Source organism: Cupressus sempervirens, chromosome 5 (assembly GCF_028749045.1).
Source record: "Cupressus sempervirens isolate cs-2001-9-10 chromosome 5, ASM2874904v1, whole genome shotgun sequence".
In the NCBI taxonomy this organism is placed as follows: Eukaryota; Viridiplantae; Streptophyta; class Pinopsida; order Cupressales; family Cupressaceae; genus Cupressus; species Cupressus sempervirens.
The window spans coordinates 240,368,338-240,429,980 of NC_143122.1; the positions used below are offsets into that span (position 1 = coordinate 240,368,338).

General features: G+C 36.7%; 1 protein-coding gene across 1 annotated transcript; it reads right to left on the bottom strand.

The window, feature by feature from the left end:
* Positions 1 to 8,999: 8,999 nt before the first annotated feature.
* On the bottom strand, positions 9,000 to 56,435 carry HS1 (heat stable protein 1). The gene is made up of 2 exons (XM_089829446.1): positions 56,201 to 56,435; positions 9,000 to 9,583 (listed from the first exon to the last, which is right to left on the bottom strand). The coding sequence occupies exons 1-2, from the start codon at positions 56,335 to 56,337 to the stop codon at positions 9,397 to 9,399; spliced, it is 324 nt and encodes a 107-aa protein (XP_089685572.1). The 5' UTR covers positions 56,338 to 56,435; the 3' UTR covers positions 9,000 to 9,396.
* Positions 56,436 to 61,643: the final 5,208 nt, after the last annotated feature.

The window sequence follows — 61,643 nt, forward strand, 5'->3', positions numbered from 1 at the left end:
ATCAATACTTGTTGTAGATGACAACCATCACCTAGAAATGAGGAGTCACTAAGAAAAGCCTCGAGCTCATTAATGTAGATCCTAAACAAGGTGGGCAAGAGAGGGCAGCCCTACTTCACCCCAATGGTTATCTGGATAGGGTCGGAGAGGCCCTTTGTGGTCCTGAGTCTACCAATCACCGTCTCATATAACCTCATGATAGCCACCATTAAGATCACAGAAATACCAATATCTCTCAGTCTCTGAAAAAGGGCCACTCTGGGGATGGAGTCAAAAGCCTTACAAAAATTCATAAAACAACTTAGTAAACTTTCTTCAAGTGGTGTTGAGCCTCCTCAATAATAGCCTGTAGTGTAAAGATATGATCCATGGTCTAGTAGTCTGCCCTGAATCCTACTTGACCCTTTGCCCTACAATTCCTCTTCTTGAGCTCATTGGATAAAATAGTATTCAATGTTGTAGCATAAAGTTTGGCAAATGTATGCCCAATCATGATGGTCCTATAGTTTATGGGATCAGAGGTTAGCCCAGACTTATGGATTGGGTGAATAACATGTCTCGACCAAGAGTCTAGAAAACCAACCCAAACCACACTGTTAAAGAGTGTAGAGAGATAAGGGCCTAAGATCGTAGTGCCGAGCTTGAAGAGCTCGGCCTGAAAACCCTCCTCATCAGCCACCGTGTTGCATCTCATAAGTATGATGGGCTCGTAAATGTTGGAGGTGGAGAATGAGTGACAATGGGGGAGTGGGCTGGGAAGGGGAGTGAGCTGACCCGAGATATCGTCAACATGGAGTCATGAGAAGCAATGAGGTGAAGGTTAGGGGTGGACTAGGTTTGGCTATGTCGGGGGAACATAATTTGCCAAAATAACTTGGGATATTGAATAAGCATGTCACAGAGGGATCTGCCATGTGAAGCAATAAATAATCACTTCTTATGGTGAAGAAAGCATTTGTAGGAAAGTCGTAAATTGGTGAAAGCGAGGGAATGAGTATCAAAAGCCAAGCGTAAGGAGCGGTGGAAGGTTTTACAGGCATCATCAAACCACTGGTTCATGGGACAAGTATTTCGTCAAACTAATCTAGGAGTGTCAGGAATGGAGTGGTGAGGGATAGAGAGGAGAGTCGACTCCCAAATTGCAATAGCTAGTGAGTGAAACATGGTGGACACCTTACTATGATCCATGAAGCTAGCGGAGCGAAGGAATCTTCTCAAATGGAAAATGAAGAGGTCTTGATCACTATCCTCAAAACAGAAACGAGTAAGGGGATGGTTCTGGGAAGAATGGCTAGAGATGGGTGGTAGAGGGTAGGAAGAAACGTGAACCGAAAGGCTAAGGAGGGCATGATCCGCTAGGGGAAGACAGGATATAGTAAAGTTTTGGATGGAGGGGAGAAAAGAAGCACAATGGGGATATAATCAATCACGCTCGCACCCCCACTATGAGGCCAACACGTAAAAAGCTCAGAAGCCGGGAAGCAAGAGAGCCCATTCAAAATCACCAGACCGGAGGTCTCACAAAGCTGGAGAAGGTGATCCTTGAAAAAACGCTAAAACCCCATACTAATAGGATCCTTCTCAGTAGTACAAATCAAGTCAAACCCACAGTCATTTTGGGGGGTCTGGAGATCTTTAGTCTGTGAATTAAAGTCTCCTAAGATGACGATGTCACCCATAGCCCCAAACTTGGAGATGCTCTCGAATAGGTCTGGAAAAGGGTTCCCGTCCTCAACACTGTGAATGGCGTAAGGTGAGGAAGTCAGCAAAAAGTAACAAGCGATAATGAAGATATCTCTCTGATGGCAACTGGTGCCACAAACCCAAATCCACATAAATTTGGCCTCAGAGTCATAAAGAACCAATGTGGTAGTACTGAACAGATCATCTCTAATCAAACAAGCAACCCCACCGAAACCATGCACACCACCTGAAGCGTGGACCTTCTCTCTGCAAACTAAAAGCCACTGATATCTTGTGTAGCCTAGAAGGGGTCAAGTAGGACTCTCATGAGTCTTGATAACAACCAACAAATCAACATACAACTGCATCATGAAGTAAGCTTGGCAAAGACCACAGGAAGCCATTGTCATTCCAACAATTGACAAGCAGAGAGCCAATGGAAGGCTTAGACTTGCCCAACTATTGGTGCTCAAACTATCATTTGGCTTGGGTATGTCTCTCATCCCAACCCTTGGTAGGTGAGTCACAAATAAGTACTTTTAGATTCCTTATTACTGCCCATTTGCCATTACTCCTTGCTTCTACCACGAGGCTCCTAGAGTGCTTTAGTTCAGTTGCCTGTGATTTTGTGAGGTCCTCATCAAGAAATATCTTTGTGGGAAGAAGGAAGAGTTTCTTCTTTTCCCTGAAGCTTGTAGTCAATTAGCCAGTGAGAGAAACCTAATAAAAAGGGTGGCATCATGTCCAAACCATGCTTTGACTAATGTAATATCGGAAATACCTAGTTGCTGGCTAAGAAATGAGTAGCCTGTGGGGAGAGGATCAATGGAGGACGAAGGAAGACCTTTAACCCAAAGATTGAGTTCCTTGAAGCACCTAACCCGATCCTCTGCCAACTTCTGTTGGACAACTTTTTTGACCTCAGGCAGAGGCGTAATGCTGGAGTTTTTGCAAGTGGAGGCCCAAGTTTTAATTTGCTGCTCTGTTTCAATCAAAAGAGATGTTTGTTTATTAACAAGCTCGGTCTTCTTGTCCTTGAGGTTTCCCATATCCCTGAAGTCATCAATAATGGAGCTGATATCTTTTGTAATGTTTGTTGTTTGTGTGGTAAAAGTTTTAGAGAGGTCTTAGATGCGTGAAGAATTAGCCACAACCTACTGGTTCAAATCATTCAACGACTGAGATAAGGAATGAATAGTGTCCTGGAGATTTTGATTCACTAATTCATACTTCTACAACTGCACTAAGAGACCTTGGGGAATTGCTGAGAGAGAAAGAGTAGTGACTTTCAGAGCTGCATTATCTTTCTCCAATAATGTCAAGCGATCAACTATTTGTTGTAGTGTTGCGGGATTAGGTGGAGGTTCCATGATTCAAAATAGGACTACGCAGTATATAAATAAACAAAACTAATATGTATATTAATAAACCAAAGCAGATACAATACCCGACATTCTATCAAACAATTCCCATACAATCTTGTTTTGCAGTGGATAATCTATGAACTAAAACCAGAAAGAAGAGATCCCTAGATGGTGAGTTAGATTCTACACCCCTCTTTCACAAAGAAACAAAGCCCCAGATCTACGGGTCAAGTAACAAGGGTTAAAAGCGACAACCTTCAGACTCTCAAAAGACAACAAGGGTTAAAATTCTCCTTTGAAACCCTCACACCCTTCTCTGAACATGCAACCAACGGATCTGAAGGCACCCACGAAAAATAGATCTCAACAACCTTCGGCCACAAGAACAACACCACTAAAATCAAAGTGTAAATAAAAGAATGAGTGGGAGAATATATCCTTCATCAAACCCTATACGTTACATAATTCTCTACTTCTCCCAAAACTCGTGGAATTTGGCTCATCGTACTATTAGAGAAATAATAGCCTAATAAAGCCCTTCAAAATGTATTCAAGTAAATCAAATTGACATGTATGCTATAACAATGTCAATTCATGTAGCACAATTAGCTCTTGTGGGAATTTTGAGATTAAACACTAGTGACTTTAGATATGTATTATAGTGGACATAATAATTCAATAGTGGTGAAACAAGCAAGAGGCATCTTTGAATTATAATATGATCTAAAACATTGATATAAAAAAATCTCACACAATCAAATCAAAAAACAACATATAGATAAATTAGTGTTAATGTGCTCACTAGGTACTCAATAAGTTTGCCAAGCACTAAGTTCAAGCATGTCATCAAAGCCCTATCAACTAGGTTGTGAGTCCTAGCAAACTTTTTCTATATTTGCTAAGTTTTGAAGACTCGTGAATTATGCAAGTTAAACTCAATTGCATAAAAACCCTTAATATTGAGTTTATTTTCCTCAAACCACAAAAGGTCATTACTCTTCAACCCTACTAAGGGCCACCACCTTGATCCCCACTCGTGTTCTAAAATAAAAAAACAAGATCATTTATGATGAATACAAGAGCAATTTATTATTTCTCTCTCAAGCTTTGCCCAACCAAATCCCAAATAAATATAATTATACATTTAGTTTGTTAATTGAATAATAAACCATGTATTCTTATTCATTAGCAACTAGTTGTATTGTAGTAGTAAGAGTCTCATACATGTACTAATTAAATAGGTGATCTTATGTAGGTTGAGATGTGGGGGAATTTGTTGTCTCTTATACTACTTATGTAATCTACTTGTGTTCAGGGAACAAAGTTCCAACTCTTCTTTAAGATTATCTCTATTTGTTAAAACATTGTTCTAAATAAAAATCAACCATACAGAATGTTCAATATGCATGAATTCAAATTAATCTTTTTTCAATGGAACAAAATGCTTAGATTTATGATAATAATGATGATAAAAAATAAGGGGGGGGGGGGAAATTCTTTTTTTCTTTTTTGATATTGCTATTAGGATTTAACTGTGTAGTTTTTGAGTCAAACTCATTGACTAATATTTCATGAGTAGTGATTCTACACAAATCCATCTCTCATGAGTATAAATGGAACACTTATCACTCATTGGATCTAGGTGATGCTCAAGTGAAGCACTGGGACTTCCCAAGAGGTCACCCATCCCAATATCATTTCACCTTGAGCGCGCTTAACTACGAAGTTTGCTCCATGGTTAAACCCACTTTGCTTACAACCCCATTTGCAAAACCTTCACCAAGTGTTGTGCCTTATGAATAGATACTCTATATGGACAACAAATAGGAAATTTAAACTACTTAACCACAACATGACTTAATATTGTATGCTCAATCAACATACATAGTCATGATAATCCATGTGAGATATTGAAAAATAATGCAAAGATCTTTTATCTATATACTCAAAAAGTTCAATATACTCAATTCAAATTAATTTTTTTTTGTGGGAAGCAAATGCTAAACTTTATAATAATAATGATGATGATACAAAAGAAATAAAAGATACTCTATGTAAATAATAATTAATAAATGGGAAACTTGGGAAACTTAAAACTACTTAACCAAGCCTACTCGTGCAATCGAGAGCATTATTAGTCAATTCATGGTTAATCTACATGAAATATTAAAAAATGAAAGTTTTTCACCACAACAATGAAATATTAAATATTAACTTTGATATAAAATGCACTAATAATTTAATTAATTAAGTTAATAATTTACTTAAATTATGAGTGGGAAGATGATCTAAATAATAGAAAATCTGCCACTAAACTACACATTCAATATGTGATTTGGCAGTGTCTTGTTGTACTTGTCGTAGGCAAATACTATTACATTCACTCTATCGAAAATTTCAATTAGTTTTAGCCAATCATATAAATTTATTTTTCAATTAATTTTTTCCTAAAATTTTATTATTTAATTGTATATTTTAAATACTTTGGCTCAATTCATTTTGTCTTATAAGAGCTATTTTCTTGGAGTTCCTCTATAATGCATTTTTAATGGGTATAGATTATAAAGAAAAGAAAAAGATTAATACATAAATTAATTAAATTTTATATGTAACTTGTTGAAAATGACTTAATATGTTACTCTTGCAATAGTACAAATAGGATGAAAATTTAATTATTTTAACTTTTAATAAAATCTGCAACAATATTTATAAGTCTAATATTAGCTAAAGGGCCCTTGGTCTATTGGTGGAGTTGAAAGGCTCACAATGAGCCCACAAAGGATCAAGTCTTGCTGAGTGCAAGGCCCCTCGACGCCTAAAAGGGATGAGGCCGAGATCGTGCCTCGGACGAATTTGGCGAAATGGATGTCGCTCAGTCCTTGGTTCTTAACCAAAGAGACTAGGCGAAAAAGCTGACCTCCATCAAAACAAAAAATCTAATATTAAATTTATTTTTAAAAAATTTATAAACTATAACTTTATATAACTTATTTATTTTATTTCATTAATATAATACATATATTAACCTTTATATTTTCTTTGTATTTTATTAATTTATAGTTGCATTAACAATATCAATTATATACTATACATTTTCAATTTAATTAACTATTGTTACTACTTTCAAAATTAATGTACTATTACATTAGATATGTATTCTAATAACTATAACTACATATGTATTCTATTAATTATATCTATTAATTCTATTAACTATAACAACGAATGACAATTGTTGCAAGTAATAGCCGAGAATAAGAACAAAATCTAAAGCACTACTGAAGTAATTTGGTCTAAGTACATTGTTGAAGGATCAATGCTGCTTGACAAACAATCCATTTAATCATGCTAGACTAAAACAAGTTAAAATTCAACATCGATTTGTAAGAAACAAACGTTCAACCAAGAGAGATTGGCTCGATGTATTGGCACAGAACTGAAAATGTAGATACATTGACTAAACCCTGTGGGAATGATAAATTTAGTATTTAAGTGGAAGTATTTATTCTGTACGGAGGATCTTAAAATAAATAAATCGGTCATTTTTTCAGTTTGTTTTTAATTAGATGGGGGTGGTGGCAAAAACAGTCTCAAAAGTTTCTCAGTAAGATAGTTGGGTGGCTTGTGCAAGGCCAAATTCATAAGATTTTGATGTGATTCTTGTAGAATATATACTTTATCGATGCTGCTTGAGTTGAATATATAAAACTACAATATTTTTCTTGCAAGATTTCCATTTTTTTAAACTATGTAAAGTTGCAATACGTTTGCTGAACTTGTTATAATGATGCCAGATTAAGTGATGCAAATTACCCTCTGACACAATTCAACATTCCATGTTAATGATTTTTGTGTTTAATGCTATGAATATCATAGTACATAACATTTTACACTTAACTATTGAAAATGTTTATATATTTAAAAATGGTGTTTCCTTTTGCTCGAATCTAATTCTGTACTCATTTAATCTAGGTATATGGTGTTTCCTTTTGCTCGAATCTAATTCTGTACTCATTTAATCTAGGTATACTTGTATAATCAGATCAAAGTAGGTTCTAAATTATTGTTAATTGTTTTCAAAATTAATTTCATATATAGGTGCATAATAAAAACTTCATGTCCTAAAAAGATATTTCATGATACTTTCAATTTGCTGAAGTCTCTCCCAAATTGAGTAGCAAGACATAAGTTCAAATCTAATCTGACCAATATGAAAAGTGCGTGATATGCAAGAGGGAATTCAAAACATGAATAAACAATCAGCTTCTATATTTCAGATTTTTTTTATGAAAGTAATCTTCTAACAGATTTTATAGCATTATGTTGCAGCTACATTGCCTATTGTTACCTTATGATCCTGAAAGCTCTGTATTTTTAACACCATGTGCAAATCAATCATAGAACAACAGAAGGCTTTCTTAGAGAAAGCAGTGTAGCGACACAGAGATAAGAAAGGATTACTTTTCTATTATTCTAGCATGTGAGCTTCATAATCCAGTTAAAGTGTGTTGGGTAGGCACAAACCAAGAAAATTACTTTCAACATTAAACCTATCATGGGAAAACACGGGTCTTTCTTAGAGAAAGCAGCACAGCAACACAAAGATAAGAATGGATTATTTTTCTCTTATTCCAGCATGGGAGCTTCATAAGCCAAGTAATTGTGTTGGCTAGGCACAAACCAACAAACATGCTTTCAACATTATACCTATGTACTCATGAAGATGCCTGTCTATCCATGAAATGAAGTGAAATATTGAAAAAGTAATGAAACTCGAAACCAAAAAAGACAACTTTTTCTGTATAACAGAAAAACTTCAGATAGTTTGAAAGTAATTTAATGCAGACTTAAATGCAACGAAGCAATTTGTTGTCAACATCTAAAAACATTACCCTAGCACATGTACTCTCTGTATAATTACAAACAAAAACCTTTCCTCGAAAAATGTTCATGCCTTAACTTCAAATTTTTCCATGGCAGCAACTGATAAGTAAATTCTGTTTGCATTGCCTATTTTAACCTTTGTGCTCATAAATGCTCTCGATTTCAAGATATTGTCCAAAACAACATAAGTTAATTTTCTTATAGAAAGCACACATTGACAAAGAGAAAGATTCCTTTCTTCCAATATGGGAGCAAAATATCGTCCAAAACAATCATAGAACAACAGAAGTCAATTTTCTTATAGAGAGCAAACATTGTCAAAGAGCCAAGATTCCTTTCTTCTAATAACGGGGCCTCGTAATCAAGGAAAGCATGTTGACTATGCTCAAACCTGAAAAGCTAATCTTTTAGATTGAAATCTTTACCTCTACCTACGTACTCATTCAAGCTGTCAGATCCTTCCATGAAATAAAACAAAATGATGCAAGAACCAGAAATGGATGCTATATCAGAAGATTCTCAAAGAAAGAATATTTAGCAGATTAACGTGGAATAAAGAAGCATATTATGAAACATTTAAAAATCTAATATGGGATGATTAGATATCTCAACCTTAGTGAAAGCTCAAACCTGTACTCCTGTACATTTATATTGTTAAATTTCAGAATAGCAAATAATCACACAAATATTACTATTCCTGTATATTTTATTCATTCGATACAAATTACTAAAACAACATAATATCCTAAATTTTACGAGGTTGTTCTACCTCCTATAACCACTTCCTTACATTGATGAGTTGGTTTAAGAACCCGTATCTATGCTCCACCAAATTTCGGAGTCAGGGACGACAAGGGACAGCGCGATGTGTTCCCGATACAGAGGTTCTTTTGAACCGTCTTTTAGGGGATGGTAGGGGCGGCTATTTATAATGAGAATTTTTTCAAAACCAAATAGAAATTTCAATATTCGTGTCATAACATTGTTAAAACATTCATCACAGCCATTGTAGAAGCTATACATAACATTAGACTTGAATTGAAAAAAACACAAGTGTTGACAAACAAATTAACAAATTAAAAAGCTTTCATTGTCAATGTGCATAAATATTAATATCTTATATACGAATTATAACATATTGCCCAAAAGCTCCATGTTTCAACTATAAAATGACAAAAACATAGAAAATATATGGCTGTCCCTAATTAACAGATGCAATTGGTAGGTCTATGTCCAAATCCAAGCTCGAGTTTGTGTCACTTGCTATTATAAAGGGCTGTCTTAGGTAATCGAACCTCAAATCCCCGAGTACCTGAAACTTTTCAGGGATGGGGCAGGGGTACCAAGGCAAGGGATGAGTCCCCATGGAGCACAGCTCATAATAGAAGCAAATATTATTCCTTTTGATATTTTAACAAAACTATAACAAACCTAGTGCTTCCTAACACATACAACCCCCACCTCCTTAGATGACGCGCATTGGCTTATAATCAATAATAATAAATTTGTCCATTGCTGGAAGTATCTGATTAGCAAATTCTACGTGAGCAGAATGGACTAGATACGCATCACGACCTTCAGCATTGTCAAAAGTACATTCGAAAACATGCGTGAAACCTTGTTGCTGATTTTCAACACTAATATCCTCTCCCCTGGAAAAAAAAAAACAAAAAATTAATCTTTAGGATTGTAATCTATAAATTTAAAACAATAATGTACCCATTGATACAATTCAAATAGAATTTTTGATTCAAATCCACTAACATCAACAGAGAACTGGATGGCATTCTAGCAGAGCAGAAAAATATTGGCCTGGTATTTGTTGCTGTTAAAAACATTACAACTTTATCACTCGGTTTATGGACTTTAATATTTGAGCTCACCAGCCAGTTACATCCTACAATTGCAAGTTGATCTGCTCGTACGCTCAAGAGACACACAAAATACAACATCATAATGTTTAGCTGCAGCTAATGATACAATAACTTATCAGATGTCCCTTCTCGCCAATGACATTTACGTTACTTGCCTAGCATCCAACCAGTGTCCCGTGACACATAACTTATCGTTGGTTGCTAACCCAAAACAGGACACAAGTGATAATCAATCTTGGCTAAGATTGACGACATGATCGCAGATAATTTTGAGGCTGCTTCTTGTTTTGGGTGATGTATATGTGGAAAGATAAAAAGGAAGATGAGAAAGTAAGGCAAGGGCATCCAAGGGTGTAAAAGCAATTTTGCATCATCCAAAAAATAATTTATTTATGTTTTGTGATGACTAAAAGCTTACATGGTTAAAATAACTGACTTTAATATAATAATTCAATTGTAACTGGAAGCACAGTTACAATTTATGCATGGGAAAATAATTTTATCTACTTACTTTATTTTCCACAGACTATAACTGATCAGGGGCATCAAAATTATTGGACTAACCCCATGTCCCTATTTGGCTGCTTAAGCAGCTAGTGTTCCCATGTAAATTTTCAGCTAGGGAAAAATAATAAATTAAAATCTTCTCCTACTGTAATGGACTAGCAGCTCTTAAAAATTAAAAATAAGATTTAAAAAAATTTTGGGGGCTAGAAATAAGCAGCAACTGCTTATTGAGAAAAGTGACATGTCTTCACCATTGTTTTCCCCTCCTTTTTATTTGCCTTCAAACCTATTTGCAAGAAATATGACAACGAATTTAATTTAGAAATAATATTTAAGAGGGCTGCTTAAAAATAAAAAGCAGTGTTACCATCTATAGGGCCACCAGCTCCACAATTTGTTCCAAGAGAAGTTGAACAAATGCTGCTAGCAAAACTAAGCCAAGCAGCAGCACAGGGACCTGCCCTAGCTTGTCATTTAATTTTGCAACCTTGCTTGACACTGTTTGGAGTGGTTATAGCAGAAATTTGCATGCATAGGTCAAGAATGGCAAGTTTCTAATTAAGGTGGTGTTACTTTGCTTTCTTGAGAACCTTCCATATAACTATAATAATTGTTTCATGCAAAGTATGAAATTAGCATAGTTACACCACCCTGGGGGACAGGGGGACAAGTTTCCAAGACAAGGGGGCAGAAGGGCCTTAATTTGGGGACAGCAGGGGCATGGCAGGGGGACGGTGGCAAAGGGATCGGGCAGGTTGTATATATTATACATATGGTACTTAAAATGATAGTTATGAAAAGATTTATTGCAATATAAGATATAAAGATGTAAAAGAGTAAATACTTGAACATTGCATTGAATTGGAAAAACAAACACTGAACATAAATAGTCAAATCAGCAAATAGTTAACACCAGGACATCCCCCCATCCTTGGCAGTGGTGGTGGATTCTAGTGGCACCACACAGGGGGACAAGTTTCCGAGACAAGGGGGCAGAGGGGCCTTAATTTGGGGACAGCAAGGGCATGCCAGGGGGACGGTGGCAAGGGGACCGGGCGGGTTGTATATATTATACATATGGTACTTAAAATGCTAGTTATGAAAAGATTTATTGCAATATAAGATATAAAGATGTAAAAGAGTAAATACTTGAACATTGCATTGAATTGGAAAAACAAACAATGAACATAAATAGTCAAATCAGCAAATAGTTAACACCAGGACGTCCCCCCATCCTTGGCGGTGGTGGTGGATTCTAGTGGCACCACTGGGGACAGGGGAACGGAGTCCCCAAGTCCCTGGGGACACGTCCCCGTGTTACTATGAAAATTAGTTAGTTAAGTGGATTTCATTTTTTCAAGGAAATATGATTAGTATGCTTGTGTTTTCATTTATGCAGAATATTTAGTCAATACATTCACAAGGGGTTTTATTCATAGATGGATAATATTTTACAATGCTGTAAATAGCTTATTGTTTGTAATATTATGATAATGAAGACAACTAATCCTTCCTTACTGGTGGATGCAAGACAAGATAAATCCTACAAATGGGGAAAGAGTATTGCCAAAGTGAGGAATGCGGACATGTGGTAAAGGTTAAAAACGTCATCTAATCAGGAATCCATAGCTAAGTATCTTGTTAGGAACCTGTGTGTTCCTTCTGTTTATTTTGTTAGAGTAGTGTTGTTGGACGCATATGCTTTGTAAGTCGTCCCGTGAGTATATTTTATTATCCCACATGCATAGGTAGTATTACTTTTCTAGATCGTACCCAGTATATAAGAATAAGTTGAGGCCCTTGATGGGCACGGACGAATTTATTGTATTGAGCTTGCTCAAAGGAGGTTACCCCCTCGAAGTGGCCTGCGATCAGTAGATTGATTCTGAGTTCTGCTATCACTTTGTATTCTGTTATTTCGAGCATTCTCACGATATTGCTATAAGGAGGTTCCTCACATCCGATATCAGAGCACTCTCTTGGGCTCGCTGGGTGGAAATTACATCAAAATTTATTTTTTTTCTGTCGTGGCCTTCAGGTTCCTCTCACTTCTAATATCTCTTGTTATTGCAATAACTCTTTTCAGTTGTTCTGTCTGCGAGTGAATTTTTATAAGTCGACTGTTCAAAAAAGAAACAAAATAAAAAATTTAAAATTTAAAAAAAAGAGTAAAAATTTTTCTGTTTTTTAGTCGTAGCTTCCTTGTTTGCTTTCTGTTTCTGCTCATACTTCCGCAGAACGTCTGCAATATCATTTCGCATACTTCCTTCCTTGGCGACCCAACCCCAAATTTTACATATCAAAGCCCTAAATCCCTCATTTATCTAATTTTAGGGTTTGCCCTATCTTTTTCACCTCTCATCCAATCGCCACCAAACTGAGCCACAAGATTCAATTCCTCATTTTGCTCCCTTATCCCTCTTGGACTGTTCGCCTCATTTCGCCTCCCTACCCTTGAAACCCTCATTTTTCTTTTTCCCTTGTCCCCAGATAGTCTCCCACCACCCGTCGAACATCCATTTCCTATATGAGTTTTACCCAAATCCAAGTTTGCCGTAACTAAAAAAGTTTTTGTTTCTCATCTTCTACCCATTTCAAAAAAAAAAAAAAAAAAAAAAAAAAAAAAAACAAAAAAAACCTTGTTTTATGGTTGTTACGCGTACAGGAGCAAAAATCATGGAAGAGGAAATTGCATCCCTCAAAACCAAACTTCAAGATCTGGATGACAAAATTCTGGGTCTTAACTTTCAGCAGTCAGCCATGAGCCGAAACCATTCAGGAGATACTGGGTCCTCTTCTGGCAATTTCCGTGGACCAAAGCTTGATTTTCCACGCTTCGATGGTTCTGATCCGACTGGATGGATCTATAGGGCAGAGCAGTATTTCAGCTTGCATAATACTTTGGATAACCACAAAGTCTCCCTTGCATCTTTTCATTTGGAACATGAAGCTCTTCAATGGTTCCGTTGGTACATCAAGGCTAATGTAGGCCCAACGTGGAGCGAATTGTGCACCCTCATTTTGGAGCGCTTTGGCCCTAGTTCCTTTGATGATTTCACAGGAGCACTCACTAAACTGCGTCAAACAGGCACTGTAAGAGAATACCAGACAGAGTTTGAAAAATTAGCTAATTACACAGAGGGCTTGTCTGATGAATTCTTCCGTAGTTGTTTTGTCAGTGGTCTGAAGGATGCACTTCGCTCAGAAGTCAAAATGTTTCGACCTACTACAATGATGGAAGCCCTTGGGTTGGCTAAGTTAGCGGAAGACAAGATTAGTGCTCTACAACGCTCCAGATCTAATTTTGTTCCATTCAGAAATACAGGTTCTCACAACCCTCCCGTCATACCAGCTCCCAGAACTACTCCGATCAAGCACTTGTCTGAAACAGAGATGCGAGTCAGGCGAGACAAAGGGCTTTGTTATAATTGTGATGAGAAATGGTCTCGGGGCCATAGATGTGTTCAGCAAAAGCTCTATCTCTTGGATGTGGATTCTCCACCGGAACTGGAAGAATATGTAGATGCTCAGGAAACAGTGGATGATGAGGTTGAGCCTCACCAGCCTGAACCTCCTTCACCAGAAGCTCCACCAGAGATATCTGTCCATGCCTTGGCAGGAGTCACTACTCCACAAACCATGCGGGTCCAGGGTTTCTTCAAAAAGATCCCTCTTACTATACTCATTGATTCTGGTAGCACTCATAACTTCATTGATCCACGAATAGCCAAACAGGCTGATTGCTTTATCCATCCCTGCTCTAGCTTTGAAGTCATGATTGCCAATGGGGGCACTTTACCTTGTAAAGGGAAATGCCACAATGTGCGTCTCTCTATTGGAGATTATAACATGCGCTCTGACATGTTTGCCTTACCCTTAGGTGGCTGTGATGTGGTTTTGGGTGCCCAATGGTTACGCACTCTTGGCCCCATTCTCTGGGATTTTGCTGAACTTTGGATGCAGTTTTCAGCCGAGGGGCACCAACACACTTTGAAAGGCTTACAACCAGGGTCTCTCAGCATCATCAGTTCACACCGTATGGAAAAACTTCTTAAGAAGAATTCACATGGTGTCATCGCTCAGCTCCATTCCATTCAGATGCAGCCATCAGCAGTCTCTAGCACTCCTGCCGATCTCCAACACATTTTGGACAAGTATTCTGGTATATTTGCTGAACCTGTGGGATTACCTCCTTCTCGTCCAGAGGACCACCGTATTCAGCTCCTTCTTGGCAGTGTTCCGCCCAACATCAGGCCCTACCGCTACCCATTTCATCAGAAGACTGAAATAGAGATACTTGTCCGTGACTTACTGAAGCAAGGTATTATTCGCCCTAGTACCAGTTCCTTTTCTTCTCCAGTTCTGCTTGTTCGCAAAAAAGATGGGTCATGGCGACTCTGCATTGATTTCCGAGCACTTAATCATCTCACTATAAAGGACAAGTTTCCCATTCCAGTTGTTGATGAACTTCTTGATGAACTTCATGGGGCTCATTTTTTCTCCAAGTTAGATCTTCGTTCTGGGTATCATCAAATTCGGGTTAATGAGGAGGATATACCTAAAACTGCCTTCCGCACACATGATGGTCACTATGAATTTTTAGTCATGCCCTTTGGCCTCACGAATGCTCCTTCAACATTTCAGGCAGTGATGAATAACATATTTCGACCATACCTCCGGAAATTCATTCTGGTCTTCTTTGATGATATCCTCATATATAGCAAAACTTGGGCTGAGCATCTCCATCATCTGGAGCTTGTCTTGCAACTTCTCTCTGATCATCAACTCTGTGCAAAACTATCTAAATGTGTGTTTGGCCAGGAGGAAGTGGAGTATCTCGGGCATATTGTTGCACACCATGGAGTGCGGGTGGATCCTACAAAAATAGATGCCATGAAAACTTGGCCGCACCCTAAAACTCTCAAGAGCCTTCGGGGTTTTTTGGGGTTGACTGGCTACTACCGCAAGTTTGTCAAAGATTACGGGAAAATTGCAGCACCATTGACAGCTCTGTTAAAAAAGGATGCCTTCTCCTGGACCCCTGTTGCTGAGACTGCATTTGAACAACTGAAACAGGCTATGTGCAGTACACCTGTTCTCGCGATGCCAGATTTTTCCAAACCCTTCACTATTGAGAGTGATGCTTGCGGCAATGGATTGGGTGCTGTTCTCCTGCAAGATGACCATCCTATTGCGTTCACTAGCAAAGCCCTCTCTGGTAAGAATCTAGCCCTCTCTACTTATGAAAAAGAAATGATGGCTATTTTGCATGCTGTACAGAAGTGGCGGCCATACCTCTTAGGGAGTCATTTTTGCATCAGAACCGATCACCAAAGTCTGAAATACTTCCTGGAACAACGGGTATCCTCTCCTACACAACAGAAATGGGTCAGCAAACTCATGGGGTATGATTATGAGATCACCTACAAGAAGGGTAAGGAGAATATTGTGGCAGATGCTCTTTCTCTCACATTTGATAATCAAGCTTCCCTTTCCGCTATTTCTATGCCCGTTCCCAATTGGTTAGCGTCTGTTCAGCAGGGCTATGACAGTGACTCTTCTTTATCTCAAATCATTCACCAGCTAGCCAATAATCCTTCTGCTATACCACATTACTCTTGGGATGGTGCTTCTCTTCGATACAAGGGTCGGCTAGTGCTTCCTCAGAACCCAGCTCTACATCAGGCTATTTTTTATGAACTCCATGCTTCTCCTTCAGCAGGGCACTCAGGCTTCCTCAAAACTTATGAGCGAGCAAGGAGAAACTTCTTTTGGAAAGGGATGAAACAGACGATTCAACAGATGGTGGCTGAATGTGATACTTGCCAACGCCACAAGGGTGAAACGACCCTCCTTCCTGGCTTGCTCGAACCATTGCCCATCCCTACACGGATTTGGACTGATATTTCTATGGATTTCATTGAAGGGCTTCCTAAATCCGGTGGCAAGACAGTGATCTTGGTTGTGGTTGATCGTCTCTCGAAATATAGTCATTTTTGTGCCCTCAGCCACCCCTATACTGCCTCCTCTGTTGCACAAATCTTCATGGACCAGATATTTCGTCTTCATGGACTCCCTTCTTCCATTGTCTCTGATCGTGATGCAACTTTTACCAGTCATTTTTGGACTGAACTATTTCAGAAAACTGGCACCAAACTGAAGATGAGTTCGGGCTATCACCCACAAACTGATGGTCAAACTGAAATTGTCAATAAATGCTTGGAAACTTATCTTCGTTGCTTCACGTCCGAACAGCAACATCAGTGGGCCAAGTGGCTCCCTTTAGCTGAATGGTGGTACAATACCTCTTACCACACTGCCTCTAAAATGACTCCATATGAAGCAGTCTATGGTCAGGCACCTCCAGTGCTCCTTCCCTACACTCCCAACAGCTCACCAGTCCAGGCAGTTGACATAGTTCTCCGCAGCAGGGATCAGATTCTTCGTACCTTACAGGATAATCTTCACATGGCCCGTAATCGGATGAAACAGCAAGCAGATCAACACCGTTCTGAGCGCTCATTTCAAGTTGGGGATATGGTTTTTCTTCGTCTACAGCCATACAAACAATCCTCCCTAAAGCTGAAAGGGCGTCATAAGCTGGCCCCAAAATTTTATGGGCCTTATAAGGTTCTGCAGAAGATTGGTTCAGTTGCTTATAAACTGGAACTTCCTCCTTCTTCCCGCATTCATCCAGTCTTTCATGTTTCTTGTCTAAAGAAAGTTCTGGGTACCACTGTCAGAGCACAAACTACTCTCCCTGAAATGGATACGGAAGGATCCATTATCCTGGAGCCGGTGGCAATCATTGACCAGCGCACTCGCCAGCTTCGCTCTCGCTCCATCTCTGAGGTCTTGATTCAGTGGCATGGCATGCAACCAGAGGATGCTACCTGGGAACCCCTTCTTCAGATTCAACAACAATTTCCACACCTTAAGCTTTGAGGACAAAGCTTTTTTCTAAGGGAGAGGGGATGTTAGGAACCTGTGTGTTCCTTCTGTTTATTTTGTTAGAGTAGTGTTGTTGGACGCATATGCTTTGTAAGTCGTCCCGTGAGTATATTTTATTATCCCACATGCATAGGTAGTATTACTTTTCTAGATCGTACCCAGTATATAAGAATAAGTTGAGGCCCTTGATGGGCACGGACGAATTTATTGTATTGAGCTTGCTCAAAGGAGGTTACCCCCTCGAAGTGGCCTGCGATCAGTAGATTGATTCTGAGTTCTGCTATCACTTTGTATTCTGTTATTTCGAGCATTCTCACGATATTGCTATAAGGAGGTTCCTCACATATCTAGTCATGAGGTCTTGGGTTAGGTTGTTGCCTTGGTCATGTCAAGTTGGTTGGTGATTCTTGGTCCTTGTTTTTGATAAAAGAATTGGTTTCTAAATTAATGGATGTGCATTTGTGATCCTTTCTTATCAATTTAAAGGAACTGTAATGTCCTCATTTTTGGCTAGATTCTACAAATGATCGTGTCAGTTCATCATAGCGACCCTCATGAGTTGACAAGGTGATTAGGGGGGTCCTAGTTGTGGACTTACTATTTTTAGTAAGTCTAGTTTTGGCAGTACAGTGAGTGGCTCTGGCAATTAGTCGTCACCTGCAATGGATATGGTTATTGATTGCATGATCTCCTATTTATTAATTAATTATTAAAGTCGCATTATTATAATAATAATATTTTATTATAATAATAATATTAAGAAATATTACTAAAAGAGTTGTGTTGGAAAGTTTCAAAAGCTGAGTTCTTTAAGGAAACTTTCACAGTTTCTGAAGTTGAGTTCTTTTGGGAAACTTTTGTCAACAAGAGATTATAAATCTGAGCTCATTTCTTTGAAAAAAATACACTTGAATATTTATTTGCTTTTGTTGCCTTTTTGGTTTTTCTGAGGTTCTGAATTTGTTGCCCTTGCTGAAATATAAGAGTTGAGACTGAGATTCTGAGAAGTGCTCAGCAATTCACAGCTGAGGTATTGTGAATTATTTGATCTGAATTATATTTCTCCCCTACTGTATTCTCTGTGACTACGGAGAAGTTCATTTCTAAGCATGCATTTGGAATTTGAAAGAAGTTTCAAAGGAGCCTTTGCATTCAGCTGCGGTTGCCTGTTGCATTCCTGGGGTTCGACCTGAGGATTTGGGCTGCTATAATCATTAGGGAAGCAGCGTTTTGTGTTTGAGAGATCCTTGCAACATTGCATCAAGGCTGGGTGGCACATTTGGAGGTTAGACTTTGCTTAAATAAGTCCTGCGATCACTGCTTAGAAGTGCTGTAGGGCACAACAGCACCCACATTTTGCATTGGGAGGCTTAAGGTTGGATTCCAAGGATCCACGTGAGTGGTACAGGCAGGATCCTCACCCTCTCAAATCCTGCTATTTGTCCAGGCAATTGCACATTGGCTGCAACTAGTAATCAAGCCCACAGATACATCTTCAAGGCCACCATTCTGGCTTTCTAGGTAAGTGCGTTATTAACTGGAGGCTGGGGTTGGGCTGTTAAAAGAAGACAGCACACACTGGGCTGCGATCTATCATTAGATAGCAACTTCTGCATATACAATCAAGTTCTTCTAATCAATTCATATCTTGTAGCATGGTTTGCCTATTCCAGAAATTGCATTGTTGTTGAGAAGTGTACTTACAGATTTCCTCATTATCTCTGTTGAGAGTATATCTGTAACTTTAGGGACTTGAATAATAAATTATAAGTTGATATTTATCAAGTTGAATTGAAAATATCATTTCAGTATTCGGTTGGGACTTGAATAATAAATTATAAGTTGATATTTATCAAGTTGAATTGAAAATATCATTTCAGTATTCGGTTTGACCATTGTGGCATGACAATTCACATCTAGCTATGTTATCAATAGTGGTTATGAGATAAGTAGAAAAGTGTTTGATAGAATGTCTAACCATTAGATATTAGGGAAATTAGTGTTATTTGAAGCTACGACCAGGCGGGTTTTTTACAGGAACAACCATGACAACTCACCATTTATCTCTGTTTAGTTGTATATACACATATATGTAGACATATACAAACATATAGATAGATGGATAGATATAGATATAGATAAATGAATGTGTGCATGTCAATGATCATTAAGTGTATGAATGCTATCTATATAACCATGCATATAGTTCTAATCTATGAGTGACCAAGTCTATATATCTCCGATGGCTGAGCAATTGAGTACATGAAGTGTAAATTGGCACTAAGTTATTGGCACGTATCCTTTTAAATATATGTATATACAATTATAAATACATTAATATGCACAAAATATATGCAACCTTGGGCATTTATGGGCTCGATATAATTATTTATATCTTGACATTATTGGGCAAACCAACTTGGGACTTAATTAATCTTCCCATCAGCAAGACATACTTTCCTGTGTGGCGTCGTAACTCTTCTTGCCACCAATGCCTAGGTGTATTATCCCTTCTTTGAGATAAAATCTAAATAATAAATTATAATAACAAGAAATAAATATAAATCTATCTATCTAAACAAAAATTATAAATATTGTTGTAGTTCAAAAATAAAGATATATAAGTCATCAAACGCACCCACTGACATAGATCTGTAATAATCCAAGGTCAAAACCATAATCTTCAAAATAACAACAAAGCTAAACAAATAAAGTCATTATAAAGATATATATTTAAATGCACATTCTATTTAAAATGGGGACCGACCTTTCTAAAGAGACACGCCTTCTCTAAAGTTGTAGCTTACTCTATTTTAGAGGAAGATACAAAAACTTATATTTAAATAGCAGAACTTCACATTGAACATGAAGACCATTGACGAGCAATGAAAAATCAACAAATAATGAGGATGAACAAATTAGACTGACATTGATTACATGGGAATACGTTGAATGAGTAAAGCGAGAATAATATATATCCTACATGGGGAGGAGGAAAGCTTATAAAGCTTAAAATAGGGAGGAACCCGAAATTATAGGGGGTTGGCCATGAAAGCACCCAAAAAATGGCAAATTTTGAAATAAAGAACCTTTCAAGTAAAGATGTCTAAGTACATTAAGATAAGACAAGACAAGACACTGAACGTTCCCATATGAGAAGAATTAAAGAGGGAGCGACGTGAATGCGCTCATAAGGTAAGGTAGAGGTATGCAGATATTTTAAAATTAAATTATGTTATATTGTTTGTCAATGTATATTGAAAATATTATATAAATTCATTTTTTAAATGAATATATATAGAAATTTCTATTAGTTTAAAAGAATAAAAATTAGGTTGTTATTTAGATTTGATATTATGATTATTAATATAAAGATATATTTGATATATTGGAAATTGATCAATATAATTTCTTATGGGGGAAAATTGATCTAAGTTCTTATAATTGTAGGAGAGAATGATAAAAAAATTCTGATTGATATGATTATTTTGCTATAATTTCTATAATGTCACTGTATGAGATTAGTGATCTCCATATGATAGATATGTCTAAGATTAAGGAATCTCTTTAATGTTGGCATGTGAGATAGTTGTGATCTCCATCTGACTGACATGATTGAGATTTTGATCATCTCTATAATGTCGGTATGTGAGATTGATATAATCTCCGACTGACTGACATGCCTGAGATTGATGTGCCAAAATATTCTGATAATGTCAGCATATGCATATGTGATTGGCCTTGGATAGATGATGTCCCGTCTAAGAACCTTAATGGGAGCGCTCAATGAAAAAATGATGGAATAGCTAAAAGGTTAGGAAGCCTGATTTGGAGATGTCATTAAGGTTGGGGCTTAGTATAGAGGGCAGAATAGTATAATTAAATTTGTTATTATTATTATGACAATTGTTTTGCAGATATTACTTGTCCCAAGCTAACCCTAATAGTGGGGACATTACACAAGGAGTTCCTTCTTCTTGTTCAATCATTCTTGGAATTCGTATATCGGCTCTTTCTATTATCATTTGTTGTGGAAGATGGATGGGAAAGGAAAAAGGGGCTCTGTATCTTATCAATTGTCAGTATTTCCAGTGGAAGCATAGAATACTTTCTGAGATCTTCCCACCAGCAAAAAAAACAACACAAGAAACATAGGACTGTATACCCGCCATTCGGTTTTACAAGGCATGTTAATTCTCCAGGAAGCTGTGGTGTGTTTGTATTATTTTGTATGCTGATCAGTTGATCAAAATAAAGTCTCAATATGCATACCACTATCGATTTTATGAGTTCAGCAGTAGACCATATTGCATTTTGTTTATGTTCATGTTTGCTTGCTAATCTATTTAGTAAATCATGTAAATTGAGTCATATTTTATTTCCTGCACATTGTTATTCAAGAACTAGACATGCAACAAATTATCCTAGCAACTACATTACATATTGCTACCTGCACAGCCATTAATATGATCATTGCCGCATAATTTAATGAAAGGTTGTGATGAATAATCAATTGTAGAATAATGATTATGCCATCTGACCTTTGTTACAATCAATGCATCAGAATTAATTCTTTTGTCTCTTTACACTTTGAAGGAAGTGCTCTGTACCTGCATATAGGAATGAGTTTGCTCACTGAATATTACCTTGTTTTAGTGAAAACTATGCCTGTTTCGAGCATTGCTATGAAATTCACTCATCTATATTGATTGCTCATATTCATTTCAAAGAATATACCAATTAAATCATCCCTTGCCTGAACGTTGAAGAATTCTTCATGTTTAATAAGAGGAAAGAAACCATGTCAGTTTGCTCGTATGTCACTGTTTTTAGCAGTCATGAACTGGAAACTGGGTTTTATGCTTATCTGAAACTAAGTTCTACAAATTGGGATCGAAAGTTCTCCTTTAATGTTGTATTCATTCATTAGGGTTTGAAAGCCAAGAAACTGAGATTAGGGAGGTTGGCTTGTTCTCTACCTAAAATGAGAAGTGTAAAGAGATGTTGTCCCACAGCTAGTATTAGGATGTTACCTATCCCAAAACATTACTGGAATTGAGATCAGGGTCAATTGTTAACAAGTAGAGAATTAGGTATGCATTCATATGACAAATTAGCTATGTTATTTCTATTAGAATGATGAATCTTTGGGGTTGGGATAAACCAAAACAAGAGTATAAACTCATGTCAAACACAACTATAATGAATCCTTTCATCATGGTAAAAAATTGTAATTACGATTGGAATGCGTGATTATGTAATCCTGATAAATCAGAGTAACTTTTAGGATTGAGAATATCTCTTTTGATTCTGTATAACACATATGAACTTGCAACCAGGCTAATGAGAATCACCCCAATTTAGTTGATTTTTCCAGTTTGGCGATCCGAGGAAGGCTGGACGATTTTTGCTAAGTGAGAAAATTGGATCGACAGTGTTTGTGGAAAAATCACCTGAATCGCCTAAACCGGTGATTCAAGCAAAAATCGCCAAAATTGCCACAAACAGGGTCGAAAAATCAGCCGCGCGGCTAGACATTTGGACACCTTAAAAACAAAACAAAAAAACACATTTTTATAAAACAAAATTTTGCCTTTCCTCTTTCTTATAATCCTAAAAGGCCTTCTAATTGTTTAGCATGAGAAGAAGAGAGGAAAAGTGAGAGAGAAGAAGAGTAAAGATAAACTATAGAGTTGCAAACAGCAAGAAAGAAGAGCATCAAGGAGATCAAAAATCAATTTGGTGAGGCCATAAGATTGCATTGGGAGCATTAAGGAGCCAATAGCAACACTCCTCAACTCATTTGCAAGAGGTAAGTGTTGAACATTTTTTTCTATGTTAGTGTATTTTTCATTCTTTTGTCAAATTTTTTTAGTTTTCATTTGTAAATCTGGAATGTGTTTTAGTTTTTACATATTTTTTGACTAAATTGCAAGGTGCAATCTTGCAAACCCTACAATGTTTTTATAACAAATTTGCAAACCTCTATTTAATTTCACATTGTACAATTTGCTCAAAAAGAATGTAGCGTTTGCTTTTTTTTCTAGTTTAAGTTTTTAATGGATTTTTCTTATTGCAGCAACCTTAACTTTCATTTTCCACAATGCCCAAAAAGAATGAGGCCTGGATCTATACCAAAGAATTTCCTGAAAGATCAAAATATCAAACAAAATGTTGCTTTTGTAAAGAAATAAACTCGGGTGGCATCTATAGATTCAAAAACCATATTGCAAGCATACCTGAACATGATATTACCGTGTGCACAAAACAAAACGTTGAGGCAAAACGAAAATGTTATATGGCAGTAGAGGCATTGGAACAAAATAAGTTAAATAAGAAAAGACAACTTGAACAGCTAGGTGTTATTGGCTCCCATGCTCCTGCATCCACATTTGTAGGTTGTGTTGGAGACGGTTCTTCTAGGCCTCCCTTTCATCCTAGAGCTAGTGCTAGTGCTTTTCGTAGTGGAAGTCATTCTTATACTGAGCTTGGACCTATTATATTTCAGCTTGGAGTGCAGAAGTCCAAATTGGATAGTTACTTTGTGCTGCAAACTACTCCTGGCTCACAACCCTCGCTTGATAGCATGGGTACTTTGAAAAAGGAGATTCATAATGCTGCCAAAAAACAAATTTGTCAGTTTTGGTACTTTTGCAACATTTCATTTATTGTAGCGAGGTAATTAACTCTTTTTTATTTGTTTTCTTTAAGTTTTAAGTTAAATTTTAATTATTTCTACTTGTGTAAACTGTAATCATAGAATCATATTTGATATTACATGATGATTTGTCATCTAAATTTCTAATCATAATCTATTTGTGATAGACCTTATTGGCAAGGCATGATAGACACTGTAACTATATGTGGTCTAGGCTTTAAAGTCCTACTGAGGCTGAGTTGAGTGGCTACCTCTTAGATGAAATGGTGGAGGACATGAAGTTTGAGCTAGTGGACCACTGAAAGGAATGGACTGTAAAGGGTTGCACCATCATGACTGATGGTTGGACAAATAGGAGGGGAAGAACACTCCTCAATTTTCTTGTTTCCTGTGGAGGTGATTGATCATTCTACTTTCCTACATGCATTGTGAATTATGATTGAATAATTTAAATCTTGACTTATTAATTGCTAATTTGTTAATGGTCCATAATAATTAAATGTTTCGCTCTATTTAAATGTTGTAGGATCCACTATGTTCATCAAATCTATTGATGCTTCCTCTCATGTCGAAAATGCCACATACTTGTGTGAGGTTATTGAGGAAGTCATAGCAAAAGTGGGGGAAGAACATGTGGTGCAGGTGGTGACAGATAATGTAGCAAGTCATGTTGCTGCAGGTAAACTTTTAACTTAAAGTTTTAAGTTTTAGCTTATCAAATTTTGAACTTTTCTAATTCTAAGTTTCTTAACATGTGTAAAATTTTAATTAATTTAAAATTGTTACAGGTAAACTATTGATGAAGAGGCACCTGCAATATTTTGGACTCTATGTGCCGCACATTGCCTTGACCTCGTGTTGGAGGACATTGGTAAGACTAAATGGATCAAATCATGCATAGAAAGGGTCAAAAATATATGCAAGATTATATACAATCATGCATTTTTCCTCGCCACAATGAAGAAATACACAAGAAACAAGGAGTTAGCTCGCCTGAGCATCATGAGGTTTGCCTCGAATTTCATCACATTGAAGTCCTTGATGACCTCAAGGGAAAAATCAAGGCACATGGTTGTTGGGGAGGAGTAGATTTCCTCTTCATATGCTACGACAACCATGGAGATAGATATGGCGAATTGCTTCTTTAATGAGGATGGTTTTTGGGCACCTCCTCAAGAAATAATCTTGGTACATTTCTTACAATTTAACATTTAGCATTATTATTTATTATTTATTTGTTTAATGATTTAGTCTTATAATTTAGTTTTGACTCAATTTTTCTTTTACATTATATGCAGATCAATGAACCCCTTGTATCTCTTCTACGAACTGTTGATGGGGAGAAGCCCTCATTAGACATATATGAGGGCATGGATAGCGCCAAGGAGGCCATTAGAGCCCAGTATGCAAGAATGTCAGAGAAGTATGGCCCCAATTAGGACATTATTGATAGGAGATGGCAGAATCATCTCCATAGGCCCATCCATGCAACTGCCTATTACCTAAATCCAACATATCATTTCCTTCCAGACTTTAGGGTAGATGAGGAGCTTCTAACCGCCCTATACACAGTCCTGCAGATGTTGAGTAGTGATGGCAGTGCCTCAGCTGCAACCATTGAGCTAGACAAATTCAATAATAAGAAGGGGTCGCTTTACTCTAGCAGGATAGCCACAGAAGCTCACACATCATTACAGCCCAATAAAAATAATATATTCTTAAAGTTAATTGTTACGACTTATGCATTTTAGTTTTTGATTTTGTAATTTAGCCTTAACATTGTGCTTGTAAATGAGACTAATTATTTTCCTTTTCCCTCATTTCAGGTAGATGGTGGCAAATGTTTGGGCAATCAACCCCAAATCTTCAGAAGATTGTCGTACATATTTTGAGTCAGCCTAGCAGCGCTTATGGATGTGAGCACAATTAGTCCATGTTCAAGCATATCCACTCGAAGAGGCAAAACAAGTTGTCTATGCAGAGGTTGAATGATCTTGTATTTGTTCATTACAACTTCCACTTTAGGACCTAACAAATTTTGGCTATTGACTCCTCTCCGATCATTCTAGAAGAGATTGCTCCAAAATGTTACATCCCAAAATTTTGACCTAATTTTAAACTTGCTCATAACCGTTGGATTTAACATATTATTCTTTTATAATCATGTGAAATAGAGAGTTATTTAATTATGTGTTGTATTAACTGTTAATGAAGATGGTCATTAACCATAACTGTTATTTGATGTTAGCAGTTGCTTGATTTTGAAAGTATGATTAATAATTTAAAGTCTTTTAAATGTTTATATGAAATTATTATAGAAATTTGTTATTATGGCGGAAGTGTTTTCATGGGTGATTGCAGGAGAAGATGACGGGGAGAAGCATTGCTAAATGGGATCATCGGAATGGAATGCTTGCTTAGTTTAGTCATCAGGATTGGTAGGTATGACCTTAAACTTCTTTGGTAAGGACCCAACGACTTGAACACAGGATACATTTGTGGGACCCGCATGAGCTATTAAGAAAATAATCTAAGAAAACGTAAAATAATCTAATTAAAATATAAAACATACCTCAAGGGATTTTAAATGATCTTTTTATCATATTATTATTATTATATATATATATATATTCATACATATAAATATAAAAATGAAATGGCACCATTGTATTATAATTACTTAATAAAATGATGTCACCCCATTGATATATTTACATGAACATATGTAAATATATATTATAACAATAAATCGAATTATAATTTTTCCAACTCTTTCTTCCAACTTTTTATTTCTCTTTTCTTTGATTGTAACCGATTTAACACTTGGCAAAATTAATTGACAATAATCTTTAAGGTTGTGGAAGCCAAGAAGTCCCGATCACTCTCCTTATATGAGTCGTTTGTGTAGTAGGCAAATAACATATATTCACACCCAAACTCTTGTATGGGCGACTTACATCTTACCAGCATCTTCTTCCGCCTTTATCATTCCAGTGTCCATATTTCTTTTGTGACGAATTCCTTGAAATATCATTTTAAAAGCCTTGTTCAAGCAATACGTTTTCTACACCTTGTCGTACAAGTATTATGGCTGAGAATTAGAGATCGCATGCACTGAAGTGAGGGGGAACTCATCAAATTGCAAGTTCTTTAGACAACACCGAATTCTTAACAGGTCATAAGTTACCATTTCAATGTTTTAAATTCAATTTCTATAGCAGCCAGCTAGGCTCATGAATTTCCTTCTTATCCATGATCATGTCATTAAGCTTGTTGAATAATCCCTGTCATTTATAATGATTTTCTTCTTACTTTCATAGTTTCCAGAATCATCATAAAAAGAGTTTAATAGTATCTCTTAAAGAAGAGTTTCTAAGTGCAATAAAAACCTGGATGAATGATACTGATCTCAAGAACATATTTTATTTTGCCACAATTCATGATAAAATAGACAATCAATGAATCTTTTTAGAAACTATGCCAAGAGTAGAATGATCATAACTTTCCAAACACCTAGGATTCACCGGCAGTGTAGCCATGAATTGGTGAAGAGGTGCAAAGAGTGGATTGCTCATAATCTTCCAAAAACAACTTGGAATCATCGGCTGTGTAGCCATAAATGGTGAAGAGGTGGAATGAATCTGCAAGAAAGCAAAAGAGAAATCAAACATGAATAAATTAAATGAAATATACTTAATAGCTCATGCTCATCCTTGTAATGAAAGTTGTTGTCAAATCGAGCGGTGGTGATCAGGTCAATGAACCCATCTGAAATCCTTGGCCAAGGTAGTTCAAAGGCATGATTGTCATCTAATGATCACTTCATGTCAATGGCGCCAGTTATGCAAGCATGTCTGTTTCATAACTGTGCAAACATTCTAAACACTAGGATGCTCAGGTGGCTGGACTAAGAACATCCTAAGCCCGATTGCGAGGTAAGGAGGGCCTTTCTAATTCAATAGAATGTGTGGGGATAAATATGATCCAAGGTTGGGAGGTTAAGCCTATGTCAATGCTTCTTCTCTCACCAAGCCGAGGCTTGCACAACCAGCTAAAAATCCTCCGAAAGATACTTGTATGTTCTTTCCTTCTTTTTATATGCATTACTTACTTGTATGTAGAAAGGATAGATAATTGATAATTCAGTTGTCTTCAAATGATTGTTAATCTAGTAATTTTCAGTTGATCATAAATGCAGTTAATTCCAATTGTTCTTTAATTTAGTTATTTAAGTTGATCACAAATACAGTTATGTTTAGTTAATCGTCAATCTAGTTATCACAGATGAACATTGATACAGTTATTTTCAGTTAACCGTTAAACTAGTTATTTTTCAGATGATCAATGATAAAGTTATGGTTATTTCAGTTAATTGTTAAAAGAGTTAATGTCATATGAAAAGGAAATCAGTTATTTATCAATGAATGTTGGAAATTCTTTATTTAAACTGTCTTTGTTTTTCGTTAAGAAAACCGTTTGATACACAAAATCGAAGTGGCTTATTGAGGCTACAAATGCAGTAGTCTTCACTGAGGAAGACTATGAGTGGGTTGACCAAGTAGATAGAGAGGCTAAGGCTGTGGCCATGGCAAAGGAGGCTAGAGCACATTCAAGCACTGGCAGACGCACGCGTGTTGATGCAGTGCAACGCAGGAGAATTCCCAAAGGAGATGTCCTAGCCCCCAGCTATACAACCATGCAGCGGAAACACAACAAACAAGGAGTAATAATGCAAGATCTGATACCAAATCATAATAATATATTCATAAAATATAACTGATTACATGCAATGTGCTGGGCTGTAAGGCCTTCCCGGTTACGGCCAAATACAAAGCAAGTAATAATTCTGCAAGATCCCTCAAGATCCAATCCAAACCCTAGCTAGTCCAGAACCTCACTCTAGTAGAAATCTCCAAGGAAGATCTCAACTTGTGCTCGCGAGCCCACCAAGCAATCTCCTTGTTTTCCAAGCCGCAGCTACTAGCTCTTCTCCAAATTCGCTCTTCCAAGCTCCTCTACTTCTCCACCATGGATGAATAATGCCTAAAGACTTCCCTACAACCCCTACTTATACCAATCTAAGCCACAGGTCGGCCCAAAACACAAATTAAATACAAATACATGAATTAACTGCCAAAGTCGACCTCCTACAATAATTAAATTCCCAAAATCGATGTCTTAGTAAAATTGCGATATCTCCTAGCTCCAGATGAATTAGAACTCGAGCTTCGAACTGAGTTAGAAATCTAGGTCCTGTTCCATCTCTGAAAATTTCATCCTCTAACTCGTTGTAGAAAATTAGATACATGGCCTACGATATGCACCAAATTCCTAAGCACAGCAGAGCTCCTCCCAGACCATGCCGAGAAACCAAGGACCATACCGAGCTCCCAGACCATGCCGAGCAACCAGTCCAAACATCCTCCAAAGAAACCACTGAGCCTCCTTCCATGAACTCCAAAGTAGTCACCAAGTAAATCCAAAGTGCTCTTGCATCAGACTCACCAGGTAAATAGAAAAGTGTGTCCCACACTTTGATGCCCAAAGAAAGAACAACAACCAACTTCATCTTCACCAAAGGCTTCCACTCCAACAGGGATAAGAAAACCAATCTGCACATCATCCACATCCACATCATTCTGTCAAACACCATAATCTCAACCATCCAATCAACATGCTCACTCCTAGGAACAAACTGAACATAATGCTTCAACATCAAATCCTCATCCACAACAACAACTAGTGAATCCACACTAGCAGCAACGAACTCCATATTAGCCACAAAATCCACATCACTAGCAACATAAAAATCTCCATCAACACATGCCAAACTCTCAACACCAACCATCTCATTGCTTACAACAAGATGCTCTGCAACACACAACTCAACAGCAACCAGATCATCCACGACCAAGCGCTCTGCAATTTCCATGTCAGACTCATCAAACTGATCATGGAAACCAACCTCTATCCCAACATCAACAAGGTTAGGAATATCTTCAGCAACAACTTACAACTGTTCTACAGGTTCTGTATCAGACTCCACAAACTGACCAACAAAACCAACCTCTTCCACCTTGACCTTCTTAGCTTGACCAGCCAATCTAGCATCTAACCGAGAAAACATCTTAGAAAAATTCCTCTCCACTATATCATGGAGTTTTGCAATCATCTTAGGGTCCAATCCTCTCGGAGCCATCTTCCAAGATCTTTGTAAACCCTCTGCAACAAATCCTTCCCACGCTCCTTGTAACAACCAAACTGTTTGCAAGTTAGATCGCAACCTGCCACCTCGCACAAACAATCAAGGACCACATCAGAAGTCTAGGACCACAGATTTGCAATCCACAAATTCTCTACAATCATGCCTCAACAAGATCAGTCATCCATCTTTGCATCCATCGATCCATCTACAAGCCCTCAGATCAAGATCAACTTAGATCTATGTCTCCAACCAAGTCCTAGTGCAAATTGCCTCAATTTCGGCGATCTGTCTACACACTCAGGAACAACCTTCGCTCTAATACCACCTGATGCAGTGCAAGGCAGGAGAATCCCCAAAGGAGATGTCCTAGCCCCCAGCTATACAACCATGCAGCAGAAACACAACAAACAAGGAGTAATAATGCAAGATCTGATACCAAATCATAATAATATATTCATAAAATATAACTGATTACATGCAATGTGCTGGGCTGTAAGGCCTTCCCGGTTACGGCCAAATACAAAGCAAGTAATAGTTCTGCAAGATCCCTCAAGATCCAATCCAAACCCTAGCTAGTCCAAAACCTCACTCTGGTAAAAACCTCCAAGGAAGATCTCAACTTGTGCTCGCAAGCCCACCAAGCAATCTCCTTGTTTTCCAAACTGCAGCTACTAGCTCTTCTCCAAATTCGCTCTTCCAAGCTCCTCTACTTCTCCACCATGGATGAATAATGCCTAAAGACTTCCCTACAACCCCTACTTATACCAATCTAAGCCACAAGTTGGCCCAGAACACAAATTAAATACAAATACATAAATTAAATGCCAAAGTCGGCCTCCTACAATAATTAAATTCCCAAAATCAATGTCTTAGTAAAATTGCGATATCTCCTAGCTCCAGATGAATTAGAACTTGAGCTTCGAACCGTAGTTAGAAATCTAGGTCCTTTTCCATCTCTGAAAATTTCATCCTCTATCTCGTTGTAGAAAATTAGATACACGGCCTACAATATGCACCAAATTTCTAAGCAAAGCAGAGCTCCTCCCAGACCATGCCGAGAAACCAAGTACCATACCGAGCTCCCAGACCATGCCGAGCAACCAGTCCAAACATCCTCCAAAGCAACCACTGAGCCTCCTTCCATGAACTCCAAAGTAGTCACCAAGTAAATCCAAGATGCTCCTGCATCACGTGCACGCCATAAACACAGGCCCTAGTAATGTTCATGCACCCATCTGACATGCGGGGCCTATGGCTCATCGATCCTCTAGGACCTACCTAAGACGCCTTTGTAGAAGGCATACAGGATACTCTGAGGCTGAGGCTGAGGCCAAGCTTGAGGATAATGATGAAGCTTGCACTAGAGCCTTGTTTTTTTATTTTGTTTACAAATAGACATTCGTTTCATGGATCTTCATCTTACATACATTTATGATTTGATGTCATTGGTTTCATAGATCTTCATCTTACATACATTTATGATTTGACAACATTTATAATTCTATATATCTATGTCATAACTCATTATGATCCTAGGATTTCTATTTACTAAAGCTACAATTTACATTTTACGTATGTGATGGAATTATCAATTAGGTTTCTTGTGTATGTATGTCAGCTTCTATTTGATGATGTTATAGTGTTTTTAAGTTATATTCAATAAAGGGTGCATGAAATAAGTTTTAAATCGTTAAAATCTTTAAATTTCAAGGGTTTATTCATGATTCAAGTAGGCCTTGCCGATTCCAATCCGATTCCAATTTATGGTTCTTTACTTGTAACTTGTTACAAATCTGCCATTGGTCAAACCATTCTTAGTAATTCATGGTGACTATATGTGTCTCTCTCATCGAGACAATCCAAATTGCTCAAAAGGGTTACCATATCTGGAAATAGAATTAATACTTCCAACAATCAACCAGTAATGATATCTCGATTCTTGACATTAAGAACATTGTAAATCTCATGGATATCAAAGAATCCTTTGGTTGGGTAAAGCCAGAATATTATAAAATATGACAGCATGTCATCAATAAGAATGTGGTACCATCTTGTAATTCTAGACGAGCTTGAGCAGTTATAAGCATGTTTGTATTTTGGAATGGGTTCTATCTCTAACCTAGAAAGGGAAAATAGAAAAGATCTTTAAATGTCTAGTATAATTTTATGATTATAATATCTATGAACTGTTGGAAAGGGACTCCTTGTAGCATGATCATGAACCATGGAAACTATAAAGGCTCTGCCATGCCAATGAACCATTATTGCCAGAAAAGGACTACAAGTCTTGGATGGGTCGTGGAGACCTTAACGAGTCTAAAGGATTCAATATATGAGTTTGGCAGTGACAATGACAGCACAAAGTACAATGCTTGCACATTTTAAACCTTGGCCAAGGTGGTACTGTGCTATGGGTAGTAGCAGTCAGTCACTTGAACCAATAGGGTAATGTCTAGTTAGGAAGGTCACTCTAATAGGCAAAGATGTCTAAGGTTGAGTAGCTATGACAATTATGGGTTATGTAAAAAGTCTAGGATAGCATGAAAAATTGAATCTCATGTCGGCATCCTCTCAGGTAGGGTCGGACCACTTCAATGAGGAAGTTGTGTGCGAGACTGTTTAGGTCAAGATTGTAAGACCAGTGGTTGGTTGTAAAACCGCTGATGGTACTCTTTTCCTCCTTAAGGGTCAGAAGCTCAAAGCAATGACAAACAAGATTGAACCATGAAGCTTATTAGATTCTGTGGTATATGCTTGATAGTTATTTCAGTCAATACTTTCTTTTAATCAGAATTAAGAAATGGACAATTGTTAATTTCCTCCTTATGAGAAATCAATTATTGAATTCTTTCTTTCAGCATTTAGGAATTGTTCGTTAAACTGTCTTTCATGTGAACTTAGTTTTATTCAAGTAAAATTATATCTCACTTCAGTTATTAAATGGACTTGCAGTTGTTCATGTTCACGTGAAAGGACAACAGTTAATTAAGTTAGTTAAAAGAAATATTATTTTATTTCACATGAATGGTTCGTTAATTGTTAGAATTATTGGGTAGTTAAATTTGGCATGTTACAAGAAGTCAAGAGTCACGAATTTCACAAATGCATACAATGATGCAAGAGGGGAATATTTTTAATGCTGTTTTGGACGAGGGAATTAGTGAAGACCACTTCAAGAAAAATCTGGCACCTAGACAAGATTACAGAGTTTAAAATTAGCAATTTTCTGTTATTTTTGAATTTTGCTGGGGGTTTTGGGGAGAATATTCCCTGGAACCCTTGGTTGACATCCAAAGAGAAGTTATATTTCTATTTTACTGTGGTGGATGGGACAGTTTTGGGGAGGAAGAAAATTAGCTAGTTGGAGGATTTGGGAAAGTGCTGAAGTTGCAATTGCAAGGAAGTGGAAAGACCACAAGTTTGTTTGAATGTGAAGCTGCCATTAAATTTCATGCTTGTTATCTCGAAAAGTGTAGAAACCATTGACATTATGGAGCCCATACTGTGTAGATTGTGGCTCTTGAAACCAACTATGATGTAAAGCTGATCTAAAGCCATTTCCTTGAAACTGAATAGAAATTTCCTGTGTGCAACTTATTATTTCAAGTCGTTTGCTGATTTGCAACATATTAATTCTAATTGTTTTCTAGTTTAAATGTGCATATTTGAAAGGGAGAGACTCCATCAAGTGATGTCAAAGCAAAAATTCCTGAGTGTGTAGATAGAGGGCCAAACATGAGGCAATTTGCACCAGAACCTGAGGCTGTTGTTAAGAGGATTTATGTATAAGTTTTGAGGGATTGTAGATTGTAAATTTGTAAAGATGGAAAAAAGGAGACAAAAGAAGATAAAATTTATCATTGGATGGATTCTAAGGATTTTTGTACTTCTGAGAAGAAAAAGAAAATTAAGAGATAAAATGATAGCTGAGATGCAGCAACAATTGAATAATTTAAGAGTGGTGTTTGAAAAAAGAAACACGTAAAAGAAAAAGAAAATTTATGTGAACGTATATTTGTCTGTGCAAAAAAGGAGGATAAAGAAGATGAAAAAGAAGAGATTGCAACATGCCTTGTTTAAGGAATCAAAGAAGTCGTGAAGGAAATTGCAGCTGAAGGTAAAGAAAAAAAGGAGGAAGAAGATGGGAGTAGAGAAGAGGTTACAAGAACAAAGAAGAGTGAGGTTGCAACAGAAAATGATGGGGGAAAAAAGAGTTGATGATTAATATTTTCCATTTTTATGATGAAGATGAGGAAGTGGATGTTGATTTGCATTTAATAAAATAGGGAAAGTGGAAGAAGAGATAGATGCAGAGGTAGTGGCGAAGGTAGGCAAGGTGAATGCAAAGAAGGTAGATATTATTATTCTATGACATTGTTAATAGTTAATACAGATTTGTATTCAGATGTTGCAGAGAGATTTCAGTGGAAGAAGCAAGCTTATGGTCTGGGTTGAATCCCATGAGAGAAGGATGAGAGGAAAGTACAATTGGTGGAGGAGGTCAGTCAAAGGTAGATGCAGTTCCACGAGAGGAAGGAGTGGAGCATATTTCAAAAACGAAGAGTGGAGGTATTCCAACCAAATGCTGGAAGAGAAGCATTAAGTATTTTGAAGCACCTTTTGCAGTAATGGAATCTGTTGAAGGTTGTTTACAACTTACAAGGATGGTTCTACCATCCAACTCCATTTTTTTACCCAGGCTCACAATTTTTTTTCACCCAAGTGCCTGATGCAGGATAAAATTATTTCATTTTATGTTGTGTGGCGAATAAAAATATGTTGTGGTATGAATAGATTTTACTGGATTAAACCGTGAAATAGTTTAATTGTAACCAGCAATAACTAAGAGCACAGTTATGTTCTATCCATTTTGTTCACTTATTTTAGTTTCCAAATATGATAAGGGGCTTTGGAAATAGTGCAATAACTTGTCATTTAATTTTGGAATCTTGCTTGACACTATTTCTGAACATTATTGTAGGAAATTGCATGAATAGGCACAAATGACAAATTTCTAATTAAGATGGTCAGGAATCAAATTTCACGCATGCATACAAATGAAGTGGAGAATAGTTTAAATGCCAGTTAACTACTTTAGATGTGGGAATTGAGAAAGACCACCTTACCAAAATCTAGCACCTAGAGAGGATTTACAGAGGTTATAATTACAAATATTCTATTACTTTAAAATTCTAGTGTGGGTTTTGGGAAGAATATTTCCTAGAATCCTCCTTTTTGGACAGTATTAGTATTGTATTTTTTTATCATTACATCAGAATGTGCAAAAAATCCCTGAAACTGCATAACACCAGACATTTCTAAACCCAAAAACATGCTCAGCATCAACAAACCATAACTTCTGCTGTCTCACAGCCACCATTGTTCATTTTCCACTCTCACTCTGTATAGTCATTTTGACAATACAAAAAAATTGTACCACTAAGACATTAATACTATCCATACATTGTTCACATAAATGACTGCTTGAAGGTACAGAGACTTTTCAGCTAAGAAAGCATAATTCCCCAAACTTTCTACCCAAACAATAGCCATGGAGGAAACAAAAACAGACTCTGCCATAAAGCACACAACCTTCCTTATAATAGACAGAACCTAGCATATACGCATTGAGGTCAATAGAGCTTTGCACAAAACCAGACATTAACAGAAACATTATCAAACCTTAGTCAAAAAAAAAACAGACTCGTGTCCTAAGCTCCTCCATGCTTGTATTTCGACAAAATCGTCCCCCTTCCTCTTGACCACTTTTTCTTCAGTACATGGCAAGCTTTCCTTGATGGAACCAATGACATCTGAGCCTCAACTTCATCATGATGAAGGTTTTCAAACATTCCCATCTTGAACATGCTTTGTTCCTTCTTGTTCCCTGTCAAAACAAACTAGTCACCACAAGAAAGGAACTAGCCTCCAAACCCTCCATCAATGGGTTCTCTATCCCTTCACAAACATTTATTTCCCCACCCTGTATTGCCGATTCGAGAACTGACTCCAACCCATATAGGTTTTCCTTGTCAGCAATCGCCTCCGTGATTTTCCTAATAGTCCAACATCATCTGCCAACTCCAACCCCTAAGCTAACATCAGAGAGATCACATCCATATTATTTTTGTAACGATGCTTCGCCACCATTGAAGACCTCACGTAGGATTTCCTGAATGCTTTGAATAAACTTCATTTCTCGGAAAGCAAAAAGATGCTTCAATCTATTCAATATCACTGGCCCGAAAAAAGACGTTTGTTGCTTAGTAGACATAGCGTAAAATTGGCCTCCATTATCACCGGTCTGATCCAACACCTCCTCAAAGCTGAGACAAGGAAAGCACCACCACCGTTTTGCAATCCACACTGGAATGCTAAAAACTCTTACCAATCAACATCAAAAATTTCACTGTTAATCTCTCAAAAAAAACATCCCATCACACAAATTCCTTTGACAGGAGCATTAATGACTATCACTTGCCACCTTTGTAACTAATGTCACCCTTCAATGGGAAGATTATGGAAATCCTCTTTCCGAACTTCATAGCACACTTGAAATGTTAGAGCCCATTTTGAAAGGTTGCCTGCCTCCTTAGTACCTGCCCTCTCACATGACTAATTTTAAATTCTTCAAAGATGGCCAACACATTAATTATGGCAGTAATAAAATGTTGTAAGTACCATGCTTCAGCTTTCCAATTAATTATTACAACTATTAAAAGAGTTGTCCTCCAAATGTAATTTAGGTAGTCGCAAGGATCTTCCAAATTTATCGGCCATCAAAGTTGCTGTTGCCTCCACCACATTATTTGTTCCATCATCTAATTTCTTTGCTCTCGATGCCAAGAAATTACCTTTCCAATCCCGAGCAATAAATCCCTCTCTCAAAAAACCCAGGATTCCCTTTAGCCAACCCATCAAAATTGATCTTAGACAGTCCTATTGTAAGGTTTCACAACATCACCCTGTTGCAAATGGGGACCCTAATTTCACTTTGCAATAGATTGGGTGCTTGCCTTAGGTTTCAGGATGTCAAGTTCAGGTAGTCTAGCCTTTCGAGGAGTCCATCCCCTGAGGGGGTAAAGAAAGAATCTAGTAATTCATGAGGCAAAATGAAAATCAACATCAAATGAGGGGATGAATGGATGAGTTGAGTTGAAATTTTATTCCAAGTGAGGTTGGAATCAAAATGAACAACTATAATAAGAACAAAATCCAAAGATTGAACAAATTTGGGTAGAACAAACAAGTGTGCAAGGAAAGGTTGGGAGGCTATTACATTCAATTACATGGGGTTGTAAATCCTAGGATCTCCACCCAACTCCAATTCTCCAAGTCAAGAATCTCCACCCAAGGAAAAGGGGAACCTTAAATACAAGTTGAATGGCAAAGTGATTGAGAAGGATGAATTGAAGATAGAAAGAAGAAAACAACCAAAACCCTAGGGCTAGACAGTGAAAATTGAAGACAAGTACAAGCTGGAAATCAAATATTGGGAATCTTGATCAAGTAAAATTGCAAAATCAGATGGTCGCTATGAGAAATAAAGTCTTGAAATTATTTCCAAGCATAATTTGAACTTGGATTCACTAAACAAAACATGCAAGGAAGGAGTGGAAATCCTATCATTCTAGGATTCCCACCCAACACTAATCCTAGGAATCCAAAATTTATGTCCCATCATAATGAACTTTTTTTTATATTAATAAACTCCAAACAATTCAAACGGAGTAAGTGATGATGTTTGAAGAAGAAACTTTAATAAAATTTGAAAGTGATTTCAAGTTTTTGGGCAAAAGCCATTGAAATCAGACTGAAACAAGTGTTTATCAAACCATAATGTAGATGATAGATCATAAAATAGATATTTGCCACTTGAAAACATAGATTCGTGGTTGGAGGAATTAAGGAGGATTCACAATCCTCAAGATTCCAAAACCACACCATAAACCAGTGCACATGGGAGGCCGAATTCCGAGTATCTCAAAATTTCCACCATATGTTCAATGAGGAATATTGGGTGCAAAGACAAGTCTAAAACTCCTCTCTAGTCCCAAAGGGATAAGTTGGCCAAGTCTTGTCAACTTAACAATGAAAAAAAGACTAATAAAGAAAGCGATTTTTTAAGGAGGATTTTTAATTCTCACATCTCCAAATCTCGGCCATGCTTCCAAGGTGAGCTATTAATGGGGCAATAAGATGACAATCTCAAAAGAGATTTTGGACTAAAAGTAGATCTTTTCCTCCTGCAACAGTGATCAAAACATTAAAACAAAGGCGATTCTAGTTGAGTTCATGGCATGGTGGAAATCCTAGGATCCTAGGACATTTGCCCAATACCAAACCTCCAAAGTCACAATCTCTGCCATGAGAAAACTCAGCCCAAACCCAAATATGAGATTTTTTAATCTCAATTATTTCAAACTTAAAGATATGGATTTTATCAAACAAGACGTGGAGAAATTCGATCCACCAAAGTTGAAAAGGGTCTGAAGCAATGTGGAAGATTTATGTGTTTCAAAAAGAGCAAAATTGAATTAAATTTCATCCATAAGCAAGTAGGCCTTGAAGGAAGTTAAGTGGTAAAAGTTAAATAATTTTATTAGCCTTATTAGAGGCAGGTTGGCCCAAAATAGAGTCATGTGTTTTCACCTTTTGAATTGCCTGTATACGAGAGGTAAGAACAAATCATTTCTCACCAAAGAAAGAGCAGATTTACTTCTCTTCTAGGAGCAGCGATTTTAAGTGGCAGTGACTTCATTCCCTAGAGGCAGCAATTTTATCCTTGACAGCTATTAGAACATCTTGGGCAATAATTTTTGGAGTTTGAAGAGGAGAATTCTCCTTGACTTTCTATAAAATCAAGAATAAAAGTGCAGAAAGAAGAAAGCTGGGCATACAATTACTGCCCCTGCTCCCATTTCTTGAAGAAATTTCATTCTACATCAGAATACCAGTGCCATTCCATCAAAAAATCAGGAATCTAAGCATCTGAATTTTGAGCTTAAATCAGTAAGATTTGCCTTCGATTCAAGATTGATTAATGAAAATTCTGTGAAAGATTATAAGATTGTATTTAATGTTGTCTTACTTAGAGTTCTGGTTTGATTTGAATATTGAATTGAAGATGGTTTCTTGAAAGAGTTTTGCAAATAAAGCCATTTTCCAATCCATATTTAAAATTCAAAAAACTAATTGTGGATTTTGATGGCCGGAGAAAGGAAGTTTGGGGCTAAGACAAGAAGCTCAAATAAGGATAGGCAACTCCAAATCAAGAATGACTCAAAGGATATGATGCTAGAGACAAGTTTTACATCGAAGAACAATAAGATTGGGGACACCAATCTAGGACCGGTCAACATGTTGCAAGTGAGAGATAGGATGTTTAGAGGAAATCCTTCAAGGTTGGTAAGAAGAATGGTCAAGAATGGGATTGTTTGAGCAACCACCTTTCCTCCTACAATGCAATGCACTGAATTAGTACCTGTGCCATGCACTATAATCCTCAAATGACAACACTCCACAATGGAAAGAATAAACAGGTGTTGACTCTCCTATCTAAAAAGGCAATTAGAGAAAATTTTAATATACCATATCATAAGTGGGGAGTCTATATAACAAAGAAACAAGCCTTAAATCATATAATGATCAAGTGGATGCTTGTGTTATAAAGATGAATGAAGGGTGACTAGTTGAACCATAGAGTTATCATTCCAAGATATTGAAGTTGTCCAAGAAAACCAAATCAGATTTCAGGGAGGAATATGGTAACCTCATCATCATGCTAAGCAAGCTCACAGGAGAGCCACAAGGAACTATTTTTTAAGCTTCGATGTTCTACCTCACAAACAAAATATCTACAAGGGAAGTAATGTCTGAATGGGCCAAGATAATTAGTGACTACTTCTATCTCTAGATGAGAATGATAAAGGATATGAAGACATTTCATATGACATTGGCCATGGTATTCAAGTTTCCAAGATTAACAAGCTTGGGGTAATGTGGAATTGCAACAAATAAATTCATTGTACATGAATGCTACCCACAATTGCACCTCCATAACAATAAGCACTTCAAGATTTTTGATGATGCGTTTGCTATGAGAGTTGTAAGAACCTTACAAGAGGCTCCACAGATAAGATTATCCAAGGAAGGTAAGAAGCTAATCAAGAGGCACAGGTCATGGTACATCCAATACCCCAAGTTTGCCTAAAGTATTGGGAAGTACTTGTTTCCCTAGAAAGCTCCGGAGGTGTCCTACTCACAAGATGTTGATCAAGGAGGTGGCAAGGAAACTAGTGGCCTGTAACAAGATTCAATAGAGGTAGAAGAAAAGAAGTTGATTTTATGCCTTGGGATATTATGAAGCAAGAGAAAACTTTGATCCTAGAAAAGAAAATCAAGAGGGCATATGGAAACAGGTATGTTCACCTTCCACATTTAGAAGATTATTGGGCAAATGCGTTAGAAGAGGATGCTCTCAAGGCTAACAATGGACATGATTAGAAAATATAAGTGGAAGAAAATTCAAGTCCTAATCGATTGGAGGAGGATGATAACATCACTAGGAGTGATTTTGGAACAACTACAAACCAGGAATTGGAAGTCATTGATTGGCATGATGATAAGGAAATCAACCTAGAGGCCTTGATGATTCTAGTTTCTCCTTTCACTCAAGAGTGACTAAATCAAAATATGGCAAGTTTAGTAAGAAGAGGAATCCTATTGATATACGAAAGGATAAAGGAGGTAGAGGAAGTCAAGGAGGAATCATCCAAGCAGCCCCAAGCATCAAGTGAAAGACAACATGTTGAGGTCAACGAAAAGAGAAAGAATGTTGGAAAGGCCTCGCCTAATAAATATTCAAGAGATAAAGGGATGAGAATTGAGGAGCCACAAGCCAAGAAGAAAAAACCAAATGCTCCTCCATCCAAGGAAAGTGTCACTTCAAAAAAGGGAAGGACTATAAGGAATTACACCTCTGAATCAAAGGATACTATTAGCCAAAGCTCTTCAGGATACTCTAAGTCCAAAAGAGATAACAGGAAATTGATGAGATGATAGATATTGAAGACTCTCCAGAGGATTATGAGGTTCCACCCCCAAACAAAGGCTCAAGTAAAGATGTAGCCCTCATACTGGTTGAAGAACAAGATAGAAATGAACTTAATATTGGATTGGGAGAATGCAAAACACCTGCATGGTTGAGAGAAATATTGCATGGGAAGGAGATTATGGATCTAAAACCAATTGAAGATATTGAAGGCATGGTGTGAAATCTTGAGGAGAGAAAAAAACAAGTCATCCTAAAGGGAGATTAGCTAAAGTCATTAAAGATGGTTCAAGAACTCGCAAGGTTCGGATTATCATTCCAAAACTAGACAAAACAAGGGACAACATCTTTCCCCGAGATTATTGTTAGAAATAATAGTCCACCAAGATAACTGAGAGGGGGGGGGATCAGTTATCCAATTAAACCATTTATCAACCTTAATTAATCTTAGCCATCCAATCAAAGTAAGAAGCAACCATAACAAGATGCATATACACAATTACACTAGATTTGTTAACTAGGGAAACCCTTGATCAGAGGGAAAACCCCGGTGGGAATGACGCCCACAAAGATATACTGATATATATATATATATATATATATATATATATATATATATATATATATATATATATATATATATATATATATATTCCTTGTTAAAGGATGGACCCTGCTAGGAGTCTATAAACACATTCAGTACATAAGAGTCCCTGTTAGGAGACTTTGAATCCTTGTTAGGAGATTCCAACCCTGTTAGGAGTTGTAGAAGGTAGAAGGACCCACTATCCAAATAGCTTCTGAGGCAAGACCACTGAACTTCACTATCCAACTGATCTCTCAACTATTCCTTGTAGAATAGTTGTTCGTACTGTGTTTTAAACTCTTTCCTGTGTCCTGTCAACTAGACCAATCACTGTCAGACCTTGTACACAAGGCCATGAACCTCAAATCCAAATATCAAACCTCGGATCTCAGAATAAAACCTCGACAACAAAGTTCTCTCCAACTTCGCTCTGCTCTGCTTATCCTCGCATATGAATTTTGTTTCTCTTCTATTCTGCTCTTTGTGCTTCTTGCAATCGTTCATACATTCATCCATAACAAAGTAAAATGTCCTTCGTTTATACTGAATCCATAAAACAATTCCTAAGTCGGCTATTACACCTTCTCACAATTAATTATTATAGGACCTCATTAAGAACACATTATACTTAGCGATAACATTAATCTATCGCCTTGTAGCTTGAATAACTTTCCATATGTGCAACATTATGACGAGTGAGCTTAGCCACGTCATCTCCAACATGTCTTCTACACACCATTAACCTTGCTTCTCAAAATAACAACTCTGCTAAGAGATATAACAGGTTTACTAGAACATGCTTCTGTAAACTCTATCTCAAAACAGTCTTCAACAAAACTTGCATAACTTCTTCCCAACTTAATATCTTTTTCTCCCGAGGTTAGTTGCATATACTAGACACTTAGTTGTATCTCCCTTTAACCTCACTAGTGAAAATACTCAACAATCTATCCGTACCAACTTGATCTTTACCGTTGTTCTTCTCTCAAATACCACAGAAAATTGCTAAGTTGACATCAATGACAAACACAGTCATGAATGTAACATATCATCATGATAACGATCTAATCATGTTTCTACAATACTCCCCCATAGAAGTATCATCAGCATTAATGCTTCCAACAATGAGATGATAGAACATGGCATGGGAGCTACTACAAAAATGCAGAAATTTGAAGATGCCAATAGTGTCATTTAGGTTATGCAAGACAATGCAAAAAGAAGAAATGCAAGGAGAATAGAAGATTTAGGGAATACTTCGGGCACAATCTCAATCCTATCCAATAGAGAGATCATATATTTGCACCACCTCCACCCTTGAGAGAGAATCAATAAATAGTTTGGAGAATTTGAACATGTCATTCTAGGAATTGCAGACATGGATGGAAGAAGTTGTGCAAGAAATAATCACATTCCTTCCAGAATTCTTGAAGCAATATCATGCAACTACAATAATCAAAGAAAGACTTCAAACCTTGGATGCACTTTGGGAAGAATTCCAACTTATCAAAGAGAGAACCATACCTCAGTTGCAAGCAACGACAAAACTTCCTAAGCAATTGTTGGAGAAGAACAAAGTGATATAATTAAGTGAAATGAAGGATTAAGTGAATAGTACTTTGCTTTGGTCTTCAAGCAAGATACTTTGAAGAAGATAAAGAACGATTGTTACCACCTCAATTCCACCAGTCAAGCAATGAGCAATAAAGTTAAGGAGGTAGTGGCAATAAATTTTGATTTGATGAGAAAAGAGATGAAATTATGAATTTGGAAACATTGAAGGAAAGTTTGAGAGCTCTCAGCTTTGAAGATTGTAGCAACATCAAGAGAGAGCAATTGAGAAAATTTGCAGCCTTTCTAGCTTCCATGGCTTCAATTCAAGACAATGTGCCAGATTGGAAGAAGATTACTTCTACAAGCAAAATTGAGCTAAACATGGCTGATTGGGAGTTGCAGATGGCACCTTTGCCTCTAGTGAATGAGCTCAACAATATCTTCTCCGAGTTCATTGAATTAGCAAAGAGAGAAAAGAACAAAGGAAATTATCTTCTACAAGAAGGTTTGATGTAAACCTAAGTGGCAATTAATTTTTTTATTGGTTGATAATTTAGGTGCTTAATTCTAATTGGCCCAAGATTTGGTGTCATTTGATTAGTTGATAAACTTTGAAATTTTCCGATAAGCCCATTTGAAGGTTGCTTTAATTTCATTGGATGATAGGGATGCAATATTAATTAGGGTTTGTAGGGTTTAATCTAGGTCATTGATTCTATTTAATCTTGGTCATTTGTAGTAACTAATCCCCTTATATAAGGCTAGCTCTCCTCATTTGTAAGGCAGAATTGTTGGAGACTTGTCACTAACCTATTGCCAAATTTGCTTTATTATTCGTTGTTGTGCCTTACATAGTAAATTATTGTGATCAAGTTGGAAGTATTGCATGGTGATCTACATTCCTCACTTAGAATAGACCTGATTTCAAGTTGTTATATTAGAAGTTGCTTTGAGTAATTTAGTTGGATAAGAGCAATTGTAAATGAATATTTGTTTGACTCGATCATACCACTAGTTTTTGACTAATTGTAGGTTGCCATGTGTGGCCAAATGGCATTTATATGCACTTAACTTCAATTTATATCAGATCTTTATTTTGCATCCATTGATGGGATTGAAGAAAGGGTATTGATTTGAAAATTCATTTGGATGCACCTTAGAAACTTGCTCTAGGTGGGTGGAGTCACTGACAAGACTACATCTAGTAGAGTCCAAGTATGATCATACTTCCTTGCATCCTTAGGTAGAAGTACAAGTAGTTGAAGTTAGCAAGTTTAAGCTTAAGTCGAGTTTCAAGAGTTGAAAACCAAAATATATTCCCATTACACATGTGAAGACAAATCAATTGTAATGTTCCCCATCTTTTAGACCCTCAATGGAGTTCTTAGCTTTTCATTCTCCGAAGGCTAAGTGGAGAAATAAGGAGAAATAAATTAAATTAAAGTCAATAAATAAATAAATCTAAAGGTGACTTTATATTTAATTAATTTAAGTTTCTAGAAGCACATAATTATTTTATTGGAAAGGGGGAAGCTTCTAGAGAGTGCATTTTCTAGAAGCACAACTAATAATTGTATTGGAAAGGGGGAAGCTTCTAGAGGGTGCAATTAAATAATATTTTATTTCCTTCTAGAAGGGTGAAGGAAAAGAATAAATAGAGGCGAGAGCTTTATTGTTAGGCATCTAATTATTGTCAATTGCATTTGATATAAACTTGAGAGAAGAAACTAATTATTGTCAATTGCATTTGATATAAACTTGAGAGAAGAAACTAAGGGTTTCTGATTTCAGTTAGCCACTGAAGAGCATCAATTCTTCAGTGTTGCAACCATTTGAGGTAGTGAAATATCCATTGAATTTAGTATTCTGGAGAGCTTCATTTTGGAGTTCTATTTGTGCTTAAATTGGAGAATACATTAATTGTTGGCTGCTACAGTGCTGTGAACAGTGTCATGAACAGTGCCTACGCTACAGTACTTGGCTTGATTATGATTGCAATTTCATCTCCTTCATTGGGTGATTTGTATATCAGGTCTATATATTTGATGTAATGTGCATATTTATATCTTCCATGATTGACATAATAGTATGCATGCCAAGTGTTTGACAAAATACCAATTGGTTGCTTTTAGATTCCCTTTGATATCATTTCAAACAAGCATAATCAGTCTAAAACTCAACAACAGCAAGCATAGAGATCGTATTGGAAGTGTTTGACAAATTTTCTTGACCTACAAATCAACAAATTGAGGTTCGAATTGACAAGGAATATTATAGTGGTAACAGAGTGGTTTCCTGTCATCCTGTGGGGTAGGAAATTTATATTATTGTCAGATTTGTTGTTGCATTTGGAGTGACCAACACTCTAGCATTTTCTAGCCATGGACAGACATAGGAGGACTAGCAGTTCTAGAAGTCAGTGGAGTAATGACAAAGTTAGTGCGAAGATGAATGCTTTGCAGGAGAGTATGGAGAGACTTAAGCTTCATCAACAGAGATTGACGGAGAGCTTGTCGGATCCATAGACAATTGAAACGGCAGCAAGGTATATGGTTTTCGCCTTTAGAAGACCAACATCAAGGTTGCAGGGAAGGAAGCTTGAGTTTTCCCCGACAGGAGTTCCTGATGCAAATGTCTCTATATTTAGTACGGCACCCGGTAGTCCTATCTACAGTGTTGACGATGGACTTAGCGACACCGAGCTTCAACAAGTTAAGACTCGTAGAGTTGTTACAATTAGTACAGAGATAGTTGATGCAGTTGTTACCACTGATACTTTCGGCTCTCTCGAGGACAGAATTATTATTGGAGATTTGTATGTGAGATCTCATGGTGTTGCTATAGTACAGGAGGCAATTGCTTCCCCAAGTGGGACAAAGGTACATATAGAGTCACTCAGCTGTGACGTTGGTGATGTGGGTGTTTTAGCGGAGTCAATAGATGTGGGTTTATGCTCTAGTATTACTGATTCCTAGCCTGGCGCTGAGTCATGTATGCAGAGTCAGGAGTCCGCTGTTGAGGCTTTGTCAAGAGATTTTGATGCAGATAGTATGGACACATCTAATGATCCATTTGATGATGCTATGAGATGTACTAGGTATGACACCCCTTGTTAGATATTGGGTGATGACTCCAAGGAGGTTTTGGATGAGTCCCAGGATCGATGCTTACAGGATCTTACTATTGAGGTGGAAGCTGAGAAATGTGAGGAGATTGATACGACAAGGGCTTCCATTTCTTCGGATGAGGAGTTGGTTGAGGTACATGGCAGTTGTATGTCAGATGCAGAATTGTGCGAGGAAGATAGCACCTGTATGAGCGATCTTGTGGTGGAGAGTCCTGATTTAGTTTCCTATCTTAGTCCAGTTAGTGAGACAGAAAGCTTGCATAGGAGTCAGGGATTACAAAGGCATCATGTGACTTGTCAGCTGAAGATGAGTGATAGTAACATTTCTTTAGCTCTTGAGCATTATGTTACTATCCGTCAGATGTTAGCTACATCTGGTTGGGGTGTTGCTATGTTTGATGAGCATGGTGATGGTACTCTTTCTCTAGCAAAGGTTCATGCACTTCAACAGGTTGTTAGGATCTTGAAGCATAGTTACTCTCAGTTAGTTGATGACAGGATTGCCTTCTGAAGTAGGTTAGCACCTGCTATGAGATGTTGTTAGGGAAAGAGGAGGAGGTGGCTAAGCTCACATGAGAGCTTGAGGTGACAGTGGACTCTCTTCAGTATATTCAGTTGGCTTCAGGAGTCACAGCCACAATTGGATGAGGTTTCTGTGGAGTTAGAACAGGTACAGTCAACACCAGCCCCAAACCCTGTTCAGTTACATATTGTGGTTGGTGGTGAGTTTGCTTCTACGGTTGAGGATGAGGGACGTGATGATGTAGCGAACACATTCATCCAGGATATGAGTGTAGTATGTACAAAGGAGGTGAGAGCATCAGTGGAGATGGGTTCTCATGCTGATTTGCTTCCTTCAACTAGAAGTGAATCTATTTCTTCTTTTCATACAGCTAGTAGCATCGGACAGTTGGCATTGTCACATTTTCAAAGGGATCAGTTGTGGATTGCGGGGGAGTAGATTGATGCTTCCACATATAATTTCTACTGTACTGAGTCATTCATGGAGTATTTGCTTGAGAGCTCAGATTTGCAAGAGGTTTCATATAGTATATCTAAGGGTACTCTCATTCGGGGCTCTCATGCTATACGACGATTGCTGAGGAAAATTCTAGAGACCTTGGCTAGAATGCTTCCCAATAGGGATTTTGTGGTTGGGTTTGCTAAGAGGGTTGCCCAAGATCCTACTCGACCAATAGTTCAAAATCAGAGCTTGGAGCCATCTGTTGTTTCCCAGTTTGATGATGATGAGCACTTAACAGAGATTGGGAGTTTTTATCGGCATTACACTGTGAGGAGTGCTCATCACTTTTCTTTTGACCCACAGCTAGAGGACTTCGTTTTTAGCGTTATGGATGGTGACAGAAGGTTTGGTATTCATTATACCCGCAAAGGGCATACTTCTCCGCCAAGGGTTGAAGATTCTGAGATACAGGGTATTGTGAAACAGTTGGATGTGCTAGTGAATGAGATGAATCAAAATCACAAATAGATGACCCAACTAATTTCGAATCCAAGATTTGAGTAGAGCATGATATCGCTTTTTCGAAGAGCGAAATGTGATGACACAATTGCGGCTTCATATTTGCAAGACATTTCTTATGAGATATTGCATGAGTTAGGCACAATTGAGGTGGAAGGTGATGAGAATTCATGTCCGGTTAAGTCAGATGATGCATTTGTTGGCATGAGTTCCTCGGATCATGTATTTGATGGCGATGCAGCAAGTGTGGGAGTAGGAGCATGCGAAGATACTGTCATATCAACAACCACTTTTGTGCCAGTTGAACCATCCAACGAGGAGTTTAGTAGTATGCATGCAGTAGTTGATGTGTGTTATGATAATGGCGCACATGTTGATGATTACGAGTTTTCATCAACTGCAGATTCGAATCAGTTTTATGTTGCAGCAGTTAGTGTTGTTCCTGTGTCCATATATTTTGATGTAGCTACACCTATTGTTGATACAGTTGGCATGAGTGCATATGGTTCGCCTGTAGCTACATCTTTTTCAACGCATGTTGGTGATGATCAAGATTCCAGTCCAATATATATTATGTGGGTGGATACAGGGAAGAAGAGGTTTCATAGATCTTCTACGGAGTTGCCTTTTGGTGACATTTTGACTTCTACATCATCAACACAAGTTTTGGGTGCTAGGTTGCAGGACGTGTGGTTGGTCTTGATGATGTTGGTTTGCAATTGGTTTAGTGTCCACAGGGATGTCACATACTACTTCATTTGGGATTCAAGTGGAGGTTGGAGTTTATTGTGTTGCTGGATTGCTTGAGGACAAGCAATTTCAAGGAAGGCGGACTGTAATGTTCCCCATCTTTTAGACCCTCAATGGAGTTCTTAGCTTTTCATTCTCTGAAGTTTAAGTGGAGAAATAACGAGAAATAAATTAAATTAAAGTCAATAAATAAATAAATCTAAAGGTGACTTTATATTTGAATAATTTAAGTTTCTAGAAACACAACTAATAGTTGTATTGGAAAGGGGGAAGCTTCTAGAGAGTGCATTTTCTAGAAGCGCAACTAATTATTGTATTGGAAAGGGGGAAGCTTCTAGAGAGTGCAATTGAATAATATTTTATTTCCTTCTAGAAGGGTGAAGGAAAAGAATAAATAGAGGCGAGAGCTTCATTATTAGGCATTCGATTATTGTCAATTGCATTTGATATAAACTTGAGAGAAGAAACTAAGGGTTTTTGATTCCAGTTAGCCATTGGAGAGTGTCAATTCTTCAGTGTTGCAACCATTTGAGGTGATGAAATGTCCACTGAATTTGGCATTCAGGAAAGCTTCATTTTGGAGTTTTGTTTGTGCTTAAATTGGAGAATATATTTATTGTTGGTTGCTATAGTGCCGTGAACAGTGTCGTGAATAGTGTTGTGAACAGTGCTCGTGCTATAGTACTTGGCTTGATTATGATTGCAATTTCATCTCCTTCATTGGGCGATTTGTATATCAGGTCTATATATTTGATGTAATGTGCATATTTATATCTTCCATGATTGAAATAATAGTATGCATGCCAAGTGTTTGACAAAATACCAATTGGTTGCTTTTAGATTCCCTTTGATATCATTTCAAACAAGCACAATCAGTCTGAAACTCAGAAATAACAAGATAGAGATCGTATTGGAAGTGTTTGACAATTTTCCTTGACCTACAAATCAACAAATTGAGGTTTGAATTGACAAGGGATATTACATCAATCAAATCTAGTTGATAGATCTTGGAAAACAGCGTAAGTCCCCTTAGTGATCCAATGAATCATATCATTTCAATTGAGCAAGTATTCACATTAACAAGGACCCTTGAAGTTACCTTATGATCTTTCATTGTAGTCTTAGCATAAGAAGTGTCCTTATTCAAGAGAGTATTGGATATTTGGTGTTTCCTCTTGAAATACTAAGCATTTGATTATGCATGTTGTAGTGGAACAAAATACACATCAACACATCAATTTGATGATTTTTCCCACACTACCTCCTTGAGATCAAAAGATGGATTCACCGAGCAAAGCCCCTTAACAAGCCATTTCTTGGCATCCTTGGTTGGCATTCAAAGAGGAGTTATATTTCCATTTTGAAAATTGATGATAGGAGAGTTTTAGTAGAGGGAAAAAAATGAGGAGCTAACTAGAGAATTTGGTAAAGTGTTGAAGTTGCAGATGTGAGGTAGTGGAAAACCTCAAGTTTCTTTGGAAGTGAAGCTTCCATTAAACTTCATTCTCCAGAAGAATGAAATGATTAAGGTAATGCAACCATGTTGCTACGATTTTGATTTTTGAAACCTATTTTGATTAAAGCTAATTTGAAGCTATTAATTACAAGGCTTTATTTGACCATTGTGTGTCCCCCCTATTAGCCAAACCAAAGTGAATCGAAAAGAATGAGTGGTTGTGTGTGCAGAAAATCTAGAATGCGTGACCTCTAGGAAGGAAGCCCTAGTAGGATAGGCACTCATCTCTGATTGTGGACCTCAGACTGCGATTGTGGACCTCAGACTGCACGACTAGGAGAGGTTCCATCCCTAATCTCCCTTCAAATGCATCCTAGGGATACCCCAAAGTAAGCCGAGAAGGATGCACTAGGAGGTGGCGATATAGGCAGTCATTGCAATGATGTCATCATACCCCCAACCCTAGAGCAAGAACAAGGAAAAGCATCTAGTGCATCCCTTACCCCAATGGCATATGGGAGATCAAGAATAATATTGGTGGTAGTAGCCACTCCATCACAATCCTTGTCCTTGTGCAAAGAAACATCTGGCGATAAAGCATCCTTAGCACAACTAGCCAAAGGGAGAGCAGATTTCAAATCCACCAAGGCAATGACAATGCAGTCAAAGGCTTTGTCTCCTCATAAGAACTTCTCCACAAACGTCCCAGCTCGAAAGATCTACCAGAAATGGCCTACATGTTACCAATTCACAATCAAACTTAAACATTCAACTTGTTCTTCATTTTTCTTCCTAAACTCTATTCAATCAATCCAAAACATGTCTTCCTACAAACTAAATTGACCATAACCCTAACATTGATCTAACAACATAGTAACCTTCATAAATGTTGAGTTTCACCACTTGAAACAACACAAATTTGATAAACCAATCAAATCACTCACTAACTGTCATAAATTGACCAACCAAATAAGATTGTTTCACTTTAAATCGTTCATAACTCACTCAATACTTATGTACTGTACATGAAATTACAAACATAGCAACTAGAGAAATCTCTAAGTCTCCCATACCAACCACACACACTAACTCATCATACAAATCAACTGCACACTTGATTTGTCACCTGCATCGTAAATTAAACTCTTCTTAATAAACAGTTTGACACACATTATCAAGTTGACACAACACAATAACTGATTCAAAGATCATCAAAATGTTCTTCAAGACATCACACAATCTCCTATCAATTCTTGAAGACATCCGCATCAATTATGCCAACACTAGGTACCTAAAAATGGGTTTATTTTGATTCCGTGACTCTTTGACGTTGAAACTTGAGAGTTTTTGTGCATCGATGAGGGTTTGGTGCCTTACTATTATGAGACAAAAACATTGCTTCTTTTCTGTAGTCATGGCTTGGTTTACTTTCTTGTCATCTCTCAAAACCCTACACTTGTGCTATGAATCTGCTTTTAGAGTTTAATGATCTTAATGCTCTTTTGAAGTAACCTTTTGCTTCAAACGGCTCCTTTCATTGCACATTTTACATTGCAACTATATTATATCTTTGGCCGAGGGTTTCATAGGAAGGGTTCAATCATGACAAAAATGACATAGAACAATATGGCTTTACAGAGTGGAAACATATGAAACCATTTCCATTATTTCACTCTGGGATTCTCTTCCCTTGGAATCCACTTGGGCTGCTTTGATTCTTCATATTTTATCCGTCCTATTGTTTGACACTGAGCCTCAATATAGATCTACATTAAAACTTTGGCCATTGTCATCTCAATGATTTTTCTTCATATTCAATTGTTGCCGCTGTCTCAAAACATATAAAGGCATCTTTCTTTATTTAACACTGCCTTCAGACCTTGAAGACTCACTGCACAACTCTTTAATGTTTATTGAAATGATTACAATCTCTATAGTATATGATCCTTTTAATCTGAACTGTCTACATTCTTTGGTTAGGATGTTCTTGCATTTATCTTTGCATCTGTCATGAAACACGTTGCTTCTTTGCTTGTTTATTGCATATGGCCCTTACTTATCATTGTTTGAATCCTCAGCTTAGTATCACTACCGTGGTGATTACATATTTCATTACTGCAATGCATTCTAAGTTGTCCTTTGTTTTGACAGTGACACAAAACAGTTCATTTACTGCTCATCATGACAGTGACCTATATCTCTGTTACATCAACAATGAATCACATTATTTTAGATGTCACTGTTTTTGTTATTGAAGCTTGGATTTGCTCGTTCCTGAAAAGGATACATATTTTGTCTTTGAATACTCCTTGGTCCTTCTATTTGAACCACTCTGTTTTACTGTGACAGTCCCTTCCTTGTAACAGTCGTGACTCTCTTATACTAATGATTCATTGGAATTCATTATCACTGTTTATCAGGCCCCTCCAGGTCATTTGGCACTGTTCTTTGCTTTGATGCTGTTTGCTGCTATAAATGGTGTATGATGATTGCCCTATTCATATGCACGGATTAAGGCAACATTTTGACATGCCATGTGACTGATAGATGCATTACTCCACCTTGTAACATGCTACTGTTCTTGTAATTAAAATGTCATGTTGCTCTGTGATGTAATCTTCTGCTTATTATATTCTCTGCACTTGTCATGTTTTCGTTGATGGCATGACCACCTATTTATACGTTTTCTGATTCGCCCCACTTTGCTGCTGATGCTTGCAGTTCTCTTTCTTATAACCTTGATGTTGTTCCAGTAGCTGCACCATGACTCATAGACACTGTTTTGATTTTCTCACTGTCATGTGACTTTAGCTGTGCATTTTCAAGACAATGTACTTCCTCTGTTCTATAGTAATCATTATCTCCATGCAATGAGATCTGTCTCTATGATCCTTGACTCTGACAGCTATGAGTACTGTACTTTTAGCATTACTATCCATTAATTGATGTCACTGATTGTTTTATGCTACACACCCAATATCTTTGACTGCACTTGACCATCCTTGAAATTTGACTCTTGTGACATTTGACTTCATTATCTTGTATTGTATACCAACTTGATGTTATTTGTAAGGAAACTTGCAACCAAAAATATCACCATTTCCACATAACCCATAATAAATCTTAAATAAATAAGCACTTAAAATCCACATGCAAGATAATAGACAACCTCTCCACAAAATGTGACACAAAATATACCTCTGCACTCTCTCCTATGTCATATGCATCTGCATAATGCAATGTAACATTGCAATCTTCTGTTCTTTTCTTTATATACACAAATGTGATACAGCAGAATAAAAATGCACCTTAATTCATTTAAAATTCATAAAAGCCCTAACCGATTGAGATTAGTTGCAAAAATCGGTAACACCTCCAATTGGAGATTCCTCACAGATATGGTTTCAAATTCAGGTGTCCCATAAGGACATGGTAGCAAAATTAGCCTCATTGGTTTTAAACAAACGGTCTAAAATGAGATCAACGCTAAGCTGATTACAATAATCAAAGAGTCCTTTCTTTTGTTCTTCAACTGATTAATCATCTATAGAAATGGGCTGGACGATAGAAAATAAAAAGATTCTGTTTGTATCATTTCTTAATATTTTAAACATTATATATAACATTTCTTTATTTTGAAGTAACTATCAAAGATATCTTGTTGCATACAATTTGAGTTTGAAAATTACATACTTAAGATCATTAGACTTCAATAATTTATTATAGTGTATATGCAAACTTTTGGATTAAATTAAGTATTTTTATAAGTTGTCACATTATCTTATCATACAATTGGTCTCCAATGGACTGCGCTCATCTACGAAGCTCACATAATCTGGAAATGGTGCATAAAGCCTGAAAAATCCCAGCAAATTGCTTTAAAAAAGGAACCTCTTTGAAAAGACCCTGATCCAGTTACAAATCCCTATCTATTAAGGAGCACAAAAGTTAAGAGAGGACACATTACACAATAATCTATTACTAACATGTAGAAATGATGAAGTAAAGCTTCAAAGCTGGGATTTAACATACACGTTCTATCTTGCAGTTGTTATTCATCTCTATCAAAATAGCCTACCTGGCGGTTTGCAGACCTCTAGCGAACTAATGCAGGGGTCTCATGAGGGGGGCTTAAGCTCTAGTTTTGAGGAAGAGGGTCCCATGAGCAAAATTTTATTTTTCTACAGGATTATTTGGAATCTTCTCCTATTAAATAAAAGCCTTTACTTTTTAGCAAGCGGGCAAAAAAGGGGTCAAGCTAGAAATTACCCCACCAACTTAGTAATGTTTTCTGCCACATAACAGAGTATTTTAATTTCCGGTTTTGATAAAAAATCATTTGAGAAAGAAATTTGATTTTTTTATGCACAAAATATAGAAGACAAGAGTTATCATTTTCATGAGACCACCAGCTTCCTTAAATTTTGGAGTTTAAACTTTTTAAGTGGAACTAGACCACATAATTTATGAGATCACTAGCTTTAAAATATTCCTAAAAATAGTAAGTGGGTCCAGCTCTATTTTTTACAAAGCCCCCTGCCATGGGACCCTAGCCTAAGCTGCCCTCATTGAAAAACCAAATATATCTATCCTACCTTATCCATAAGTTTCTTCTGCAGAAATATCTCCATCCAAACTTGATCAGAAATCATTGAATTCAGTTGCAATTTTATGAACAGTTTCTGGTTTTATAATTATACCGAAGGTAGAATGAAAATATACCACTTATACCACTGGGATTGGTTGGTTAGAAAGCATTAGCAGCTACTAAGAAATCTGACTGAGAAAGATCCCTGATAACTAATAACTCCCGGGGAAATGCATCAATAGTAGCCATTAAAATCAGTCGCCATGATGCCCCGGACTAGACTTCCTTTTGCTTATTAGGCCTTGTTAAGTTGTAGTTTTATATAATTACATCCTAAGTTCAAGATCAACTACTGAGCTTTGAAATTGGGGATCCTATTTAACGCACGGTAGCCTTGCTAATTCAAAAGCAACTGGCTTCTACTGACATCACTGTGAAGATAATTCTAATGGTAGGGTAATGTAAAGAGATGAATGGTTCAGTGTTTTATGTTTCATGTATATTCATCAATGGAACCACGGAGTAGGTTGCAATGGGTTCTGTACATATCAAACCCTGAGATCCTAAAAACTTGAATTAACATTTTTCTGTGCTTAAAGGTTTCTAACTAACTATCCGATTATTGTTGGGCGCATTTTAGATTCTTAATCTAAGCTATACACTTTAAGTTTCATATCTACACAATAATCTCATTTTTGTGCTTCCCAATTCCAATCCGTTTAAGGATCCTTTTGCAATTTAGCTGAAATCTTGAACTTCAGAAAACGTCGGCATCCCCTCAAACTTATTAAATTTTCAAAATGTTAATATTTGTAATTATCAAGAAACAATTGGCCAAAGGTTCAAATCTGGTCGGTTTGGGTTTATCTGGTCGTTGGCCTGATTGAACCAGCGGTCCGAGGTGATTATAGAGGCTCGTCCTGACTTATCTTGAGCTAAGTTCGAGGTCGCTGGGGTCCCCCTACCGATTCTCCCTCGTCAAAAAAGAAAAATTATATTCTGAAACAGTTTAACACCGCCATTATTAAGGATGCACAAAACCTGTGTTAAAGTTCCAGAAAACGTTAGCTCTATCTATTTATAAGGCATTGCCAGTAGAACTCGCTACTCGGATCTGGAGTGACGAGAAACGTATCGTGAAGCTCTCTTTTCGTGGGAAACGATTCGTTCCCTCACACATTGTGTCATGAAATGCTCTAATGTCCATGATAATCATTATATGAAAAAGCTAGTAAAACGCCTAGATCTCTTGAAGGCCCGTAGATCGAGGCATTTTTTTTAAAAAACTAAGGGAAAAAACTCTGAAGCAGGTAGTAGTTTCCCGGGCATAATGAGGAGCTTAACTGTGAAATAATTGGCCACATGACCTATTGCATGGAGCATTTCAATAGTCTCAAAATGTACAAAACCCAATATTGAATGCAACAAAAAGAAGTCTTTCAGCCATTTCATAAGATTTATATGATGAAGTAGATACCATTGAAACGATTTCAAGGGTTCAACGAGAGTAACGAGATTTGCGTATCCTCTAATGAGCTCTTCAGTTCTTTCAGGCGTAATGTCTGCCTTGAATTTCGCCAGCAAAATGTGTTTTACCCCACCCAAAGTCTCCATTTTAAATTTCCACCGGTGCTGCCCTGCTCAACACGGCGATTTCTGCTGATTACGCCGTAGGCGTTCCCTTATTTGTGGCAACTGATATTTTTTAGGATATTTAAAAAGGCAAGCGGTCCTGTGGATTTATAGGATTTAAGGAAGTTTGTCTCATAAATTTTTTAGTCCGTGCCTTATAGATAAGGCACGGAACTAATGTTTTCAGTGATGGTGTACTATTAATTTTTATTACTTAAGTCAGTATAATGGCAAAGTTTAAAATTGATTTATTTTTAAATTAATTTTTAATGATCAATCTCTATTTTTCTTAATAAGAATATTTTGTTTCAAATATATATTAATATATACATTAGTGGCACTATTGTTATTGTGAACTTATATATTCATTTAAATGTATATTTGTATATAATAAGTTTTTAAAGTGTGAAAATATGTGTAAGTTTTAAATGCATAATTTTAAAGAATACAATAAATATATATTGAATTTAAAATTTTTTTATAATATATTTTATCTTAAAATTATATTAATAAAAAGATTTAATAATATATTTTTAATATCTAAATATAAATTAATGCAAATTATATATTTACTTATCTTATTTTTACTTTCTTAAATTTCTATCTTATTTATTTTCATTAAATAAATAAACAAATGTGAATAGCAATATTTTAGCATAATCTAATGAAAAGCATATTCATGCATATAAAAACTTTTTTTTTCATTTAATTGGTTCATATTTGCTTGTTTAGATTTTGCTTATGTTGTTAGGGTAATTAATCTTATATTTTTTGAATTTGAATTTAAATTATTATTTATTACAATAGATTTTAAAATTATTTTTTTCTATATTAAATTTATAAAAAAATTAATAACATTTAAAATTTTAATTTACTTCGTAATATTTTTAATTTATCATGCTTTCGTAATATTTATTTTTGTTTAGAATTAAACAAAATTAAATATTTATTATTAAAGTTAACACTACTTATTGTCTTCCTTTTTTTTTTTTCATCATATTTTTCTTATTTTTGAAAATTAAAAATAAAAAATTGCTCAATTTAATTTAATTCAATTTATACGTTTCAATCTAATTATCTCGAAAATTGATTTTTTTTCTCTAATAATCAATTAGTACATTACATTTACAATGAAAATTTTCTTTCTTTAAATTATGTTTAATGACATAAATATAAAATCAATATTTCTTACCTTAATCTAATAAAATAATTGAAGTACCAAATTAAATTATCCCAGAACAAAATTACAATATCATTGCTTGTTTAGTATGAGGGTGATTAAGATCAAACGAACTTCAATAACAGAGTTCTATAAAATTTGTTGTGTGACATACATTGAAGTCTTTGTTTCAGTGCTTTCACTACAGTCTTTAAGCAGCGAGTTGGGTGGAATTAATTTGTGAGGAGACTGTAATTCATACACACAATTCGAGCCACAAATCTGAATTGTGGCAGGGTTCCTATAGAGGCCACCACTATATTTGGAGAGTTAAATGATTATGTATTTGCAGTGGCGGATGCTGCTCATAGGCAAGGCCACTGAGGGCATTCAATGTCGGTCTGTTGTTAAGAAAGCGGTCCACTCGTCAAAGGCATAGCAATTAACGGGAGATTTGAAGGGGCGGCTAATGGCATGGGATTCCATGGGATTCCATAAGATAAATACTTTAAATAGATAAACTTTGTCATTAAACATGTATTTTGAAATATTTTATGATATATTTGTGGAAGGTTCGGTATTTTTCCATTGTTGCAGGGTTTCGTAACAGATGACAAAATCAAGGGTTTGTTTGATGTTGGGCGGCTCGAAAGCTCCACTGCCATGTCCCAGCTCGACTCAACGATTTCGAATGAGAGTGTCGAAGCCGTTTGCTGAAGGCTGGGTTGTTTTATGATTTATCGTTGCCCTAGTTTATCAAGTTGTTCTACAGAGTAAAAAGCCACAAGGCAATGTAGTGACGCATCATCTTCAGAGTTTCTTTGATCTTTTTTGTTTCTTGTTTTTTTTGTTTGTTAAAGTTTTTGGCATTATTTTTAGCCAGTGTTAATTTTTTTTGCATTATTTTAAGTAAATCTACTTCAACCATACTTTTATTCGGGGGATATGAGAAGCTCAATGAGAGCACCAATTTGCAGCAGCGAGTGTTCTCTCTATGGCTGATTCACTTAGGGTTTGAAGGAAACCCTCATTTTCTCTGACGAAAACTACACTGAATAGGGTTTTTTTAGTAGATTATTCAAATGGGGAAAAAAAAAAGGAGGTGATTGTAAGTGCCAGTGATTCCAAATTTAATTTAAATTTATTTTTTTCCACTTAAACTCCCTCACACGAGAAGCCTGTCATGTGATGCCTAATTATAAATAGCGGTTGTAATGGTTGAGAGACACCCAAATAGAGAGGTTTCCAGGTCGAGTCCTCTTAGTGAGGAACCAGTCACTGGTAGCAGCAGAGAGCCCAGAAGAGAAAGAAAAGGCCAGACAGCTCAAAAGAGAGAGAAGGTTTCTAATGGCAGTAGACAACTCTAGTTCAGGCAAAGAATCAATGCAGCAATGTCAGTTTTGTAGAAATCAAGCATATGTTATGAAAACAGTGCAATACACAAATAATTTCAAAAAGAAAGCAAAACATGTCTATAACATACAAAGAGAAAATAGAATAATAGAGAACCAATTTCATTTGGAGACCAAGGGAAATTATATAAGTATCATTTCGAGGCTTCACCTGTTGACATTGGTTGTCAGACATGTATGCGAAAAGACCATATTGACCTTGGGTGCCACGTATGTTCACATGAACTTGATTTAGAAGAAATTGTTTACTTAGCTCTAACTAAACTGTACACGCTTCCCACAGTCCTGTTCACATCTGAGTAAAATTGTAGTAGTCGACTTTCTGCATGACTTTTGTATCTCTGACAGTACATTGAAACCATGAAATCCGTTCATTCCTCCTGTCTGTAGTCAGAATGTAAAGCACACGAGGATTCCCCTTTCTTTGGGCATCTGTAATGTCTATAGCAATTGGACTCTACAAATATGGAAAACCCATTTTGATCATTCTGCTGAAAACAGGCACAAATGCTCAGCCCATAGGAGGGCTTGATTTCACATATTTAATTTTTTCTACACTTTAGTACAATGACACAAAGAAAACTTTAGAGATGAAATTATAAAAATTGTCCCGAATATAATCAGGACTCACAATTTCCTTTGCAATATAATATTAAATTTATTCATAAATTTGTTTGGTGGGAAAATGAAGTGTAGATTGTTGACAAATGGCATAATTCCTCCCTACGCTGGTGGGGCTAAATTTAGCCCCACCCCTTTTTCACCTACTCAAATTGAGAGGGCTAAAAATTTGAGGCTCCTATTTTGTATGGAAAAAATCCAATTAACCCTTTAGCCCCCCCAAAAAAAGTATCATGGAGCCACCAGCTCCACAAAAATAAAGCCCAAGCCCCTCCCATGGGACCCCTGCCTGACTACCATTAAAACAATCTCAATCGTTCATCAATACTACACCCGCCACAACTATTCCTTGGCTTACTAATACAAACGATGAACTAGTTCCAAAATTGTCGTTGTCAAAGAAGTGATGCACAAATTTGACCTTGCAGATGTAATTCATGAATTTTTACATTGCTTTGTATCTCATCCCAAGTCATCATAAGGCTCCATTAATCCACTATTGGAAATGTTTGCTTCATTAAAAATGTAATAGTGCATATAGTTGGCATAGGTGGACGGATTATTGAACTCCTTGCCCTAAGCGGTCATCCTCACTGTTTAGATTCGACATAGATTTAGTCTTTGTCCAACTTCTCTACTAATGTGCCTTATAGTCAATGTTATATTCGTCAAGAACGTTGTTGGACCTCATTGTCCCAGACAAGAATCAAAGATCGTGTTGTATCTAGTTTTCCCGATTTCATTTCTCATAGTTAGTCGTTAAGGCTATTCCCTTCCAGCAAATAATCATGTTCAAAGTAGCCTGTAGGACCTGTCCACTAACAACTAGCCTGATTCAGTTGTAATCTTTTGAATAATTATTCTCTTCTTCCATGTATTTTGGGTTTGCGCTCGAGTTTTTCTCATTGTCATGACATTTGTCCAACCCACCGGCTCTGCATCGTCTGATCCACCACAACCACGTCATCAACAAGGCCGACAACTTTTGTACCATGTTGGATTTATTTAGAATTTTGACTAGAGGAGCGCAAAGGTTTATGTGATATCTACATTTGCACATTTTAAAAGTGACCATCGGTTATAAATAAATGTGTCATCCCAAGATATATTTGTGTATTAGCTGGTGTTATATTATATAATCGCATTGTCTACAAAAGAAAATGATTGTATTAAATGTGAATGATATTAGGTCATTCTGAATTAAATTTTAAGATCATAGATGCATGCCTAATTATAAAGAGAATCACAAAATATCTCTTTCATTTGAACATTCATTCTCACAATAGTAATATATGTTAATAACTTTTAGAACATTCTTGTATTGTATAATTATAGATTTTTATGTTTTGAGATGCCAACAAGAGGTGATCAATTGGTAGTTCAAATTGAGTCTAGATACACTAATATATATGTGCTCATTATACTCATTAACCAATGAGAATTAGACATTAATATGTTTCACCTTCATCCCAATATTATGGGATCATTCCGCTTAGAAACATACTTAACCTTGTTCGCTACCAATTTCTTTTGAAAGGATTCTTTGTTAGGATTTGACATCAATGGTGATGTGTCATGACCCACCTTATGTGACTCCTATTTGGTAGGAGGTCGTCAACATTTTTTGACTCAGTCGATTAGGTTAGTTGACCTCGACTAGAGAATTTAATCTTTGCATCAATTTGTGTGAGCTAGACACTAAGTCATTGTGTGTTTGACTTAATACTATGGTTGATGTGTTCATGGTCGATATGTGTTTCGACTATATGATGAAGACCTTGTTCAGTTTTGAGTATTAATTTGTTATGTATGACTCAACTTAGTCAAATCATTATGAACATTGTTTAAAACTTTCATTGATAATGTTCTAGATGGGTAATTTCATTTAAATATCGTTATGATAGTAGAATATGTTTGATTTTATGAGATATCAATATGATGATTATATTTTTGGTTGTATCTACATGTTCAAATTTTATGATGTATGATGAATGTTTAAATTTGTATTATTAAATATAATGATGTTATGAAATTTTGATAAGATATATCATAATTTAAGATGTTATTTTATTTATCATCATGTTGGCAATACTGAT

Bases quoted from the DNA above. Each gene is read 5' to 3' on its own strand.
- HS1 (XM_089829446.1), bottom strand. From the start codon at position 56,337: ATGGAGACTTTGGGTGGGGTAAAACACATTTTGCTGGCGAAATTCAAG. The intron at 9,584-56,200 runs GTATCTACTTCA...TTTTTTTTCCAG, and splicing joins CCCTTGAAATCGTTTCAATG to GGGAGAGGATATTAGTGTTG.